Raw genomic sequence first — 72089 nt, 5'->3', positions numbered from 1 at the left:
GACTGAGGGACCTTACAATTATATGTATGTGTGGGGTACAGAGATGAGGTGGTCATCTAAAAAGAATGTTAAACATTATTAGTGCAGAAAGACTGAGTCCATGCAACATATTTTGTGACTTATTGACTCAAGATAGGTTGTAAACAAATAAACCTCAACAACAGGATGGGGTGTAAACTAAAACCCCTCACCAGGATGGGGAATAAACTAATACCCCTCAAAACCAGGATGGGGTGTAAACTAATACCCCTCAACACCAGGATGGGGTGTAAACTAATACCCCTCAACACCAGGATGGGGTGTAAACTAATACCCCTCAAAACTAGTCTGCAGGTTGTTATTATAAACTCCTTCCCCACAGTACAGTCCTACAGTATAGTCCTTCCCTACAGTATAGTCCTTCCCTACAATGTAGTCCTTCCCTACAGTACAGTCCTTCCCTACAGTATAGTCCTTCCCTACAGTATAGTCCTACCCTACAGTACAGTCCTTCCCTACAGTATAGTCCTTCCCTACAGTACAGTCCTTCCCTACGGTACAGTCCTACAGTATAGTCATTCCCTACAGTACAGTCCTTCCCTACAGTATAGTCATTCCCTACAGTATAGTCCTTCCCTACAGTACAGTCCTTCCCTACAGTATAGTCCTTCCCTACAGTACAGTCCTTCCCTACAGTATAGTCCTACCCTACAGTACAGTCCTTCCCTACAGTATAGTCCTTCCCTACAGTACAGTCCTTCCCTACAGTACAGTCCTAGAGTATAGTCATTCCCTACAGTACAGTCCTTCCCAACAGTATAGTCATTCCCTACAGTACAGTCCTTCCCTACAGTATAGTCCTTCCCTACAGTATAGTCCTGCCCTACAGTACAGTCCTTCCCTACAGTATAGTCCTTCCCTACAGTACAGTCCTTCCCTACAGTACAGTCCTAGAGTATAGTCATTCCCTACAGTACAGTCCTTCCCTACAGTATAGTCATTCCCTACAGTATAGTCCTTCCCTACAGTACAGTACTTCCCTACAGTATAGTCATTCCCTACAGTATAGTCATTCCCTACAGTACAGTCATTCCCTACAGTATAGTCCTTACCTACAGTACAGTCCTTCCCTACAGTACAGTCATTCCCTACAGTACAGTCCTACAGTATAGTCATTCCCTACAGTACAGTCCTTCCCTACAGTATAGTCCTTCCCTACAGTAAAGTCCTTCCCTACAGTATAGTCCTAAAGGATAGTTCTTCCCTACAGTACAGTCCTTCCCTACAGTACAGTCCTACAGTATAGTCCTTCCCTACAGTATAGTCCTTCCCTACAGTACAGTCCTTCCCTACAGTACAGTCCTACAGTATAGTCCTTCCCTACAGTACAGTCCTACAGTATAGTCCTTCCCTACAGTATAGTTCTTCCCTACAGTACAGTCCTTCCCTATAGTACAGTCCTACAGTATAGTTCTTCCCTACAGTATAGTCCTTCCCTACAGTACAGTCCTTCCCTACAGTACAGTCCTACAGTATAGTCCTTCCCTACAGTACAGTCCTACAGTATAGTCCTTCCCTACAGTATAGTCCTTCCCTATCGAACAGTCCTTCCCTACAGTACAGTCCTACAGTATAGTCCTTCCCTACAGTATAGTCCTTCCCTACAGTATTGTCCTTCCCTACAGTACAGTCCTACAGTATAGTCCTTCCCTACAGTATAGTCCTTCCCTGCAGTATAGTCCTTCCCTACAGTACAGACCTACAGTATAGTCCTTCCCTACAGTATAGTCCTTCCCTACAGTATAATCCTACAGTATAGTCCTTCCCTACAGTACAGTCCTACAGTACAGTCCTTCCCTACAGTACAGTCCTACAGTATAGTCATTCCCTACAGTACAGTCATTCCCTACAGTACAGTCCTTCCCTACAGTACAGTCCTTCTCTACTGTACAGTCCTTCCCTACAGTACAGTCATTCCCTACAGTACAGTCCTTCCCTACAGTACAGTCCTTCTCTACAGTATAGTCCTTCTCTACAGTACAGTCCTTCCCTACAGTACAGTCATTCCCTACAGAACAGTCCTTCCCTACAGTATAGTCATTCCCTACAGTATAGTCATTCCCTACAGTATAGTCCTTCCCTACAATACAGTCCTTCCCTACAGAACAGTCCTAGAGTATAGTCATTCCCTACAGTACAGTCCTTCCCTACAGTATAGTCATTCCCTACAGTACAGTCCTTCCCTACAGTATAGTCCTTCCCTACAGTATAGTCCTACCCTACAGTACAGTCCTTCCCTACAGTATAGTCCTTCCCTACAGTACAGTCCTTCCCTACAGTACAGTCCTAGAGTATAGTCATTCCCTACAGTACAGTCCTTCCCTACAGTATAGTCATTCCCTACAGTATAGTCCTTCCCTACAGTACAGTCCTTCCCTACAGTATAGTCATTCCCTACAGTATAGTCATTCCCTACAGTATAGTCATTCCCTACAGTACAGTCATTCCCTACAGTATAGTCCTTCCCTACAGTACAGTCCTTCCCTTCAGTACAGTCATTCCCTACAGTACAGTCCTACAGCATAGTCATTCCCTACAGTACAGTCCTTCCCTACAGTATAGTCCTTCCCTACAGTACAGTCCTTCCCTACAGTATAGTCCTACAGGATAGTTCTTCCCTACAGTACAGTCCTTCCCTACAGTACAGTCCTACAGTATAGTCCTTCCCTACAGTATAGTCCTTCCCTACAGTATAGTCCTTCCCTACAGTACAGTCCTTCCCTACAGTACAGTCCTACAGTATAGTCCTTCTCTACAGTACAGTCCTACAGTATAGTCCTTCCCTACAGTATAGTTCTTCCCTACAGTACAGTCCTTCCCTACAGTACAGTCCTACAGTATAGTCCTTCCCTACAGTATAGTCCTTCCCTACAGTATAGTCCTTCCCTACAGTACAGTCCTTCCCTACAGTACAGTCCTACAGTATAGTCCTTCCCTACAGTACAGTCCTACAGTATAGTCCTTCCCTACAGTATAGTCCTTCCCTACAGAACAGTCCTTCCCTACAGTACAGTCCTACAGTATAGGCCTTCCCTACAGTATAGTCCTTCCCTACAGTATAGTCCTTCCCTACAGTACAGTCCTACAGTATAGTCCTTCCCTACAGTACAGTCCTACAGTACAGTCCTTCCCTACAGTACAGTCCTACAGTATAGTCATTCCCTACAGTACAGTCATTCCCTACAGTACAGTCCTTCCCTACAGTACAGTCCTTCTCTACAGTATAGTCCTTCTCTACAGTACAGTCCTTCCCTACAGTACAGTCATTCCCTACAGTACAGTCCTTCCCTACAGTATAGCCATTCCCTACAGTATAGTCATTCCCTACAGTATAGTCAATCCCTACAGTACAGTCATTCCCTACAGTATAGTCCTTCCCTACAGTACAGTCCTTCCCTACAGTACAGTCCTTCCCTACAGTATAGTCCTTCCCTACAGTATAGTCCTTCCCTACAGTATAGTCCTACCCTACAGTACAGTCCTTCCCTACAGTATAGTCCTTCCCTACAGTACAGTCCTTCCCTACAGTACAGTCCTAGAGTATAGTCATTCAATACAGTACAGTCCTTCCCTACAGTATAGTCATTCCCTACAGTACAGTCCTTCCCTACAGTATAGTCCTTCCCTACAGTATAGTCCTACCCTACAGTACAGTCCTTCCCTACAGTATAGTCCTTCCCTACAGTACAGTCCTTCCCTACAGTACAGTCCTAGAGTATAGTCATTCCCTACAGTACAGTCCTTCCCTACAGTATAGTCATTCCCTACAGTATAGTCCTTCCCTACAGTACAGTCCTTCCCTACAGTATAGTCATTCCCTACAGTATAGTCATTCCCTACAGTATAGTCATTCCCTACAGTACAGTCATTCCCTACAGTATAGTTCTTCACTACAGTACAGTCCTTCCCTTCAGTACAGTCATTCCCTACAGTACAGTCCTACAGTATAGTCATTCCCTACAGTACAGTCCTTCCCTACAGTATAGTCATTCCCTACAGTACAGTCCTTCCCTACAGTATAGTCCTACAGGATAGTTCTTCCCTACAGTACAGTCCTCCCCTACAGTATAGTCCTTCCCTACAGTACAGTCCTTCCCTACAGTACAGTCCTACAGTATAGGCATTCCCTACAGTACAGTCCTTCCCTACAGTATAGTCCTTCCCTACAGTACAGTCCTTCCCTACAGTATAGTCCTACAGGATAGTTATTCCCTACAGTACAGTCCTTCCCTACAGTACAGTCCTACAGTATAGTCCTTCCCTACAGTATAGTCCTTCCCTACAGTATAGTCCTTCCCTACAGTACAGTCCTTCCCTACAGTACAGTCCTACAGTATAGTCCTTCCCTACAGTACAGTCCTACAGTATAGTCCTTCCCTACAGTATAGTTCTTCCCTACAGTACAGTCCTTCCCTACAGTATAGTCCTTCCCTACAGTATAGGCCTTCCCTACAGTACAGTCCTACAGTATAGTCCTTCCCTACAGTACAGTCCTACAGTATAGTCCTTCCCTACAGTATAGTCCTTCCCTACAGAACAGTCCTTCCCTACAGTACAGTCCTACAGTATAGTCCTTCCCTACAGTATAGTCCTTCCCTACAGTATAGTCCTTCCCTATAGTATTGTCCTTCCCTACAGTACAGTCCTACAGTAGAGGATAGTAATAGTCCTTCCCTACAGTACAGTCCTTCCCTACAGTACAGTCCTAGAGTATAGTCATTCCCTACAGTACAGTCCTTCCCTACAGTATAGTCATTCCCTACAGTATAGTCCTTCCCTACAGTACAGTCCTTCCCTACAGTATAGTCATTCCCTACAGTACAGTCATTCACTACAGTATAGTCCTTCCCTACAGTACAGTCCTTCCCTACAGTACAGTCATTCCCTACAGTACAGTCCTACAGTATAGTCATTCCCTACAGTATAGTCATTCCCTACAGTACAGTCCTTCCCTACAGTACAGTCCTTCACTAGAGTATAGTCGTAAAGGATAGTTCTTCCCTACAGTACAGTCCTTCCCTACAGTACAGTCCTACAGTATAGTCCTTCCCTACAGTATAGTCCTTCCCTACAGTATAGTCCTTCCCTACAGTACAGTCCTTCCCAACAGTACAGTCCTACAGTATAGTCCTTCCCTACAGTACAGTCCTTCCCTACAGTACAGTCCTACAGTATAGTCCTTCCCTACAGTATAGTCCTTCCCTACAGTATTGTCCTTCCCTACAGTACAGTCCTACAGTATAGTCCTTCCCTACAGTATAGTCCTTCCCTACAGTATAGTCCTTCCCTACAGTACAGACCTACAGTATAGTCCTTCCCTACAGCATAGTCCTTCCCTACAGTACAGTCCTACAGTATAGTCCTTCCCTACAGTACAGTCCTACAGTACAGTCCTTCCCTACAGTACAGTTCTACAGTATAGTCATTCCCTACAGTACAGTCATTCCCTACAGTACAGTCCTTCCCTACAGTACAGTCCTTCTCTACAGTATAGTCCTTCTCTACAGTACAGTCCTTCCCTACAGTACAGTCATTCCCTACAGTACAGTCATTCCCTACAGTACAGGCCTTCCCTACAGTATAGTCATTCCCTACAGTATAGTCATTCCCTACAGTATAGTCATTCCCTACAGTACAGTCATTCCCTACAGTATAGTCCTTCCCTACAGTACAGTCCTTCCCTACAGTACAGTCCTTCCCTACAGTATAGTCCTTCCCTACAGTATAGTCCTACCCTACAGTACAGTCCTTCCCTACAGTATAGTCCTTCCCTACAGTACAGTCCTTCCCTACAGTACAGTCCTAGAGTATAGTCATTCCCTACAGTACAGTCCTTCCCTACAGTATAGTCCTTCCCTACAGTATAGTCCTACCCTACAGTACAGTCCTTCCCTACAGTATAGTCCTTCCCTACAGTACAGTCCTTCCCTACAGTACAGTCCTAGAGTATAGTCATTCCCTACAGTACAGTCCTTCACTACAGTATAGTCCTTCCCTACAGTACAGTCCTTCCCTACAGTACAGTCCTTCCCTACAGTACAGTCCTTCCCTACAGTATAGTCATTCCCTACAGTATAGTCATTCCCTACAGTACAGTCATTCCCTACAGTATAGTCCTTCCCTACAGTACAGTCCTTCCCTTCAGTACAGTCATTCCCTACAGTACAGTCCTACAGTATAGTCATTCCCTACAGTACAGTCCTTCCCTACAGTATAGTCCTTCCCTACAGTACAGTCCTTCCCTACAGTATAGTCCTACAGGATAGTTCTTCCCTACAGTACAGTCCTTCCCTACAGTATAGTCCTTCCCTACAGTACAGTCCTTCCCTACAGTACAGTCCTACAGTATAGTCATTCCCTACAGTAAAGTCCTTCCCTACAGTATAGTCCTTCCCTACAGTACAGTCCTTCCCTACAGTATAGTCCTACAGGATAGTTCTTCCCTACAGTACAGTCCTTCCCTACAGTACAGTCCTACAGTATAGTCCTTCCCTACAGTATAGTCCTTCCCTACAGTATAGTCCTTCCCTACAGTACAGTCCTACAGTATAGTCCTTCCCTACAGTACAGTCCTACAGTATAGTCCTTCCCTACAGTATAGTTCTTCCCTACAGTACAGTCCTTCCCTACAGTACAGTCCTACAGTATAGTCCTTCCCTACAGTATAGTCCTTCCCTACAGTATAGTCCTTCCCAACAGTACAGTCCTTCCCTACAGTACAGTCCTACAGTATAGTCCTTCCCTACAGTACAGTCCTACAGTATAGTCCTTCCCTACAGTATAGTCCTTCCCTACAGTACAGTCCTTCCCTACAGTACAGTCCTACAGTATAGTCCTTCCCTACAGTATAGTCCTTCCCTACAGTATAGTCCTTCCCTACAGTACAGTCCTACAGTATAGTCCTTCCCTACAGTACAGTCCTACAGTACAGTCCTTCCCTACAGTACAGTCCTACAGTATAGTCATTCCCTACAGTACACTCATTCCCTACAGTACAGTCCTTCCCTACAGTACAGTCCTTCTCTACAGTACAGTCCTTCCCTACAGTACAGTCATTCCCTACAGTACAGTCCTTCCCTACAGTACAGTCCTTCTCTACAGTATAGTCCTTCTCTACAGTACAGTCCTTCCCTACAGTACAGTCATTCCCTACAGTACAGTCCTTCCCTACAGTATAGTCATTCCCTACAGTATAGTCATTCCCTACAGTATAGTCATTCCCTACAGTACAGTCATTCCCTACAGTATAGTCCTTCCCTACAGTACATTCCTTCCCTACAGTACAGTCCTTCCCTACAGTATAGTCCTTCCCTACAGTATAGTCCTACCCTACAGTACAGTCCTTCCCTACAGTATAGTCCTTCCCTACAGTACAGTCCTCCCCTACAGTACAGTCCTAGAGTATAGTCATTCCCTACAGTACAGTCCTTCCCTACAGTATAGTCATTCCCTACAGTACAGTCCTTCCCTACAGTATAGTCCTTCCCTACAGTATAGTCCTACCCTACAGTACAGTCCTTCCCTACAGTATAGTTCTTCCCTACAGTACAGTCCTTCCCTACAGTACAGTCCTAGAGTATAGTCATTCCCTACAGTACAGTCCTTCCCTACAGTATAGTCATTCCCTACAGTATAGTCCTTCCCTACAGTACAGTCCTTCCCTACAGTATAGTCATTCCCTACAGTATAGTCATTCCCTACAGTATAGTCATTCCCTACAGTACAGTCATTCCCTACAGTATAGTCATTCCCTACAGTACAGTCCTTCCCTTCAGTACAGTCCTACAGTATAGTCATTCCCTACAGTACAGTCCTTCCCTACAGTATAGTCCTTCCCTACAGTACAGTCCTTCCCTACAGTATAGTCCTACAGGATAGTTCTTCCCTACAGTACAGTCCTTCCCTACAGTATAGTCCTTCCCTACAGTACAGTCCTTCCCTACAGTACAGTCCTACAGTATAGTCATTCCATACAGTACAGTCCTTCCCTACAGTATAGTCCTTCCCTACAGTACAGTCCTTCCCTACAGTATAGTCCTACAGGATAGTTCTTCCCTACAGTACAGTCCTTCCCTACAGTACAGTCCTACAGTATAGTCCTTCCCTACAGTATAGTCCTTCCCTACAGTATAGTCCTTCCCTACAGTACAGTCCTTCCCTACAGTACAGTCCTACAGTATAGTCCTTCCCTACAGTACAGTCCTACAGTATTGTCCTTCCCTACAGTATAGTTCTTCCCTACAGTACAGTCCTTCCCTACAGTACAGTCCTACAGTATAGTCCTTCCCTACAGTACAGTCCTTCCCTACAGTACAGTCCTAAAGTATAGTCCTTCCCTACAGTACAGTCCTACAGTATAGTGCTTCCCTACAGTATAGTCCTTCCCTACAGAACAGTCCTTCCCTACAGTACAGTCCTACAGTATAGTCCTTCCCTACAGTATAGTCCTTCCCTACAGTATTGTCCTTCCCTACAGTACAGTCCTACAGTAGAGGATAGTAATAGTCCTTCCCTACAGTACAGTCCTTCCCTACAGTACAGTCCTAGAGTATAGTCATTCCCTACAGTACAGTCCTTCCCTACAGTATAGTCATTCCCTACAGTATAGTCCTTCCCTACAGTACAGTCCTTCCCTACAGTATAGTCATTCCCTACAGTACAGTCATTCCCTACAGTATAGTCCTTCCCTACAGTACAGTCCTTCCCTACAGTACAGTCATTCCCTACAGTACAGTCCTACAGTATAGTCATTCCCTACAGTATAATCATTCCCTACAGTACAGTCCTTCCCTACAGTACAGTCCTTCCCTACAGTACAGTCCTACAGTATAGTCCTTCCCTACAGTATAGTCCTTCCCTACAGTATAGTCCTTCCCTACAGTACAGTCCTACAGTATAGTCCTTCCCTACAGTACAGTCCTACAGTATAGTCCTTCCCTACAGTATAGTTCTTCCCTACAGTACAGTCCTTCCCTATAGTACAGTCCTACAGTATAGTTCTTCCCTTCAGTATAGTCCTTCCCTACAGTACAGTCCTTCCCTACAGTACAGTCCTACAGTATAGTCCTTCCCTACAGTACAGTCCTACAGTATAGTCCTTCCCTACAGTATAGTCCTTCCCTATCGAACAGTCCTTCCCTACAGTACAGTCCTACAGTATAGTCCTTCCCTACAGTATAGTCCTTCCCTACAGTATTGTCCTTCCCTACAGTACAGTCCTACAGTATAGTCCTTCCCTACAGTATAGTCCTTCCCTACAGTACAGTCCTACAGTATAGTCCTTCCCTACAGTACAGTCCTACAGTACAGTCCTTCCCTACAGTACAGTCCTACAGTATAGTCATTCCCTACAGTACAGTCATTCCCTACAGTACAGTCCTTCCCTACAGTACAGTCCTTCTCTACACTACAGTCCTTCCCTACAGTACAGTCCTTCCCTACAGTACAGTCATTCCCTACAGTACAGTCCTTCCCTACAGTATAGTCATTCCCTACAGTATAGTCATTCCCTACAGTATAGTCATTCCCTACAGTACAGTCCTTCCCTACAGTATAGTCCTTCCCTACAGAACAGTCCTTCCCTACAGTACAGTCCTACAGTATAGTCCTTCCCTACAGTATAGTCCTTCCCTACAGTATAGTCCTTCCCTACAGTATTGTCCTTCCCTACAGTACAGTCCTACAGTATAGTCCTTCCCTACAGTATAGTCCTTCCCTACAGTACAGTCCTACAGTATAGTCATTCCCTACAGTACAGTCCTACAGTACAGTCCTTCCCTACAGTACAGTCCTTCCCTACAGTACAGTCCTACAGTATAGTCCTTCCCTACAGTATAGTCCTTCCCTGCAGTACAGTCCTACAGTATAGTCATTCCCTACAGTACAGTCCTACAGTATAGTCCTTCCCTACAGTACAGTCCTACAGTATAGTCATTCCCTACAGTACAGTCCTACAGTACAGTCCTTCCCTACAGTACAGTCCTTCCCTACAGTACAGTCCTTCCCTACAATACAGTCCTACAGTATAGTCCTTCCCTACAGTATAGTCCTTCCCTACAGTACAGGGGTTATATCCTTCCTGTTTGGCCCTGTCCGGGGTGTCCTCGGATGGGGCCACAGTGTCTCCTGACCCATCCTGTCTCAGCCTCCAGTATTTATGCTGCAGTAGTTTATGTGTCGGGGGGCTAGGGTCAGTTTGTTATATCTGGAGTACTTCTCCTGTCCTATTCGGTGTCCTGTGTGAATCTAAGTGTGCGTTCTCTAATTCTCTCCTTCTCTCTTTCTTTCTCTCTCTCGGAGGACCTGAGCCCTAGGACCATGCCCCAGGACTACCTGACATGATGACTCCTTGCTGTCCCCAGTCCACCTGGCCATGCTGCTGCTCCAGTTTAAACTGTTCTGCCTTATTATTATTCGACCATGCTGGTCATTTATGAACATTTGAACATCTTGGCCATGTTCTGTTATAATCTCCACCCGGCACAGCCAGAAGAGAACTGGCCATCCCACATATGCTCTCTCTAATTCTCTCTTTCTTTCTCTCTCTCGGAGGACCTGAGCCCTAGGACCATGCCCCAGGAATACCTGACATGATGACTCCTTGCTGTCCCCAGTCCACCTGACTGTGCTGCTGCTCCAGTTTCAACTGTTCTTCCTTATTATTATTCGACCATGCTGGTCATTTATGAACATTTGAACATCTTTGCCATGTTCTGTTATAATCTCCACCCGGCACAGCCAGAAGAGGACTGGCCACCCCACATAGCCTGGTTCCTCTCTAGGTTTCTTCCTAGGTTTTGGCCTTTCTAGGGAGTTTTTCCTAGCCACCGTGCTTCTACACCTGCATTGCTTGCTATTTGGGGTTTTAGGCTGGGTTTCTGTACAGCACTTTGAGATATCAGCTGATGTACGAAGGGCTATATAAATACATTTGATTTGATTTACAGTCCTTCCCTACAGTACAGTCCTACAGTACAGTCCTTCCCTACAGTACAGTCCTACAGTATAGTCATTCCCTACAGTACAGTCATTCCCTACAGTACAGTCCTTCCCTACAGTACAGTCCTTCTCTACAGTACAGTCCTTCCCTACAGTACAGTCCTTCTCTACAGTATAGTCCTTCTCTACAGTACAGTCCTTCCCTACAGTACAGTCATTCCCTACAGTACAGTCCTTCCCTACAGTATAGTCATTCCCTACAGTATAGTCATTCCCTACAGTATAGTCAATCCCTACAGTACAGTCATTCCCTACAGTATAGTCCTTCCCTACAGTACAGTCCTTCCCTACAGTACAGTCCTTCCCTACAGTATAGTCCTTCCCTACAGTATAGTCCTACCCTACAGTACAGTCCTTCCCTACAGTATAGTCCTTCCCTACAGTACAGTCCTTCCCTACAGTACAGTCCTAGAGTATACTCATTCAATACAGTACAGTCCTTCCCTACAGTATAGTCATTCCCTACAGTACAGTCCTTCCCTACAGTATAGTCCTTCCCTACAGTATAGTCCTACCCTACAGTACAGTCCTTCCCTACAGTATAGTCCTTCCCTACAGTACAGTCCTTCCCTACAGTACAGTCCTAGAGTATAGTCATTCCCTACAGTACAGTCCTTCCCTACAGTATAGTCATTCCCTACAGTATAGTCCTTCCCTACAGTACAGTCCTTCCCTACAGTATAGTCATTCCCTACAGTATAGTCATTCCCTACAGTATAGTCATTCCCTACAGTACAGTCATTCCCTACAGTATAGTCCTTCACTACAGTACAGTCCTTCCCTTCAGTACAGTCATTCCCTACAGTACAGTCCTACAGTATAGTCATTCCCTACAGTACAGTCCTTCCCTACAGTATAGTCCTTCCCTACAGTACAGTCCTTCCCTACAGTATAGTCCTACAGGATAGTTCTTCCCTACAGTACAGTCCTCCCCTACAGTATAGTCCTTCCCTACAGTACAGTCCTTCCCTACAGTACAGTCCTACAGTATAGTCATTCCCTACAGTACAGTCCTTCCCTACAGTATAGTCCTTCCCTACAGTACAGTCCTTCCCTACAGTATAGTCCTACAGGATAGTTATTCCCTACAGTACAGTCCTTCCCTACAGTACAGTCCTACAGTATAGTCCTTCCCTACAGTATAGTCCTTCCCTACAGTATAGTCCTTCCCTACAGTACAGTCCTTCCCTACAGTACAGTCCTACAGTATAGTCCTTCCCTACAGTACAGTCCTACAGTATAGTCCTTCCCTACAGTATAGTCCTTCCCTACAGTATAGTCCTTCCCTACAGTACAGTCCTTCCCTACAGTACAGTCCTACAGTATAGTCCTTCCCTACAGTACAGTCCTACAGTATAGTCCTTCCCTACAGTATAGTCCTTCCCTACAGAACAGTCCTTCCCTACAGTACAGTCCTACAGTATAGTCCTTCCCTACAGTATAGTCCTTCCCTACAGTATAGTCCTTCCCTATAGTATTGTCCTTCCCTACAGTACAGTCCTAGAGTATAGTCATTCCCTACAGTACAGTCCTTCCCTACAGTATAGTCATTCCCTACAGTATAGTCCTTCCCTACAGTACAGTCCTTCCCTACAGTATAGTCATTCCCTACAGTACAGTCATTCCCTACAGTATAGTCCTTCCCTACAGTACAGTCCTTCCCTACAGTACAGTCATCCCCTACAGTACAGTCCTACAGTATAGTCATTCCCTACAGTATAGTCATTCCCTACAGTACAGTCCTTCCCTACAGTACAGTCCTTCACTACCGTATAGTCGTAAAGGATAGTTCTTCCCTACAGTACAGTCCTTCCCTACAGTACAGTCCTACAGTATAGTCCTTCCCTACAGTATAGTCCTTCCCTACAGTATAGTCCTTCCCTACAGTACAGTCCTTCCCAACAGTACAGTCCTACAGTATAGTCCTTCCCTACAGTACAGTCCTTCCCTACAGTACAGTCCTACAGTATAGTCCTTCCCTACAGTATAGTCCTTCCCTACAGTATTGTCCTTCCCTACAGTACAGTCCTACAGTATAGTCCTTCCCTACAGTCTAGTCCTTCCCTACAGTATAGTCCTTCCCTACAGTACAGACCTACAGTATAGTCCTTCCCTACAGTATAGTCCTTCCCTACAGTACAGTCCTACAGTACAGTCCTTCCCTACAGTACAGTTCTACAGTATAGTCATTCCCTACAGTACAGTCATTCCCTACAGTACAGTCCTTCCCTACAGTACAGTCCTTCTCTACTGTACAGTCCTTCCCTACAGTACAGTCATTCCCTACAGTACTTCCCTACAGTACAGTCCTTCTCTACAGTATAGTCCTTCTCTACAGTATAGTCCTTCCCTACAGTATAGTCCTTCCCTACAGTATTGTCCTTCCCTACAGTACAGTCCTACAGTATAGTCCTTCCCTACAGTATAGTCCTTCCCTACAGTACAGTCCTACAGTATAGTCATTCCCTACAGTACAGTCCTACAGTACAGTCCTTCCCTACAGTACAGTCCTTCCCTACAGTACAGTCCTACAGTATAGTCCTTCCCTACAGTATAGTCCTTCCCTGCAGTACAGTCCTACAGTATAGTCATTCCCTACAGTACAGTCCTACAGTATAGTCCTTCCCTACAGTACAGTCCTACAGTATAGTCATTCCCTACAGTACAGTCCTACAGTACAGTCCTTCCCTACAGTACAGTCCTTCCCTACAGTACAGTCCTTCCCTACAATACAGTCCTACAGTATAGTCCTTCCCTACAGTATAGTCCTTCCCTACAGTACAGGGGTTATATCCTTCCTGTTTGGCCCTGTCCGGGGTGTCCTCGGATGGGGCCACAGTGTCTCCTGACCCATCCTGTCTCAGCCTCCAGTATTTATGCTGCAGTAGTTTATGTGTCGGGGGGCTAGGGTCAGTTTGTTATATCTGGAGTACTTCTCCTGTCCTATTCGGTGTCCTGTGTGAATCTAAGTGTGCGTTCTCTAATTCTCTCCTTCTCTCTTTCTTTCTCTCTCTCGGAGGACCTGAGCCCTAGGACCATGCCCCAGGACTACCTGACATGATGACTCCTTGCTGTCCCCAGTCCACCTGGCCATGCTGCTGCTCCAGTTTAAACTGTTCTGCCTTATTATTATTCGACCATGCTGGTCATTTATGAACATTTGAACATCTTGGCCATGTTCTGTTATAAACTCCACCCGGCACAGCCAGAAGAGAACTGGCCATCCCACATATGCTCTCTCTAATTCTCTCTTTCTTTCTCTCTCTCGGAGGACCTGAGCCCTAGGACCATGCCCCAGGAATACCTGACATGATGACTCCTTGCTGTCCCCAGTCCACCTGACTGTGCTGCTGCTCCAGTTTCAACTGTTCTTCCTTATTATTATTCGACCATGCTGGTCATTTATGAACATTTGAACATCTTTGCCATGTTCTGTTATAATCTCCACCCGGCACAGCCAGAAGAGGACTGGCCACCCCACATAGCCTGGTTCCTCTCTAGGTTTCTTCCTAGGTTTTGGCCTTTCTAGGGAGTTTTTCCTAGCCACCGTGCTTCTACACCTGCATTGCTTGCTATTTGGGGTTTTAGGCTGGGTTTCTGTACAGCACTTTGAGATATCAGCTGATGTACGACGGGCTATATAAATACATTTGATTTGATTTACAGTCCTTCCCTACAGTACAGTCCTACAGTACAGTCCTTCCCTACAGTACAGTCCTACAGTATAGTCATTCCCTACAGTACAGTCATTCCCTACAGTACAGTCCTTCCCTACAGTACAGTCCTTCTCTACAGTACAGTCCTTCCCTACAGTACAGTCCTTCTCTACAGTATAGTCCTTCTCTACAGTACAGTCCTTCCCTACAGTACAGTCATTCCCTACAGTACAGTCCTTCCCTACAGTATAGTCATTCCCTACAGTATAGTCATTCCCTACAGTATAGTCAATCCCTACAGTACAGTCATTCCCTACAGTATAGTCCTTCCCTACAGTACAGTCCTTCCCTACAGTACAGTCCTTCCCTACAGTATAGTCCTTCCCTACAGTATAGTCCTACCCTACAGTACAGTCCTTCCCTACAGTATAGTCCTTCCCTACAGTACAGTCCTTCCCTACAGTACAGTCCTAGAGTATAGTCATTCAATACAGTACAGTCCTTCCCTACAGTATAGTCATTCCCTACAGTACAGTCCTTCCCTACAGTATAGTCCTTCCCTACAGTATAGTCCTACCCTACAGTACAGTCCTTCCCTACAGTATAGTCCTTCCCTACAGTACAGTCCTTCCCTACAGTACAGTCCTAGAGTATAGTCATTCCCTACAGTACAGTCCTTCCCTACAGTATAGTCATTCCCTACAGTATAGTCCTTCCCTACAGTACAGTCCTTCCCTACAGTATAGTCATTCCCTACAGTATAGTCATTCCCTACAGTATAGTCATTCCCTACAGTACAGTCATTCCCTACAGTATAGTACTTCACTACAGTACAGTCCTTCCCTTCAGTACAGTCATTCCCTACAGTACAGTCCTACAGTATAGTCATTCCCTACAGTACAGTCCTTCCCTACAGTATAGTCCTTCCCTACAGTACAGTCCTTCCCTACAGTATAGTCCTACAGGATAGTTCTTCCCTACAGTACAGTCCTCCCCTACAGTATAGTCCTTCCCTACAGTACAGTCCTTCCCTACAGTACAGTCCTACAGTATAGTCATTCCCTACAGTACAGTCCTTCCCTACAGTATAGTCCTTCCCTACAGTACAGTCCTTCCCTACAGTATAGTCCTACAGGATAGTTATTCCCTACAGTACAGTCCTTCCCTACAGTACAGTCCTACAGTATAGTCCTTCCCTACAGTATAGTCCTTCCCTACAGTATAGTCCTTCCCTACAGTACAGTCCTTCCCTACAGTACAGTCCTACAGTATAGTCCTTCCCTACAGTACAGTCCTACAGTATAGTCCTTCCCTACAGTATAGTCCTTCCCTACAGTATAGTCCTTCCCTACAGTACAGTCCTTCCCTACAGTACAGTCCTACAGTATAGTCCTTCCCTACAGTACAGTCCTACAGTATAGTCCTTCCCTACAGTATAGTCCTTCCCTACAGAACAGTCCTTCCCTACAGTACAGTCCTACAGTATAGTCCTTCCCTACAGTATAGTCCTTCCCTACAGTATAGTCCTTCCCTATAGTACTGTCCTTCCCTACAGTACAGTCCTAGAGTATAGTCATTCCCTACAGTACAGTCCTTCCCTACAGTATAGTCATTCCCTACAGTATAGTCCTTCCCTACAGTACAGTCCTTCCCTACAGTATAGTCATTCCCTACAGTACAGTCATTCCCTACAGTATAGTCCTTCCCTACAGTACAGTCCTTCCCTACAGTACAGTCATTCCCTACAGTACAGTCCTACAGTATAGTCATTCCCTACAGTATAGTCATTCCCTACAGTACAGTCCTTCCCTACAGTACAGTCCTTCACTACAGTATAGTCGTAAAGGATAGTTCTTCCCTACAGTACAGTCCTTCCCTACAGTACAGTCCTACAGTATAGTCCTTCCCTACAGTATAGTCCTTCCCTACAGTATAGTCCTTCCCTACAGTACAGTCCTTCCCAACAGTACAGTCCTACAGTATAGTCCTTCCCTACAGTACAGTCCTTCCCTACAGTACAGTCCTACAGTATAGTCCTTCCCTACAGTATAGTCCTTCCCTACAGTATTGTCCTTCCCTACAGTACAGTCCTACAGTATAGTCCTTCCCTACAGTCTAGTCCTTCCCTACAGTATAGTCCTTCCCTACAGTACAGACCTACAGTATAGTCCTTCCCTACAGTATAGTCCTTCCCTACAGTACAGTCCTACAGTATAGTCCTTCCCTACAGTACAGTCCTACAGTACAGTCCTTCCCTACAGTACAGTTCTACAGTATAGTCATTCCCTACAGTACAGTCATTCCCTACAGTACAGTCCTTCCCTACAGTACAGTCCTTCTCTACTGTACAGTCCTTCCCTACAGTACAGTCATTCCCTACAGTACAGTCCTTCCCTACAGTACAGTCCTTCTCTACAGTATAGTCCTTCTCTACAGTACAGTCCTTCCCTACAGTACAGTCATTCCCTACAGTACAGTCCTTCCCTACAGTATAGTCATTCCCTACAGTATAGTCATTCCCTACAGTATAGTCATTCCCTACAGTACAGTCATTCCCTACAGTATAGTCCTTCCCTACAGTACAGTCCTTCCCTACAGTATAGTCCTTCCCTACAGTACAGTCCTTCCCTACAGTATAGTCATTCCCTACTGTACAGTCCTACAGTACAGTCCTTCCCTACAGTACAGTCCTTCCCTACAGTATAGTCCTTCCCTACAGTACAGTCCTAGAGTATAGTCATTCCCTACAGTACAGTCCTTCCCTACAGTATAGTCCTTCCCTACAGTATAGTCCTACCCTACAGTACAGTCCTTCCCTACAGTATAGTCCTTCCCTACAGTACAGTCCTTCCCTACAGTACAGTCCTAGAGTATAGTCATTCCCTACAGTACAGTCCTTCACTACAGTATAGTCATTCCCTACAGTATAGTCCTTCCCTACAGTACAGTCCTTCCCTACAGTATAGTCATTCCCTACAGTATAGTCATTCCCTACAGTATAGTCATTCCCTACAGTACAGTCATTCCCTACAGTATAGTCCTTCCCTACAGTACAGTCCTTCCCTTCAGTACAGTCATTCCCTACAGTACAGTCCTACAGTATAGTCATTCCCTACAGTACAGTCCTTCCCTACAGTATAGTCCTTCCCTACAGTACAGTCCTTCCCTACAGTATAGTCCTACAGGATAGTTCTTCCCTACAGTACAGTCCTTCCCTACAGTATAGTCCTTCCCTACAGTACAGTCCTTCCCTACAGTACAGTCCTACAGTATAGTCATTCCCTACAGTAAAGTCCTTCCCTACAGTATAGTCCTTCAGTACAGTCCTTCCCTACAGTATAGTCCTACAGGATAGTTCTTCCCTACAGTACAGTCCTTCCCTACAGTACAGTCCTACAGTATAGTCCTTCCCTACAGTATAGTCCTTCCCTACAGTATAGTCCTTCCCTACAGTACAGTCCTACAGTATAGTCCTTCCCTACAGTACAGTCCTACAGTATAGTCCTTCCCTACAGTATAGTCCTTCCCTACAGTACAGTCCTTCCTAACAGTACAGTCCTACAGTATAGTCCTTCCCTACAGTATAGTCCTTCCCTACAGTATAGTCCTTCCCTACAGTACAGTCCTTCCCTACAGTACAGTCCTACAGTATAGTCCTTCCCTACAGTATAGTCCTTCCCTACAGTATAGTCCTTCCCTACAGTACAGTCCTTCCCTACAGTACAGTCCTACAGTATAGTCCTTCCCTACAGTACAGTCCTACAGTATAGTCCTTCCCTACAGTATAGTCCTTCCCTACAGTACAGTCCTTCCCTACAGTACAGTCCTACAGTATAGTCCTTCCCTACAGTATAGTCCTTCCCTACAGAATAGTCCTTCCCTACAGTACAGTCCTACAGTATAGTCCTTCCCTACAGTACAGTCCTACAGTACAGTCCTTCCCTACAGTACAGTCCTACAGTATAGTCATTCCCTACAGTACACTCATTCCCTACAGTACAGTCCTTCCCTACAGTACAGTCCTTCTCTACAGTACAGTCCTTCCCTACAGTACAGTCATTCCCTACAGTACAGTCCTTCCCTACAGTACAGTCCTTCTCTACAGTATAGTCCTTCTCTACAGTACAATCCTTCCCTACAGTACAGTCATTCCCTACAGTACAGTCCTTACCCTACAGTATAGTCATTCCCTACAGTATAGTCATTCCCTACAGTATAGTCATTCCCTACAGTACAGTCATTCCCTACAGTATAGTCCTTCCCTACAGTACAGTCCTTCCCTACAGTACAGTCCTTCCCTACAGTATAGTCCTTCCCTACAGTATAGTCCTACCCTACAGTACAGTCCTTCCCTACAGTATAGTCCTTCCCTACAGTACAGTCCTCCCCTACAGTACAGTCCTAGAGTATAGTCATTCCCTACAGTACAGTCCTTCCCTACAGTATAGTCATTCCCTACAGTACAGTCCTTCCCTACAGTATAGTTATTCCCTACAGTACAGTCCTTCCCTACAGTACAGTCCTAGAGTATAGTCATTCCCTACAGTACAGTCCTTCCCTACAGTATAGTCATTCCCTACAGTATAGTCCTTCCCTACAGTACAGTCCTTCCCTACAGTATAGTCATTCCCTACAGTATAGTCATTCCCTACAGTATAGTCATTCCCTACAGTACAGTCATTCCCTACAGTATAGTCATTCCCTACAGTACAGTCCTTCCCTTCAGTACAGTCATTCCCTACAGTACAGTCCTACAGTATAGTCATTCCCTACAGTACAGTCCTTCCCTACAGTATAGTCCTAGAGGATAGTTCTTCCCTACAGTACAGTCCTTCCCTACAGTATAGTCCTTCCCTACAGTACAGTCCTTCCCTACAGTATAGTCATTCCCTACAGTATAGTCATTCCCTACAGTACAGTCCTTCCCTACAGTATAGTCCTTCCCTACAGTACAGTCCTTCCCTACAGTATAGTCCTACAGGATAGTTCTTCCCTACAGTACAGTCCTTCCCTACAGTACAGTCCTACAGTATAGTCCTTCCCTACAGTATAGTCCTTCCCTACAGTACAGTCCTTCCCTACAGTACAGTCCTACAGTATAGTCCTTCCCTACAGTACAGTCCTACAGTATAGTCCTTCCCTACAGTATAGTTCATCCCTACAGTACAGTCCTTCCCTACAGTACAGTCCTACAGTATAGTCCTTCCCTACAGTACAGTCCTTCCCTACAGTACAGTCCTAAAGTATAGTCCTTCCCTACAGTACAGTCCTACAGTATAGTCCTTCCCTACAGTATAGTCCTTCCCTACAGAACAGTCCTTCCCTACAGTACAGTCCTACAGTATAGTCCTTCCCTACAGTATAGTCCTTCCCTACAGTATTGTCCTTCCCTACAGTACAGTCCTACAGTAGAGGATAGTAATAGTCCTTCCCTACAGTACAGTCCTTCCCTACAGTACAGTCCTAGAGTATAGTCATTCCCTACAGTACAGTCCTTCCCTACAGTATAGTCATTCCCTACAGTATAGTCCTTCCCTACAGTACAGTCCTTCCCTACAGTATAGTCATTCCCTACAGTACAGTCATTCCCTACAGTATAGTCCTTCCCTACAGTACAGTCCTTCCCTACAGTACAGTCATTCCCTACAGTACAGTCCTACAGTATAGTCATTCCCTACAGTATAATCATTCCCTACAGTACAGTCCTACAGTATAGTCCTTCCCTACAGTACAGTCCTACAGTACAGTCCTTCCCTACAGTACAGTCCTACAGTATAGTCATTCCCTACAGTACAGTCATTCCCTACAGTACAGTCATTCCCTACAGTACAGTCCTTCCCTACAGTATAGTCATGCCCTACAGTATAGTCCTTCCCTACAGTACAGTCCTTCCCTACAGTATAGTCCTTCCCTACAGTACAGTCCTTCCCTACAGTACAGTCCTACAGTATAGTCCTTCCCTACAGTACAGTCCTACAGTATAGTCCTTCCCTACAGTATAGTCCTTCCCTACAGAACAGTCCTTCCCTACAGTACAGTCCTACAGTATAGTCCTTCCCTACAGTATAGTCCTTCCCTACAGTATAGTCCTTCCCTATAGTATTGTCCTTCCCTACAGTACAGTCCTAGAGTATAGTCATTCCCTACAGTACAGTCCTTCCCTACAGTATAGTCATTCCCTACAGTATAGTCCTTCCCTACAGTACAGTCCTTCCCTACAGTATAGTCATTCCCTACAGTACAGTCATTCCCTACAGTATAGTCCTTCCCTACAGTACAGTCCTTCCCTACAGTACAGTCATTCCCTACAGTACAGTCCTACAGTATAGTCATTCCCTACAGTATAGTCATTCCCTACAGTACAGTCCTTCCCTACAGTACAGTCCTTCACTACAGTATAGTCGTAAAGGATAGTTCTTCCCTACAGTACAGTCCTTCCCTACAGTACAGTCCTACAGTATAGTCCTTCCCTACAGTATAGTCCTTCCCTACAGTATAGTCCTTCCCTACAGTACAGTCCTTCCCAACAGTACAGTCCTACAGTATAGTCCTTCCCTACAGTACAGTCCTTCCCTACAGTACAGTCCTACAGTATAGTCCTTCCCTACAGTATAGTCCTTCCCTACAGTATTGTCCTTCCCTACAGTACAGTCCTACAGTATAGTCCTTCCCTACAGTCTAGTCCTTCCCTACAGTATAGTCCTTCCCTACAGTACAGACCTACAGTATAGTCCTTCCCTACAGTATAGTCCTTCCCTACAGTACAGTCCTACAGTATAGTCCTTCCCTACAGTACAGTCCTACAGTACAGTCCTTCCCTACAGTACAGTTCTACAGTATAGTCATTCCCTACAGTACAGTCATTCCCTACAGTACAGTCCTTCCCTACAGTACAGTCCTTCTCTACTGTACAGTCCTTCCCTACAGTACAGTCATTCCCTACAGTACAGTCCTTCCCTACAGTACAGTCCTTCTCTACAGTATAGTCCTTCTTTACAGTACAGTCCTTCCCTACAGTACAGTCATTCCCTACAGTACAGTCCTTCCCTACAGTATAGTCATTCCCTACAGTATTGTCATTCCCTACAGTATAGTCATTCCCTACAGTACAGTCATTCCCTACAGTATAGTCCTTCCCTACAGTACAGTCCTTCCCTACAGTATAGTCCTTCCCTACAGTACAGTCCTTCCCTACAGTATAGTCATTCCCTACTGTACAGTCCTACAGTACAGTCCTTCCCTACAGTACAGTCCTTCCCTACAGTATAGTCCTTCCCTACAGTACAGTCCTAGAGTATAGTCATTCCCTACAGTACAGTCCTTCCCTACAGTATAGTCCTTCCCTACAGTATAGTCCTACCCTACAGTACAGTCCTTCCCTACAGTATAGTCCTTCCCTAGAGTACAGTCCTTCCCTACAGTACAGTCCTAGAGTATAGTCATTCCCTACAGTACAGTCCTTCACTACAGTATAGTCATTCCCTACAGTATAGTCCTTCCCTACAGTACAGTCCTTCCCTACAGTATAGTCATTCCCTACAGTATAGTCATTCCCTACAGTATAGTCATTCCCTACAGTACAGTCATTCCCTACAGTATAGTCCTTCCCTACAGTACAGTCCTTCCCTTCAGTACAGTCATTCCCTACAGTACAGTCCTACAGTATAGTCATTCCCTACAGTACAGTCCTTCCCTACAGTATAGTCCTTCCCTACAGTACAGTCCTTCCCTACAGTATAGTCCTACAGGATAGTTCTTCCCTACAGTACAGTCCTTCCCTACAGTATAGTCCTTCCCTACAGTACAGTCCTTCCCTACAGTACAGTCCTACAGTATAGTCATTCCCTACAGTAAAGTCCTTCCCTACAGTATAGTCCTTCAGTACAGTCCTTCCCTACAGTATAGTCCTACAGGATAGTTCTTCCCTACAGTACAGTCCTTCCCTACAGTACAGTCCTACAGTATAGTCCTTCCCTACAGTATAGTCCTTCCCTACAGTACAGTCCTACAGTATAGTCCTTCCCTACAGTACAGTCCTACAGTATAGTCCTTCCCTACAGTATAGTCCTTCCCTACAGTACAGTCCTTCCTAACAGTACAGTCCTACAGTATAGTCCTTCCCTACAGTATAGTCCTTCCCTACAGTATAGTCCTTCCCTACAGTACAGTCCTTCCCTACAGTACAGTCCTACAGTATAGTCCTTCCCTACAGTATAGTCCTTCCCTACAGTATAGTCCTTCCCTACAGTACAGTCCTTCCCTACAGTACAGTCCTACAGTATAGTCCTTCCCTACAGTACAGTCCTACAGTATAGTCCTTCCCTACAGTATAGTCCTTCCCTACAGTACAGTCCTTCCCTACAGTACAGTCCTACAGTATAGTCCTTCCCTACAGTATAGTCCTTCCCTACAGTATAGTCCTTCCCTACAGTACAGTCCTACAGTATAGTCCTTCCCTACAGTACAGTCCTACAGTACAGTCCTTCCCTACAGTACAGTCCTACAGTATAGTCATTCCCTACAGTACACTCATTCCCTACAGTACAGTCCTTCCCTACAGTACAGTCCTTCTCTACAGTACAGTCCTTCCCTACAGTACAGTCATTCCCTACAGTACAGTCCTTCCCTACAGTACAGTCCTTCTCTACAGTATAGTCCTTCTCTACAGTACAATCCTTCCCTACAGTACAGTCATTCCCTACAGTACAGTCCTTACCCTACAGTATAGTCATTCCCTACAGTATAGTCATTCCCTACAGTATAGTCATTCCCTACAGTACAGTCATTCCCTACAGTATAGTCCTTCCCTACAGTACAGTCCTTCCCTACAGTACAGTCCTTCCCTACAGTATAGTCCTTCCCTACAGTATAGTCCTACCCTACAGTACAGTCCTTCCCTACAGTATAGTCCTTCCCTACAGTACAGTCCTCCCCTACAGTACAGTCCTAGAGTATAGTCATTCCCTACAGTACAGTCCTTCCCTACAGTATAGTCATTCCCTACAGTACAGTCCTTCCCTACAGTATAGTTATTCCCTACAGTACAGTCCTTCCCTACAGTACAGTCCTAGAGTATAGTCATTCCCTACAGTACAGTCCTTCCCTACAGTATAGTCATTCCCTACAGTATAGTCCTTCCCTACAGTACAGTCCTTCCCTACAGTATAGTCATTCCCTACAGTATAGTCATTCCCTACAGTATAGTCATTCCCTACAGTACAGTCATTCCCTACAGTATAGTCATTCCCTACAGTACAGTCCTTCCCTTCAGTACAGTCATTCCCTACAGTACAGTCCTACAGTATAGTCATTCCCTACAGTACAGTCCTTCCCTACAGTATAGTCCTAGAGGATAGTTCTTCCCTACAGTACAGTCCTTCCCTACAGTATAGTCCTTCCCTACAGTACAGTCCTTCCCTACAGTATAGTCATTCCCTACAGTATAGTCATTCCCTACAGTACAGTCCTTCCCTACAGTATAGTCCTTCCCTACAGTACAGTCCTTCCCTACAGTATAGTCCTACAGGATAGTTCTTCCCTACAGTACAGTCCTTCCCTACAGTACAGTCCTACAGTATAGTCCTTCCCTACAGTATAGTCCTTCCCTACAGTACAGTCCTTCCCTACAGTACAGTCCTACAGTATAGTCCTTCCCTACAGTACAGTCCTACAGTATAGTCCTTCCCTACAGTATAGTTCTTCCCTACAGTACAGTCCTTCCCTACAGTACAGTCCTACAGTATAGTCCTTCCCTACAGTACAGTCCTTCCCTACAGTACAGTCCTAAAGTATAGTCCTTCCCTACAGTACAGTCCTACAGTATAGTCCTTCCCTACAGTATAGTCCTTCCCTACAGAACAGTCCTTCCCTACAGTACAGTCCTACAGTATAGTCCTTCCCTACAGTATAGTCCTTCCCTACAGTATTGTCCTTCCCTACAGTACAGTCCTACAGTAGAGGATAGTAATAGTCCTTCCCTACAGTACAGTCCTTCCCTACAGTACAGTCCTAGAGTATAGTCATTCCCTACAGTACAGTCCTTCCCTACAGTATAGTCATTCCCTACAGTATAGTCCTTCCCTACAGTACAGTCCTTCCCTACAGTATAGTCATTCCCTACAGTACAGTCATTCCCTACAGTATAGTCCTTCCCTACAGTACAGTCCTTCCCTACAGTACAGTCATTCCCTACAGTACAGTCCTACAGTATAGTCATTCCCTACAGTATAATCATTCCCTAGAGTACAGTCCTACAGTATAGTCCTTCCCTACAGTACAGTCCTACAGTACAGTCCTTCCCTACAGTACAGTCCTACAGTATAGTCATTCCCTACAGTACAGTCATTCCCTACAGTACAGTCATTCCCTACAGTACAGTCCTTCCCTACAGTATAGTCATTCCCTACAGTATAGTCCTTCCCTACAGTACAGTCCTTCCCTACAGTATAGTCATTCCCTACAGTACAGTCATTCCCTACAGTATAGTCCTTCCCTACAGTACAGTCCTTCCCTACAGTACAGTCATTCCCTACAGTACAGTCCTACAGTATAGTCATTCCCTACAGTATAATCATTCCCTACAGTACAGTCCTTCCCTACAGTACAGTCCTTCCCTACAGTATAGTCCTAAAGGATAGTTCTTCCCTACAGTACAGTCCTTCCCTACAGTACAGTCCTACAGTATAGTCCTTCCCTACAGTATAGTCCTTCCCTACAGTATAGTCCTTCCCTACAGTACAGTCCTACAGTATAGTCCTTCCCTACAGTACAGTCCTACAGTATAGTCCTTCCCTACAGTATAGTTCTTCCCTACAGTACAGTCCTTCCCTACAGTACAGTCCTTCTCTACAGTATAGTCCTTCTCTACAGTACAGTCCTTCCCTACAGTACAGTCATTCCCTACAGTACAGTCCTTCCCTACAGTATAGTCATTCCCTACAGTATAGTCATTCCCTACAGTATAGTCATTCCCTACAGTACAGTCATTCCCTACAGTATAGTCCTTCCCTACAGTACAGTCCTTCCCTACAGTATAGTCCTTCCCTACAGTACAGTCCTTCCCTACAGTATAGTCATTCCCTACTGTACAGTCCTACAGTACAGTCCTTCCCTACAGTACAGTCCTTCCCTACAGTATAGTCCTTCCCTACAGTACAGTCCTAGAGTATAGTCATTCCCTACAGTACAGTCCTTCCCTACAGTATAGTCCTTCCCTACAGTATAGTCCTACCCTACAGTACAGTCCTTCCCTACAGTATAGTCCTTCCCTAGAGTACAGTCCTTCCCTACAGTACAGTCCTAGAGTATAGTCATTCCCTACTGTACAGTCCTTCACTACAGTATAGTCATTCCCTACAGTATAGTCCTTCCCTACAGTACAGTCCTTCCCTACAGTATAGTCATTCCCTACAGTATAGTCATTCCCTACAGTATAGTCATTCCCTACAGTACAGTCATTCCCTACAGTATAGTCCTTCCCTACAGTACAGTCCTTCCCTTCAGTACAGTCATTCCCTACAGTACAGTCCTACAGTATAGTCATTCCCTACAGTACAGTCCTTCCCTACAGTATAGTCCTTCCCTACAGTACAGTCCTTCCCTACAGTATAGTCCTACAGGATAGTTCTTCCCCACAGTACAGTCCTTCCCTACAGTATAGTCCTTCCCTACAGTACAGTCCTTCCCTACAGTACAGTCCTACAGTATAGTCATTCCCTACAGTAAAGTCCTTCCCTACAGTATAGTCCTTCAGTACAGTCCTTCCCTACAGTATAGTCCTACAGGATAGTTCTTCCCTACAGTACAGTCCTTCCCTACAGTACAGTCCTACAGTATAGTCCTTCCCTACAGTATAGTCCTTCCCTAAAGTACAGTCCTACAGTATAGTCCTTCCCTACAGTACAGTCCTACAGTATAGTCCTTCCCTACAGTATAGTCCTTCCCTACAGTACAGTCCTTCCTAACAGTACAGTCCTACAGTATAGTCCTTCCCTACAGTATAGTCCTTCCCTACAGTATAGTCCTTCCCTACAGTACAGTCCTTCCCTACAGTACAGTCCTACAGTATAGTCCTTCCCTACAGTATAGTCCTTCCCTACAGTATAGTCCTTCCCTACAGTACAGTCCTTCCCTACAGTACAGTCCTACAGTATAGTCCTTCCCTACAGTACAGTCCTACAGTATAGTCCTTCCCTACAGTATAGTCCTTCCCTACAGTACAGTCCTTCCCTACAGTACAGTCCTACAGTATAGTCCTTCCCTACAGTATAGTCCTTCCCTACAGTATAGTCCTTCCCTACAGTACAGTCCTACAGTATAGTCCTTCCCTACAGTACAGTCCTACAGTACAGTCCTTCCCTACAGTACAGTCCCACAGTATAGTCATTCCCTACAGTACACTCATTCCCTACAGTACAGTCCTTCCCTACAGTACAGTCCTTCTCTACAGTACAGTCCTTCCCTACAGTACAGTCATTCCCTACAGTACAGTCCTTCCCTACAGTACAGTCCTTCTCTACAGTATAGTCCTTCTCTACAGTACAATCCTTCCCTACAGTACAGTCATTCCCTACAGTACAGTCCTTACCCTACAGTATAGTCATTCCCTACAGTATAGTCATTCCCTACAGTATAGTCATTCCCTACAGTACAGTCATTCCCTACAGTATAGTCCTTCCCTACAGTACAGTCCTTCCCTACAGTACAGTCCTTCCCTACAGTATAGTCCTTCCCTACAGTATAGTCCTACCCTACAGTACAGTCCTTCCCTACAGTATAGTCCTTCCCTACAGTACAGTCCTCCCCTACAGTACAGTCCTAGAGTATAGTCATTCCCTACAGTACAGTCCTTCCCTACAGTATAGTCATTCCCTACAGTACAGTCCTTCCCTACAGTATAGTTATTCCCTACAGTACAGTCCTTCCCTACAGTACAGTCCTAGAGTATAGTCATTCCCTACAGTACAGTCCTTCCCTACAGTATAGTCATTCCCTACAGTATAGTCCTTCCCTACAGTACAGTCCTTCCCTACAGTATAGTCATTCCCTACAGTATAGTCATTCCCTACAGTATAGTCATTCCCTACAGTACAGTCATTCCCTACAGTATAGTCATTCCCTACAGTACAGTCCTTCCCTTCAGTACAGTCATTCCCTACAGTACAGTCCTACAGTATAGTCATTCCCTACAGTACAGTCCTTCCCTACAGTATAGTCCTAGAGGATAGTTCTTCCCTACAGTACAGTCCTTCCCTACAGTATAGTCCTTCCCTACAGTACAGTCCTTCCCTACAGTATAGTCATTCCCTACAGTATAGTCATTCCCTACAGTACAGTCCTTCCCTACAGTATAGTCCTTCCCTACAGTACAGTCCTTCCCTACAGTATAGTCCTACAGGATAGTTCTTCCCTACAGTACAGTCCTTCCCTACAGTACAGTCCTACAGTATAGTCCTTCCCTACAGTATAGTCCTTCCCTACAGTACAGTCCTTCCCTACAGTACAGTCCTACAGTATAGTCCTTCCCTACAGTACAGTCCTACAGTATAGTCCTTCCCTACAGTATAGTTCTTCCCTACAGTACAGTCCTTCCCTACAGTACAGTCCTACAGTATAGTCCTTCCCTACAGTACAGTCCTTCCCTACAGTACAGTCCTAAAGTATAGTCCTTCCCTACAGTACAGTCCTACAGTATAGTCCTTCCCTACAGTATAGTCCTTCCCTACAGAACAGTCCTTCCCTACAGTACAGTCCTACAGTATAGTCCTTCCCTACAGTATAGTCCTTCCCTACAGTATTGTCCTTCCCTACAGTACAGTCCTACAGTAGAGGATAGTAATAGTCCTTCCCTACAGTACAGTCCTTCCCTACAGTACAGTCCTAGAGTATAGTCATTCCCTACAGTACAGTCCTTCCCTACAGTATAGTCATTCCCTACAGTATAGTCCTTCCCTACAGTACAGTCCTTCCCTACAGTATAGTCATTCCCTACAGTACAGTCATTCCCTACAGTATAGTCCTTCCCTACAGTACAGTCCTTCCCTACAGTACAGTCATTCCCTACAGTACAGTCCTACAGTATAGTCATTCCCTACAGTATAATCATTCCCTAGAGTACAGTCCTACAGTATAGTCCTTCCCTACAGTACAGTCCTACAGTACAGTCCTTCCCTACAGTACAGTCCTACAGTATAGTCATTCCCTACAGTACAGTCATTCCCTACAGTACAGTCATTCCCTACAGTACAGTCCTTCCCTACAGTATAGTCATTCCCTACAGTATAGTCCTTCCCTACAGTACAGTCCTTCCCTACAGTATAGTCATTCCCTACAGTACAGTCATTCCCTACAGTATAGTCCTTCCCTACAGTACAGTCCTTCCCTACAGTACAGTCATTCCCTACAGTACAGTCCTACAGTATAGTCATTCCCTACAGTATAATCATTCCCTACAGTACAGTCCTTCCCTACAGTACAGTCCTTCCCTACAGTATAGTCCTAAAGGATAGTTCTTCCCTACAGTACAGTCCTTCCCTACAGTACAGTCCTACAGTATAGTCCTTCCCTACAGTATAGTCCTTCCCTACAGTATAGTCCTTCCCTACAGTACAGTCCTACAGTATAGTCCTTCCCTACAGTACAGTCCTACAGTATAGTCCTTCCCTACAGTATAGTTCTTCCCTACAGTACAGTCCTTCCCTATAGTACAGTCCTACAGTATAGTTCATCCCTTCAGTATAGTCCTTCCCTACAGTACAGTCCTTCCCTACAGTACAGTCCTACAGTATAGTCCTTCCCTACAGTACAGTCCTACAGTATAGTCCTTCCCTACAGTATAGTCCTTCCCTACAGTATAGTCCTTCCCTACAGTACAGTCCTTCCCTACAGTACAGTCCTACAGTATAGTCCTTCCCTACAGTACAGTCCTACAGTATAGTCCTTCCCTACAGTATAGTCCTTCCCTACAGAACAGTCCTTCCCTACAGTACAGTCCTACAGTATAGTCCTTCCCTACAGTATAGTCCTTCCCTACAGTATAGTCCTTCCCTATAGTACTGTCCTTCCCTACAGTACAGTCCTAGAGTATAGTCATTCCCTACAGTACAGTCCTTCCCTACAGTATAGTCATTCCCTACAGTATAGTCCTTCCCTACAGTACAGTCCTTCCCTACAGTATAGTCATTCCCTACAGTACAGTCATTCCCTACAGTATAGTCCTTCCCTACAGTACAGTCCTTCCCGACAGTACAGTCATTCCCTACAGTACAGTCCTACAGTATAGTCATTCCCTACAGTATAGTCATTCCCTACAGTACAGTCCTTCCCTACAGTACAGTCCTTCACTACAGTATAGTCGTAAAGGATAGTTCTTCCCTACAGTACAGTCCTTCCCTACAGTATAGTCCTTCCCTACAGTATAGTCCTTCCCTACAGTATAGTCCTTCCCTACAGTACAGTCCTTCCCAACAGTACAGTCCTACAGTATAGTCCTTCCCTACAGTACAGTCCTTCCCTACAGTACAGTCCTACAGTATAGTCCTTCCCTACAGTATAGTCCTTCCCTACAGTATTGTCCTTCCCTACAGTACAGTCCTACAGTATAGTCCTTCCCTACAGTCTAGTCCTTCCCTACAGTATAGTCCTTCCCTACAGTACAGACCTACAGTATAGTCCTTCCCTACAGTATAGTCCTTCCCTACAGTACAGTCCTACAGTATAGTCCTTCCCTACAGTACAGTCCTACAGTACAGTCCTTCCCTACAGTACAGTTCTACAGTATAGTCATTCCCTACAGTACAGTCATTCCCTACAGTACAGTCCTTCCCTACAGTACAGTCCTTCTCTACTGTACAGTCCTTCCCTACAGTACAGTCATTCCCTACAGTACAGTCCTTCCCTACAGTACAGTCCTTCTCTACAGTATAGTCCTTCTCTACAGTACAGTCCTTCCCTACAGTACAGTCATTCCCTACAGTACAGTCCTTCCCTACAGTATAGTCATTCCCTACAGTATAGTCATTCCCTACAGTATAGTCATTCCCTACAGTACAGGCATTCCCTACAGTATAGTCCTTCCCTACAGTACAGTCCTTCCCTACAGTATAGTCCTTCCCTACAGTACAGTCCTTCCCTACAGTATAGTCATTCCCTACTGTACAGTCCTACAGTACAGTCCTTCCCTACAGTACAGTCCTTCCCTACAGTATAGTCCTTCCCTACAGTACAGTCCTAGAGTATAGTCATTCCCTACAGTACAGTCCTTCCCTACAGTATAGTCCTTCCCTACAGTATAGTCCTACCCTACAGTACAGTCCTTCCCTACAGTATAGTCCTTCCCTACAGTACAGTCCTTCCCTACAGTACAGTCCTAGAGTATAGTCATTCCCTACAGTACAGTCCTTCACTACAGTATAGTCATTCCCTACAGTATAGTCCTTCCCTACAGTACAGTCCTTCCCTACAGTATAGTCATTCCCTACAGTATAGTCATTCCCTACAGTATAGTCATTCCCTACAGTACAGTCATTCCCTACAGTATAGTCCTTCCCTACAGTACAGTCCTTCCCTTCAGTACAGTCATTCCCTACAGTACAGTCCTACAGTATAGTCATTCCCTACAGTACAGTCCTTCCCTACAGTATAGTCCTTCCCTACAGTACAGTCCTTCCCTACAGTATAGTCCTACAGGATAGTTCTTCCCTACAGTACAGTCCTTCCCTACAGTATAGTCCTTCCCTACAGTACAGTCCTTCCCTACAGTACAGTCCTACAGTATAGTCATTCCCTACAGTAAAGTCCTTCCCTACAGTATAGTCCTTCAGTACAGTCCTTCCCTACAGTATAGTCCTACAGGATAGTTCTTCCCTACAGTACAGTCCTTCCCTACAGTACAGTCCTACAGTATAGTCCTTCCCTACAGTATAGTCCTTCCCTACAGTATAGTCCTTCCCTACAGTACAGTCCTACAGTATAGTCCTTCCCTACAGTACAGTCCTACAGTATAGTCCTTCCCTACAGTATAGTCCTTCCCTACAGTACAGTCCTTCCTAACAGTACAGTCCTACAGTATAGTCCTTCCCTACAGTATAGTCCTTCCCTACAGTATAGTCCTTCCCTACAGTACAGTCCTTCCCTACAGTACAGTCCTACAGTATAGTCCTTCCCTACAGTATAGTCCATCCCTACAGTATAGTCCTTCCCTACAGTACAGTCCTTCCCTACAGTACAGTCCTACAGTATAGTCCTTCCCTACAGTACAGTCCTACAGTATAGTCCTTCCCTACAGTATAGTCCTTCCCTACAGTACAGTCCTTCCCTACAGTACAGTCCTACAGTATAGTCCTTCCCTACAGTATAGTCCTTCCCTACAGAATAGTCCTTCCCTACAGTACAGTCCTACAGTATAGTCCTTCCCTACAGTACAGTCCTACAGTACAGTCCTTCCCTACAGTACAGTCCTACAGTATAGTCATTCCCTACAGTACACTCATTCCCTACAGTACAGTCCTTCCCTACAGTACAGTCCTTCTCTACAGTACAGTCCTTCCCTACAGTACAGTCATTCCCTACAGTACAGTCCTTCCCTACAGTACAGTCCTTCTCTACAGTATAGTCCTTCTCTACAGTACAATCCTTCCCTACAGTACAGTCATTCCCTACAGTACAGTCCTTACCCTACAGTATAGTCATTCCCTACAGTATAGTCATTCCCTACAGTATAGTCATTCCCTACAGTACAGTCATTCCCTACAGTATAGTCCTTCCCTACAGTACAGTCCTTCCCTACAGTACAGTCCTTCCCTACAGTATAGTCCTTCCCTACAGTATAGTCCTACCCTACAGTACAGTCCTTCCCTACAGTATAGTCCTTCCCTACAGTACAGTCCTCCCCTACAGTACAGTCCTAGAGTATAGTCATTCCCTACAGTACAGTCCTTCCCTACAGTATAGTCATTCCCTACAGTACAGTCCTTCCCTACAGTATAGTTATTCCCTACAGTACAGTCCTTCCCTACAGTACAGTCCTAGAGTATAGTCATTCCCTACAGTACAGTCCTTCCCTACAGTATAGTCATTCCCTACAGTATAGTCCTTCCCTACAGTACAGTCCTTCCCTACAGTATAGTCATTCCCTACAGTATAGTCATTCCCTACAGTATAGTCATTCCCTACAGTACAGTCATTCCCTACAGTATAGTCATTCCCTACAGTACAGTCCTTCCCTTCAGTACAGTCATTCCCTACAGTACAGTCCTACAGTATAGTCATTCCCTACAGTACAGTCCTTCCCTACAGTATAGTCCTAGAGGATAGTTCTTCCCTACAGTACAGTCCTTCCCTACAGTATAGTCCTTCCCTACAGTACAGTCCTTCCCTACAGTATAGTCATTCCCTACAGTATAGTCATTCCCTACAGTACAGTCCTTCCCTACAGTATAGTCCTTCCCTACAGTACAGTCCTTCCCTACAGTATAGTCCTACAGGATAGTTCTTCCCTACAGTACAGTCCTTCCCTACAGTACAGTCCTACAGTATAGTCCTTCCCTACAGTATAGTCCTTCCCTACAGTACAGTCCTTCCCTACAGTACAGTCCTACAGTATAGTCCTTCCCTACAGTACAGTCCTACAGTATAGTCCTTCCCTACAGTATAGTTCATCCCTACAGTACAGTCCTTCCCTACAGTACAGTCCTACAGTATAGTCCTTCCCTACAGTACAGTCCTTCCCTACAGTACAGTCCTAAAGTATAGTCCTTCCCTACAGTACAGTCCTACAGTATAGTCCTTCCCTACAGTATAGTCCTTCCCTACAGAACAGTCCTTCCCTACAGTACAGTCCTACAGTATAGTCCTTCCCTACAGTATAGTCCTTCCCTACAGTATTGTCCTTCCCTACAGTACAGTCCTACAGTAGAGGATAGTAATAGTCCTTCCCTACAGTACAGTCCTTCCCTACAGTACAGTCCTAGAGTATAGTCATTCCCTACAGTACAGTCCTTCCCTACAGTATAGTCATTCCCTACAGTATAGTCCTTCCCTACAGTACAGTCCTTCCCTACAGTATAGTCATTCCCTACAGTACAGTCATTCCCTACAGTATAGTCCTTCCCTACAGTACAGTCCTTCCCTACAGTACAGTCATTCCCTACAGTACAGTCCTACAGTATAGTCATTCCCTACAGTATAATCATTCCCTACAGTACAGTCCTACAGTATAGTCCTTCCCTACAGTACAGTCCTACAGTACAGTCCTTCCCTACAGTACAGTCCTACAGTATAGTCATTCCCTACAGTACAGTCATTCCCTACAGTACAGTCATTCCCTACAGTACAGTCCTTCCCTACAGTATAGTCATTCCCTACAGTATAGTCCTTCCCTACAGTACAGTCCTTCCCTACAGTATAGTCCTTCCCTACAGTACAGTCCTTCCCTACAGTACAGTCCTACAGTATAGTCCTTCCCTACAGTACAGTCCTACAGTATAGTCCTTCCCTACAGTATAGTCCTTCCCTACAGAACAGTCCTTCCCTACAGTACAGTCCTACAGTATAGTCCTTCCCTACAGTATAGTCCTTCCCTACAGTATAGTCCTTCCCTATAGTATTGTCCTTCCCTACAGTACAGTCCTAGAGTATAGTCATTCCCTACAGTACAGTCCTTCCCTACAGTATAGTCATTCCCTACAGTATAGTCCTTCCCTACAGTACAGTCCTTCCCTACAGTATAGTCATTCCCTACAGTACAGTCATTCCCTACAGTATAGTCCTTCCCTACAGTACAGTCCTTCCCTACAGTACAGTCATTCCCTACAGTACAGTCCTACAGTATAGTCATTCCCTACAGTATAGTCATTCCCTACAGTACAGTCCTTCCCTACAGTACAGTCCTTCACTACAGTATAGTCGTAAAGGATAGTTCTTCCCTACAGTACAGTCCTTCCCTACAGTACAGTCCTACAGTATAGTCCTTCCCTACAGTATAGTCCTTCCCTACAGTATAGTCCTTCCCTACAGTACAGTCCTTCCCAACAGTACAGTCCTACAGTATAGTCCTTCCCTACAGTACAGTCCTTCCCTACAGTACAGTCCTACAGTATAGTCCTTCCCTACAGTATAGTCCTTCCCTACAGTATTGTCCTTCCCTACAGTACAGTCCTACAGTATAGTCCTTCCCTACAGTCTAGTCCTTCCCTACAGTATAGTCCTTCCCTACAGTACAGACCTACAGTATAGTCCTTCCCTACAGTATAGTCCTTCCCTACAGTACAGTCCTACAGTATAGTCCTTCCCTACAGTACAGTCCTACAGTACAGTCCTTCCCTACAGTACAGTTCTACAGTATAGTCATTCCCTACAGTACAGTCATTCCCTACAGTACAGTCCTTCCCTACAGTACAGTCCTTCTCTACTGTACAGTCCTTCCCTACAGTACAGTCATTCCCTACAGTACAGTCCTTCCCTACAGTACAGTCCTTCTCTACAGTATAGTCCTTCTCTACAGTACAGTCCTTCCCTACAGTACAGTCATTCCCTACAGTACAGTCCTTCCCTACAGTATAGTCATTCCCTACAGTATAGTCATTCCCTACAGTATAGTCATTCCCTACAGTACAGTCATTCCCTACAGTATAGTCCTTCCCTACAGTACAGTCCTTCCCTACAGTATAGTCCTTCCCTACAGTACAGTCCTTCCCTACAGTATAGTCATTCCCTACTGTACAGTCCTACAGTACAGTCCTTCCCTACAGTACAGTCCTTCCCTACAGTATAGTCCTTCCCTACAGTACAGTCCTAGAGTATAGTCATTCCCTACAGTACAGTCCTTCCCTACAGTATAGTCCTTCCCTACAGTATAGTCCTACCCTACAGTACAGTCCTTCCCTACAGTATAGTCCTTCCCTAGAGTACAGTCCTTCCCTACAGTACAGTCCTAGAGTATAGTCATTCCCTACAGTACAGTCCTTCACTACAGTATAGTCATTCCCTACAGTATAGTCCTTCCCTACAGTACAGTCCTTCCCTACAGTATAGTCATTCCCTACAGTATAGTCATTCCCTACAGTATAGTCATTCCCTACAGTACAGTCATTCCCTACAGTATAGTCCTTCCCTACAGTACAGTCCTTCCCTTCAGTACAGTCATTTACTACAGTACAGTCCTACAGTATAGTCATTCCCTACAGTACAGTCCTTCCCTACAGTATAGTCCTTCCCTACAGTACAGTCCTTCCCTACAGTATAGTCCTACAGGATAGTTCTTCCCTACAGTACAGTCCTTCCCTACAGTATAGTCCTTCCCTACAGTACAGTCCTTCCCTACAGTACAGTCCTACAGTATAGTCATTCCCTACAGTAAAGTCCTTCCCTACAGTATAGTCCTTCAGTACAGTCCTTCCCTACAGTATAGTCCTACAGGATAGTTCTTCCCTACAGTACAGTCCTTCCCTACAGTACAGTCCTACAGTATAGTCCTTCCCTACAGTATAGTCCTTCCCTACAGTACAGTCCTACAGTATAGTCCTTCCCTACAGTACAGTCCTACAGTATAGTCCTTCCCTACAGTATAGTCCTTCCCTACAGTACAGTCCTTCCTAACAGTACAGTCCTACAGTATAGTCCTTCCCTACAGTATAGTCCTTCCCTACAGTATAGTCCTTCCCTACAGTACAGTCCTTCCCTACAGTACAGTCCTACAGTATAGTCCTTCCCTACAGTATAGTCCTTCCCTACAGTATAGTCCTTCCCTACAGTACAGTCCTTCCCTACAGTACAGTCCTACAGTATAGTCCTTCCCTACAGTACAGTCCTACAGTATAGTCCTTCCCTACAGTATAGTCCTTCCCTACAGTACAGTCCTTCCCTACAGTACAGTCCTACAGTATAGTCCTTCCCTACAGTATAGTCCTTCCCTACAGTATAGTCCTTCCCTACAGTACAGTCCTACAGTATAGTCCTTCCCTACAGTACAGTCCTACAGTACAGTCCTTCCCTACAGTACAGTCCTACAGTATAGTCATTCCCTACAGTACACTCATTCCCTACAGTACAAGCCTTCCCTACAGTACAGTCCTTCTCTACAGTACAGTCCTTCCCTACAGTACAGTCATTCCCTACAGTACAGTCCTTCCCTACAGTACAGTCCTTCTCTACAGTATAGTCCTTCTCTACAGTACAATCCTTCCCTACAGTACAGTCATTCCCTACAGTACAGTCCTTACCCTACAGTATAGTCATTCCCTACAGTATAGTCATTCCCTACAGTATAGTCATTCCCTACAGTACAGTCATTCCCTACAGTATAGTCCTTCCCTACAGTACAGTCCTTCCCTACAGTACAGTCCTTCCCTACAGTATAGTCCTTCCCTACAGTATAGTCCTACCCTACAGTACAGTCCTTCCCTACAGTATAGTCCTTCCCTACAGTACAGTCCTCCCCTACAGTACAGTCCTAGAGTATAGTCATTCCCTACAGTACAGTCCTTCCCTACAGTATAGTCATTCCCTACAGTACAGTCCTTCCCTACAGTATAGTTATTCCCTACAGTACAGTCCTTCCCTACAGTACAGTCCTAGAGTATAGTCATTCCCTACAGTACAGTCCTTCCCTACAGTATAGTCATTCCCTACAGTATAGTCCTTCCCTACAGTACAGTCCTTCCCTACAGTATAGTCATTCCCTACAGTATAGTCATTCCCTACAGTATAGTCATTCCCTACAGTACAGTCATTCCCTACAGTATAGTCATTCCCTACAGTACAGTCCTTCCCTTCAGTACAGTCATTCCCTACAGTACAGTCCTACAGTATAGTCATTCCCTACAGTACAGTCCTTCCCTACAGTATAGTCCTAGAGGATAGTTCTTCCCTACAGTACAGTCCTTCCCTACAGTATAGTCCTTCCCTACAGTACAGTCCTTCCCTACAGTATAGTCATTCCCTACAGTATAGTCATTCCCTACAGTACAGTCCTTCCCTACAGTATAGTCCTTCCCTACAGTACAGTCCTTCCCTACAGTATAGTCCTACAGGATAGTTCTTCCCTACAGTACAGTCCTTCCCTACAGTACAGTCCTACAGTATAGTCCTTCCCTACAGTATAGTCCTTCCCTACAGTACAGTCCTTCCCTACAGTACAGTCCTACAGTATAGTCCTTCCCTACAGTACAGTCCTACAGTATAGTCCTTCCCTACAGTATAGTTCTTCCCTACAGTACAGTCCTTCCCTACAGTACAGTCCTACAGTATAGTCCTTCCCTACAGTACAGTCCTTCCCTACAGTACAGTCCTACAGTATAGTCCTTCCCTACAGTACAGTCCTACAGTATAGTCATTCCCTACAGTACAGTCCTACAGTATAGTCCTTCCCTACAGTACAGTCCTACAGTACAGTCCTTCCCTACAGTACAGTTCTACAGTATAGTCATTCCCTACAGTACAGTCATTCCCTACAGTACAGTCCTTCCCTACAGTACAGTCCTTCTCTACTGTACAGTCCTTCCCTACAGTACAGTCATTCCCTACAGTACAGTCCTTCCCTACAGTACAGTCCTTCTCTACAGTATAGTCCTTCTCTACAGTACAGTCCTTCCCTACAGTACAGTCATTCCCTACAGTACAGTCCTTCCCTACAGTATAGTCATTCCCTACAGTATAGTCATTCCCTACAGTATAGTCATTCCCTACAGTACAGTCATTCCCTACAGTATAGTCCTTCCCTACAGTACAGTCCTTCCCTACAGTATAGTCCTTCCCTACAGTACAGTCCTTCCCTACAGTATAGTCATTCCCTACTGTACAGTCCTACAGTACAGTCCTTCCCTACAGTACAGTCCTTCCCTACAGTATAGTCCTTCCCTACAGTACAGTCCTAGAGTATAGTCATTCCCTACAGTACAGTCCTTCCCTACAGTATAGTCCTTCCCTACAGTATAGTCCTACCCTACAGTACAGTCCTTCCCTACAGTATAGTCCTTCCCTAGAGTACAGTCCTTCCCTACAGTACAGTCCTAGAGTATAGTCATTCCCTACAGTACAGTCCTTCACTACAGTATAGTCATTCCCTACAGTATAGTCCTTCCCTACAGTACAGTCCTTCCCTACAGTATAGTCATTCCCTACAGTATAGTCATTCCCTACAGTATAGTCATTCCCTACAGTACAGTCATTCCCTACAGTATAGTCCTTCCCTACAGTACAGTCCTTCCCTTCAGTACAGTCATTCCCTACAGTACAGTCCTACAGTATAGTCATTCCCTACAGTACAGTCCTTCCCTACAGTATAGTCCTTCCCTACAGTACAGTCCTTCCCTACAGTATAGTCCTACAGGATAGTTCTTCCCTACAGTACAGTCCTTCCCTACAGTATAGTCCTTCCCTACAGTACAGTCCTTCCCTACAGTACAGTCCTACAGTATAGTCATTCCCTACAGTAAAGTCCTTCCCTACAGTATAGTCCTTCAGTACAGTCCTTCCCTACAGTATAGTCTTACAGGATAGTTCTTCCCTACAGTACAGTCCTTCCCTACAGTACAGTCCTACAGTATAGTCCTTCCCTACAGTATAGTCCTTCCCTACAGTACAGTCCTACAGTATAGTCCTTCCCTACAGTACAGTCCTACAGTATAGTCCTTCCCTACAGTATAGTCCTTCCCTACAGTACAGTCCTTCCTAACAGTACAGTCCTACAGTATAGTCCTTCCCTACAGTATAGTCCTTCCCTACAGTATAGTCCTTCCCTACAGTACAGTCCTTCCCTACAGTACAGTCCTACAGTATAGTCCTTCCCTACAGTATAGTCCTTCCCTACAGTATAGTCCTTCCCTACAGTACAGTCCTTCCCTACAGTACAGTCCTACAGTATAGTCCTTCCCTACAGTACAGTCCTACAGTATAGTCCTTCCCTACAGTATAGTCCTTCCCTACAGTACAGTCCTTCCCTACAGTACAGTCCTACAGTATAGTCCTTCCCTACAGTATAGTCCTTCCCTACAGTATAGTCCTTCCCTACAGTACAGTCCTACAGTATAGTCCTTCCCTACAGTACAGTCCTACAGTACAGTCCTTCCCTACAGTACAGTCCTACAGTATAGTCATTCCCTACAGTACACTCATTCCCTACAGTACAAGCCTTCCCTACAGTACAGTCCTTCTCTACAGTACAGTCCTTCCCTACAGTACAGTCATTCCCTACAGTACAGTCCTTCCCTACAGTACAGTCCTTCTCTACAGTATAGTCCTTCTCTACAGTACAATCCTTCCCTACAGTACAGTCATTCCCTACAGTACAGTCCTTACCCTACAGTATAGTCATTCCCTACAGTATAGTCATTCCCTACAGTATAGTCATTCCCTACAGTACAGTCATTCCCTACAGTATAGTCCTTCCCTACAGTACAGTCCTTCCCTACAGTACAGTCCTTCCCTACAGTATAGTCCTTCCCTACAGTATAGTCCTACCCTACAGTACAGTCCTTCCCTACAGTATAGTCCTTCCCTACAGTATAGTCCTACCCTACAGTACAGTCCTTCCCTACAGTATAGTCCTTCCCTAGAGTACAGTCCTTCCCTACAGTACAGTCCTAGAGTATAGTCATTCCCTACAGTACAGTCCTTCACTACAGTATAGTCATTCCCTACAGTATAGTCCTTCCCTACAGTACAGTCCTTCCCTACAGTATAGTCATTCCCTACAGTATAGTCATTCCCTACAGTATAGTCATTCCCTACAGTACAGTCATTCCCTACAGTATAGTCCTTCCCTACAGTACAGTCCTTCCCTTCAGTACAGTCATTCCCTACAGTACAGTCCTACAGTATAGTCATTCCCTACAGTACAGTCCTTCCCTACAGTATAGTCCTTCCCTACAGTACAGTCCTTCCCTACAGTATAGTCCTACAGGATAGTTCTTCCCTACAGTACAGTCCTTCCCTACAGTATAGTCCTTCCCTACAGTACAGTCCTTCCCTACAGTACAGTCCTACAGTATAGTCATTCCCTACAGTAAAGTCCTTCCCTACAGTATAGTCCTTCAGTACAGTCCTTCCCTACAGTATAGTCCTACAGGATAGTTCTTCCCTACAGTACAGTCCTTCCCTACAGTACAGTCCTACAGTATAGTCCTTCCCTACAGTATAGTCCTTCCCTACAGTACAGTCCTACAGTATAGTCCTTCCCTACAGTACAGTCCTACAGTATAGTCCTTCCCTACAGTATAGTCCTTCCCTACAGTACAGTCCTTCCTAACAGTACAGTCCTACAGTATAGTCCTTCCCTACAGTATAGTCCTTCCCTACAGTATAGTCCTTCCCTACAGTACAGTCCTTCCCTACAGTACAGTCCTACAGTATAGTCCTTCCCTACAGTATAGTCCTTCCCTACAGTATAGTCCTTCCCTACAGTACAGTCCTTCCCTACAGTACAGTCCTACAGTATAGTCCTTCCCTACAGTACAGTCCTACAGTATAGTCCTTCCCTACAGTATAGTCCTTCCCTACAGTACAGTCCTTCCCTACAGTACAGTCCTACAGTATAGTCCTTCCCTACAGTATAGTCCTTCCCTACAGTATAGTCCTTCCCTACAGTACAGTCCTACAGTATAGTCCTTCCCTACAGTACAGTCCTACAGTACAGTCCTTCCCTACAGTACAGTCCTACAGTATAGTCATTCCCTACAGTACACTCATTCCCTACAGTACAAGCCTTCCCTACAGTACAGTCCTTCTCTACAGTACAGTCCTTCCCTACAGTACAGTCATTCCCTACAGTACAGTCCTTCCCTACAGTACAGTCCTTCTCTACAGTATAGTCCTTCTCTACAGTACAATCCTTCCCTACAGTACAGTCATTCCCTACAGTACAGTCCTTACCCTACAGTATAGTCATTCCCTACAGTATAGTCATTCCCTACAGTATAGTCATTCCCTACAGTACAGTCATTCCCTACAGTATAGTCCTTCCCTACAGTACAGTCCTTCCCTACAGTACAGTCCTTCCCTACAGTATAGTCCTTCCCTACAGTATAGTCCTACCCTACAGTACAGTCCTTCCCTACAGTATAGTCCTTCCCTACAGTACAGTCCTCCCCTACAGTACAGTCCTAGAGTATAGTCATTCCCTACAGTACAGTCCTTCCCTACAGTATAGTCATTCCCTACAGTACAGTCCTTCCCTACAGTATAGTTATTCCCTACAGTACAGTCCTTCCCTACAGTACAGTCCTAGAGTATAGTCATTCCCTACAGTACAGTCCTTCCCTACAGTATAGTCATTCCCTACAGTATAGTCCTTCCCTACAGTACAGTCCTTCCCTACAGTATAGTCATTCCCTACAGTATAGTCATTCCCTACAGTATAGTCATTCCCTACAGTACAGTCATTCCCTACAGTATAGTCATTCCCTACAGTACAGTCCTTCCCTTCAGTACAGTCATTCCCTACAGTACAGTCCTACAGTATAGTCATTCCCTACAGTACAGTCCTTCCCTACAGTATAGTCCTAGAGGATAGTTCTTCCCTACAGTACAGTCCTTCCCTACAGTATAGTCCTTCCCTACAGTACAGTCCTTCCCTACAGTATAGTCATTCCCTACAGTATAGTCATTCCCTACAGTACAGTCCTTCCCTACAGTATAGTCCTTCCCTACAGTACAGTCCTTCCCTACAGTATAGTCCTACAGGATAGTTCTTCCCTACAGTACAGTCCTTCCCTACAGTACAGTCCTACAGTATAGTCCTTCCCTACAGTATAGTCCTTCCCTACAGTACAGTCCTTCCCTACAGTACAGTCCTACAGTATAGTCCTTCCCTACAGTACAGTCCTACAGTATAGTCCTTCCCTACAGTATAGTTCTTCCCTACAGTACAGTCCTTCCCTACAGTACAGTCCTACAGTATAGTCCTTCCCTACAGTACAGTCCTTCCCTACAGTACAGTCCTAAAGTATAGTCCTTCCCTACAGTACAGTCCTACAGTATAGTCCTTCCCTACAGTATAGTCCTTCCCTACAGAACAGTCCTTCCCTACAGTACAGTCCTACAGTATAGTCCTTCCCTACAGTATAGTCCTTCCCTACAGTATTGTCCTTCCCTACAGTACAGTCCTACAGTAGAGGATAGTAATAGTCCTTCCCTACAGTACAGTCCTTCCCTACAGTACAGTCCTAGAGTATAGTCATTCCCTACAGTACAGTCCTTCCCTACAGTATAGTCATTCCCTACAGTATAGTCCTTCCCTACAGTACAGTCCTTCCCTACAGTATAGTCATTCCCTACAGTACAGTCATTCCCTACAGTATAGTCCTTCCCTACAGTACAGTCCTTCCCTACAGTACAGTCATTCCCTACAGTACAGTCCTACAGTATAGTCATTCCCTACAGTATAATCATTCCCTAGAGTACAGTCCTACAGTATAGTCCTTCCCTACAGTACAGTCCTACAGTACAGTCCTTCCCTACAGTACAGTCCTACAGTATAGTCATTCCCTACAGTACAGTCATTCCCTACAGTACAGTCATTCCCTACAGTACAGTCCTTCCCTACAGTATAGTCATTCCCTACAGTATAGTCCTTCCCTACAGTACAGTCCTTCCCTACAGTATAGTCATTCCCTACAGTACAGTCATTCCCTACAGTATAGTCCTTCCCTACAGTACAGTCCTTCCCTACAGTACAGTCATTCCCTACAGTACAGTCCTACAGTATAGTCATTCCCTACAGTATAATCATTCCCTACAGTACAGTCCTTCCCTACAGTACAGTCCTTCCCTACAGTATAGTGTTTAAGGATAGTTCTTCCCTACAGTACAGTCCTTCCCTACAGTACAGTCCTACAGTATAGTCCTTCCCTACAGTATAGTCCTTCCCTACAGTATAGTCCTTCCCTACAGTACAGTCCTACAGTATAGTCCTTCCCTACAGTACAGTCCTACAGTATAGTCCTTCCCTACAGTATAGTTCTTCCCTACAGTACAGTCCTTCCCTATAGTACAGTCCTACAGTATAGTTCATCCCTTCAGTATAGTCCTTCCCTACAGTACAGTCCTTCCCTACAGTACAGTCCTACAGTATAGTCCTTCCCTACAGTACAGTCCTACAGTATAGTCCTTCCCTACAGTATAGTCCTTCCCTATCGAACAGTCCTTCCCTACAGTACAGTCCTACAGTATAGTCCTTCCCTACAGTATAGTCCTTCCCTACAGTATTGTCCTTCCCTACAGTACAGTCCTACAGTATAGTCCTTCCCTACAGTACAGTCCTACAGTATAGTCCTTCCCTACAGTACAGTCCTACAGTACAGTCCTTCCCTACAGTACAGTCCTACAGTATAGTCATTCCCTACAGTACAGTCATTCCCTACAGTACAGTCCTTCCCTACAGTACAGTCCTTCCCTACAGTACAGTCCTAGAGTATAGTCATTCCCTACAGTACAGTCCTTCCCTACAGTATAGTCCTTCCCTACAGTATAGTCCTACCCTACAGTACAGTCCTTCCCTACAGTATAGTCCTTCCCTACAGTACAGTCCTTCCCTACAGTACAGTCCTAGAGTATAGTCATTCCCTACAGTACAGTCCTTCACTACAGTATAGTCATTCCCTACAGTATAGTCCTTCCCTACAGTACAGTCCTTCCCTACAGTATAGTCATTCCCTACAGTATAGTCATTCCCTACAGTATAGTCATTCCCTACAGTACAGTCATTCCCTACAGTATAGTCCTTCCCTACAGTACAGTCCTTCCCTTCAGTACAGTAATTCCCTACAGTACAGTCCTACAGTATAGTCATTCCCTACAGTACAGTCCTTCCCTACAGTATAGTCCTTCCCTACAGTACAGTCCTTCCCTACAGTATAGTCCTACAGGATAGTTCTTCCCTACAGTACAGTCCTTCCCTACAGTATAGTCCTTCCCTACAGTACAGTCCTTCCCTACAGTACAGTCCTTCCCTACAGTATAGTCATTCCCTACAGTATAGTCATTCCCTACAGTATAGTCATTCCCTACAGTACAGTCCTTCCCTACAGTATAGTCCTTCCCTACAGAACAGTCCTTCCCTACAGTACAGTCCTACAGTATAGTCCTTCCCTACAGTATAGTCCTTCCCTACAGTATAGTCCTTCCCTACAGTATTGTCCTTCCCTACAGTACAGTCCTACAGTATAGTCCTTCCCTACAGTATAGTCCTTCCCTACAGTACAGTCCTACAGTATAGTCATTCCCTACAGTACAGTCCTACAGTACAGTCCTTCCCTACAGTACAGTCCTTCCCTACAGTACAGTCCTACAGTATAGTCCTTCCCTACAGTATAGTCCTTCCCTGCAGTACAGTCCTACAGTATAGTCATTCCCTACAGTACAGTCCTACAGTATAGTCCTTCCCTACAGTACAGTCCTACAGTATAGTCATTCCCTACAGTACAGTCCTACAGTACAGTCCTTCCCTACAGTACAGTCCTTCCCTACAGTACAGTCCTTCCCTACAATACAGTCCTACAGTATAGTCCTTCCCTACAGTATAGTCCTTCCCTACAGTACAGGGGTTATATCCTTCCTGTTTGGCCCTGTCCGGGGTGTCCTCGGATGGGGCCACAGTGTCTCCTGACCCATCCTGTCTCAGCCTCCAGTATTTATGCTGCAGTAGTTTATGTGTCGGGGGGCTAGGGTCAGTTTGTTATATCTGGAGTACTTCTCCTGTCCTATTCGGTGTCCTGTGTGAATCTAAGTGTGCGTTCTCTAATTCTCTCCTTCTCTCTTTCTTTCTCTCTCTCGGAGGACCTGAGCCCTAGGACCATGCCCCAGGACTACCTGACATGATGACTCCTTGCTGTCCCCAGTCCACCTGGCCATGCTGCTGCTCCAGTTTCAACTGTTCTGCCTTATTATTATTCGACCATGCTGGTCATTTATGAACATTTGAACATCTTGGCCATGTTCTGTTATAATCTCCACCCGGCACAGCCAGAAGAGAACTGGCCATCCCACATATGCTCTCTCTAATTCTCTCTTTCTTTCTCTCTCTCGGAGGACCTGAGCCCTAGGACCATGCCCCAGGAATACCTGACATGATGACTCCTTGCTGTCCCCAGTCCACCTGACTGTGCTGCTGCTCCAGTTTCAACTGTTCTTCCTTATTATTATTCGACCATGCTGGTCATTTATGAACATTTGAACATCTTTGCCATGTTCTGTTATAATCTCCACCCGGCACAGCCAGAAGAGGACTGGCCACCCCACATAGCCTGGTTCCTCTCTAGGTTTCTTCCTAGGTTTTGGCCTTTCTAGGGAGTTTTTCCTAGCCACCGTGCTTCTACACCTGCATTGCTTGCTATTTGGGGTTTTAGGCTGGGTTTCTGTACAGCACTTTGAGATATCAGCTGATGTACGAAGGGCTATATAAATACATTTGATTTGATTTACAGTCCTTCCCTACAGTACAGTCCTACAGTACAGTCCTTCCCTACAGTACAGTCCTACAGTATAGTCATTCCCTACAGTACAGTCATTCCCTACAGTACAGTCCTTCCCTACAGTACAGTCCTTCTCTACAGTACAGTCCTTCCCTACAGTACAGTCCTTCTCTACAGTATAGTCCTTCTCTACAGTACAGTCCTTCCCTACAGTACAGTCATTCCCTACAGTACAGTCCTTCCCTACAGTATAGTCATTCCCTACAGTATAGTCATTCCCTACAGTATAGTCAATCCCTACAGTACAGTCATTCCCTACAGTATAGTCCTTCCCTACAGTACAGTCCTTCCCTACAGTACAGTCCTTCCCTACAGTATAGTCCTTCCCTACAGTATAGTCCTACCCTACAGTACAGTCCTTCCCTACAGTATAGTCCTTCCCTACAGTACAGTCCTTCCCTACAGTACAGTCCTAGAGTATAGTCATTCAATACAGTACAGTCCTTCCCTACAGTATAGTCATTCCCTACAGTACAGTCCTTCCCTATAGTATAGTCCTTCCCTACAGTATAGAACTACCCTACAGTACAGTCCTTCCCTACAGTATAGTCCTTCCCTACAGTACAGTCCTTCCCTACAGTACAGTCCTAGAGTATAGTCATTCCCTACAGTACAGTCCTTCCCTACAGTATAGTCATTCCCTACAGTATAGTCCTTCCCTACAGTACAGTCCTTCCCTACAGTATAGTCATTCCCTACAGTATAGTCATTCCCTACAGTATAGTCATTCCCTACAGTACAGTCATTCCCTACAGTATAGTCCTTCACTACAGAACAGTCCTTCCCTTCAGTACAGTCATTCCCTACAGTACAGTCCTACAGTATAGTCATTCCCTACAGTACAGTCCTTCCCTACAGTATAGTCCTTCCCTACAGTACAGTCCTTCCCTACAGTATAGTCCTACAGGATAGTTCTTCCCTACAGTACAGTCCTCCCCTACAGTATAGTCCTTCCCTACAGTACAGTCCTTCCCTACAGTACAGTCCTACAGTATAGTCATTCCCTACAGTACAGTCCTTCCCTACAGTATAGTCCTTCCCTACAGTACAGTCCTTCCCTACAGTATAGTCCTACAGGATAGTTATTCCCTACAGTACAGTCCTTCCCTACAGTACAGTCCTACAGTATAGTCCTTCCCTACAGTATAGTCCTTCCCTACAGTATAGTCCTTCCCTACAGTACAGTCCTTCCCTAGAGTACAGTCCTACAGTATAGTCCTTCCCTACAGTACAGTCCTACAGTATAGTCCTTCCCTACAGTATAGTTCTTCCCTACAGTACAGTCCTTCCCTACAGTACAGTCCTACAGTATAGTCCTTCCCTACAGTTTAGTCCTTCCCTACAGTATAGTCCTTCCCTACAGTACAGTCCTTCCCTACAGTACAGTCCTACAGTATAGTCCTTCCCTACAGTACAGTCCTACAGTATAGTCCTTCCCTACAGTATAGTCCTTCCCTACAGAACAGTCCTTCCCTACAGTACAGTCCTACAGTATAGTCCTTCCCTACAGTATAGTCCTTCCCTATAGTATTGTCCTTCCCTACAATACAGTCCTACAGTAGAGGATAGTAATAGTCCTTCCCTACAGTACAGTCCTTCCCTACAGTACAGTCCTAGAGTATAGTCATTCCCTACAGTACAGTCCTTCCCTACAGTATAGTCATTCCCTACAGTATAGTCCTTCCCTACAGTACAGTCCTTCCCTACAGTATAGTCATTCCCTACAGTACAGTCATTCCCTACAGTATAGTCCTTCCCTACAGTACAGTCCTTCCCTACAGTACAGTCATTCCCTACAGTACAGTCCTACAGTATAGTCATTCCCTACAGTATAGTCATTCCCTTCAGTACAGTCCTTCCCTACAGTACAGTCCTTCACTACAATATAGTCGTAAAGGATAGTTCTTCCCTACAGTACAGTCCTTCCCTACAGTACAGTCCTACAGTATAGTCCTTCCCTACAGTATAGTCCTTCCCTACAGTATAGTCCTTCCCTACAGTACAGTCCTTCCCAACAGTACAGTCCTACAGTATAGTCCTTCCCTACAGTACAGTCCTTCCCTACAGTACAGTCCTACAGTATAGTCCTTCCCTACAGTATAGTCCTTCCCTACAGTACAGTCCTACAGTATAGTCCTTCCCTACAGTATAGTCCTTCCCTACAGTATAGTCCTTCCCTACAGTACAGACCTACAGTATAGTCCTTCCCTACAGTATAGTCCTTCCCTACAGTACAGTCCTACAGTATAGTCCTTCCCTACAGTACAGTCCTACAGTACAGTCCTTCCCTACAGTACAGTTCTACAGTATAGTCATTCCCTACAGTACAGTCATTCCCTACAGTACAGTCCTTCCCTACAGTACAGTCCTTCTCTACTGTACAGTCCTTCCCTACAGTACAGTCATTCCCTACAGTACAGTCCTTCCCTACAGTACAGTCCTTCTCTACAGTATAGTCCTTCTCTACAGTACAGTCCTTCCCTACAGTACAGTCATTCCCTAAAGTACAGTCCTTCCCTACAGTATAGTCATTCCCTACAGTATAGTCATTCCCTACAGTATAGTCATTCCCTACAGTACAGTCATTCCCTACAGTATAGTCCTTCCCTACAGTACAGTCCTTCCCTACAGTACAGTCCTTCCCTACAGTATAGTCCTTCCCTACAGTATAGTCCTACCCTACAGTACAGTCCTTCCCTACAGTATAGTCCTTCCCTACAGTACAGTCCTTCCCTACAGTACAGTCCTAGAGTATAGTCATTCCCTACAGTACAGTCCTTCACTACAGTATAGTCATTCCCTACAGTATAGTCCTTCCCTACAGTACAGTCCTTCCCTACAGTATAGTCATTCCCTACAGTATAGTCATTCCCTACAGTATAGTCATTCCCTACAGTACAGTCATTCCCTACAGTATAGTCCTTCCCTACAGTACAGTCCTTCCCTTCAGTACAGTCATTCCCTACAGTACAGTCCTACAGTATAGTCATTCCCTACAGTACAGTCCTTCCCTACAGTATAGTCCTACAGGATAGTTCTTCCCTACAGTACAGTCCTTCCCTACAGTATAGTCCTTCCCTACAGTACAGTCCTTCCCTACAGTACAGTCCTACAGTATAGTCATTCCCTACAGTAAAGTCCTTCCCTACAGTATAGTCCTTCCCTACAGTACAGTCCTTCCCTACAGTATAGTCCTACAGGATAGTTCTTCCCTACAGTACAGTCCTTCCCTACAGTACAGTCCTACAGTGTAGTCCTTCCCTACAGTATAATCCTTCCCTACAGTATAGTCCATCCCTACAGTACAGTCCTACAGTATAGTCCTTCCCTACAGTACAGTCCTACAGTATAGTCCTTCCCTACAGTATAGTTCTTCCCTACAGTAAAGTCCTTCCCTACAGTACAGTCCTACAGTATAGTCCTTCCCTACAGTATAGTCCTTCCCTACAGTATAGTCCTTCCCTACAGTACAGTCCTTCCCTACAGTACAGTCCTACAGTATAGTCCTTCCCTACAGTACAGTCCTACAGTATAGTCCTTCCCTACAGTATAGTCCTTCCCTACAGTACAGTCCTTCCCTACAGTACAGTCCTACAGTATAGTCCTTCCCTACAGTATAGTCCTTCCCTACAGTATAGTCATTCCCTACAGTACAGTCCTACAGTATAGTCCTTCCCTACAGTACAGTCCTACAGTACAGTCCTTCCCTACAGTACAGTCCTACAGTATAGTCATTCCCTACAGTACACTCATTCCCTACAGTACAGTCCTTCCCTACAGTACAGTCCTTCTCTACAGTACAGTCCTTCCCTACAGTACAGTCCTTCCCTACAGTACAGTCCTTCTCTACAGTACAGTCCTTCTCTACAGTATAGTCCTTCTCTACAGTACAGTTTCCCTACAGTACAGTCATTCCCTACAGTACAGTCCTTCCCTACAGTATAGTCATTCCCTACAGTATAGTCATTCCCTACAGTATAGTCATTCCCTACAGTACAGTCATTCCCTACAGTATAGTCCTTCCCTACAGTACAGTCCTTCCCTACAGTACAGTCCTTCCCTACAGTACAGTCCTTCCCTACAGTACAGTCCTTCCCTACAGTATAGTCCTTCCCTACAGTATAGTCCTACCCTACAGTATAGTCCTTCCCTACAGTACAGTCCTCCCCTACAGTACAGTCCTAGAGTATAGTCATTCCCTACAGTACAGTCCTTCCCTACAGTATAGTCATTCCCTACAGTACAGTCCTTCCCTACAGTATAGTCCTTCCCTACAGTACAGTCCTTCCCTACAGTATAGTTATTCCCTACAGTACAGTCCTTCCCTACAGTACAGTCCTAGAGTATAGTCATTCCCTACAGTACAGTCCTTCCCTACAGTATAGTCATTCCCTACAGTATAGTCCTTCCCTACAGTACAGTCCTTCCCTACAGTATAGTCATTCCCTACAGTATAGTCATTCCCTACAGTATAGTCATTCCCTACAGTACAGTCATTCCCTACAGTATAGTCATTCCCTACAGTACAGTCCTTCCCTTCAGTACAGTCATTCCCTACAGTACAGTCCTACAGTATAGTCATTCCCTACAGTACAGTCCTTCCCTACAGTATAGTCCTTCCCTACAGAACAGTCCTTCCCTACAGTATAGTCCTACAGGATAGTTCTTCCCTACAGTACAGTCCTTCCCTACAGTATAGTCCTTCCCTACAGTACAGTCCTTCCCTACAGTATAGTCATTCCCTACAGTATAGTCATTCCCTACAGTACAGTCCTTCCCTACAGTATAGTCCTTCCCTACAGTACAGTCCTCCCCTACAGTATAGTCCTACAGGATAGTTCTTCCCTACAGTACAGTCCTTCCCTACAGTACAGTCCTACAGTATAGTCCTTCCCTACAGTATAGTCCTTCCCTACAGTATAGTCCTTCCCTACAGTACAGTCCTTCCCTACAGTATAGATCTTCCCTACAGTACAGTCCTTCCCTACAGTACAGTCCTAGAGTATAGTCATTCCCTACAGTACAGTCCTTCCCTACAGTATAGTCATTCCCTACAGTATAGTCCTTCCCTAGAGTACAGTCCTACAGTATAGTCCTTCCCTACAGTACAGTCCTACAGTATAGTCCTTCCCTACAGTATAGTTCTTCCCTACAGTACAGTCCTTCCCTACAGTACAGTCCTACAGTATAGTCCTTCCCTACAGTTTAGTCCTTCCCTACAGTATAGTCCTTCCCTACAGTACAGTCCTTCCCTACAGTACAGTCCTACAGTATAGTCCTTCCCTACAGTACAGTCCTACAGTATAGTCCTTCCCTACAGTATAGTCCTTCCCTACAGAACAGTCCTTCCCTACAGTACAGTCCTACAGTATAGTCCTTCCCTACAGTATAGTCCTTCCCTATAGTATTGTCCTTCCCTACAATACAGTCCTACAGTAGAGGATAGTAATAGTCCTTCCCTACAGTACAGTCCTTCCCTACAGTACAGTCCTAGAGTATAGTCATTCCCTACAGTACAGTCCTTCCCTACAGTATAGTCATTCCCTACAGTATAGTCCTTCCCTACAGTACAGTCCTTCCCTACAGTATAGTCATTCCCTACAGTACAGTCATTCCCTACAGTATAGTCCTTCCCTACAGTACAGTCCTTCCCTACAGTACAGTCATTCCCTACAGTACAGTCCTACAGTATAGTCATTCCCTACAGTATAGTCATTCCCTTCAGTACAGTCCTTCCCTACAGTACAGTCCTTCACTACAATATAGTCGTAAAGGATAGTTCTTCCCTACAGTACAGTCCTTCCCTACAGTACAGTCCTACAGTATAGTCCTTCCCTACAGTATAGTCCTTCCCTACAGTATAGTCCTTCCCTACAGTACAGTCCTTCCCAACAGTACAGTCCTACAGTATAGTCCTTCCCTACAGTACAGTCCTTCCCTACAGTACAGTCCTACAGTATAGTCCTTCCCTACAGTATAGTCCTTCCCTACAGTACAGTCCTACAGTATAGTCCTTCCCTACAGTATAGTCCTTCCCTACAGTATAGTCCTTCCCTACAGTACAGACCTACAGTATAGTCCTTCCCTACAGTATAGTCCTTCCCTACAGTACAGTCCTACAGTATAGTCCTTCCCTACAGTACAGTCCTACAGTACAGTCCTTCCCTACAGTACAGTTCTACAGTATAGTCATTCCCTACAGTACAGTCATTCCCTACAGTACAGTCCTTCCCTACAGTACAGTCCTTCTCTACTGTACAGTCCTTCCCTACAGTACAGTCATTCCCTACAGTACAGTCCTTCCCTACAGTACAGTCCTTCTCTACAGTATAGTCCTTCTCTACAGTACAGTCCTTCCCTACAGTACAGTCATTCCCTAAAGTACAGTCCTTCCCTACAGTATAGTCATTCCCTACAGTATAGTCATTCCCTACAGTATAGTCATTCCCTACAGTACAGTCATTCCCTACAGTATAGTCCTTCCCTACAGTACAGTCCTTCCCTACAGTACAGTCCTTCCCTACAGTATAGTCCTTCCCTACAGTATAGTCCTACCCTACAGTACAGTCCTTCCCTACAGTATAGTCCTTCCCTACAGTACAGTCCTTCCCTACAGTACAGTCCTAGAGTATAGTCATTCCCTACAGTACAGTCCTTCCCTACAGTATAGTCCTTCCCTACAGTATAGTCCTACCCTACAGTACAGTCCTTCCCTACAGTATAGTCCTTCCCTACAGTACAGTCCTTCCCTACAGTACAGTCCTAGAGTATAGTCATTCCCTACAGTACAGTCCTTCACTACAGTATAGTCATTCCCTACAGTATAGTCCTTCCCTACAGTACAGTCCTTCCCTACAGTATAGTCATTCCCTACAGTATAGTCATTCCCTACAGTATAGTCATTCCCTACAGTACAGTCATTCCCTACAGTATAGTCCTTCCCTACAGTACAGTCCTTCCCTTCAGTACAGTCATTCCCTACAGTACAGTCCTACAGTATAGTCATTCCCTACAGTACAGTCCTTCCCTACAGTATAGTCCTACAGGATAGTTCTTCCCTACAGTACAGTCCTTCCCTACAGTATAGTCCTTCCCTACAGTACAGTCCTTCCCTACAGTACAGTCCTACAGTATAGTCATTCCCTACAGTAAAGTCCTTCCCTACAGTATAGTCCTTCCCTACAGTACAGTCCTTCCCTACAGTATAGTCCTACAGGATAGTTCTTCCCTACAGTACAGTCCTTCCCTACAGTACAGTCCTACAGTGTAGTCCTTCCCTACAGTATAATCCTTCCCTACAGTATAGTCCATCCCTACAGTACAGTCCTACAGTATAGTCCTTCCCTACAGTACAGTCCTACAGTATAGTCCTTCCCTACAGTATAGTTCTTCCCTACAGTAAAGTCCTTCCCTACAGTACAGTCCTACAGTATAGTCCTTCCCTACAGTATAGTCCTTCCCTACAGTATAGTCCTTCCCTACAGTACAGTCCTTCCCTACAGTACAGTCCTACAGTATAGTCCTTCCCTACAGTACAGTCCTACAGTATAGTCCTTCCCTACAGTATAGTCCTTCCCTACAGTACAGTCCTTCCCTACAGTACAGTCCTACAGTATAGTCCTTCCCTACAGTATAGTCCTTCCCTACAGTATAGTCATTCCCTACAGTACAGTCCTACAGTATAGTCCTTCCCTACAGTACAGTCCTACAGTACAGTCCTTCCCTACAGTACAGTCCTACAGTATAGTCATTCCCTACAGTACACTCATTCCCTACAGTACAGTCCTTCCCTACAGTACAGTCCTTCTCTACAGTACAGTCCTTCCCTACAGTACAGTCCTTCCCTACAGTACAGTCCTTCTCTACAGTACAGTCCTTCTCTACAGTATAGTCCTTCTCTACAGTACAGTTTCCCTACAGTACAGTCATTCCCTACAGTACAGTCCTTCCCTACAGTATAGTCATTCCCTACAGTATAGTCATTCCCTACAGTATAGTCATTCCCTACAGTACAGTCATTCCCTACAGTATAGTCCTTCCCTACAGTACAGTCCTTCCCTACAGTACAGTCCTTCCCTACAGTACAGTCCTTCCCTACAGTACAGTCCTTCCCTACAGTATAGTCCTTCCCTACAGTATAGTCCTACCCTACAGTATAGTCCTTCCCTACAGTACAGTCCTCCCCTACAGTACAGTCCTAGAGTATAGTCATTCCCTACAGTACAGTCCTTCCCTACAGTATAGTCATTCCCTACAGTACAGTCCTTCCCTACAGTATAGTCCTTCCCTACAGTACAGTCCTTCCCTACAGTATAGTTATTCCCTACAGTACAGTCCTTCCCTACAGTACAGTCCTAGAGTATAGTCATTCCCTACAGTACAGTCCTTCCCTACAGTATAGTCATTCCCTACAGTATAGTCCTTCCCTACAGTACAGTCCTTCCCTACAGTATAGTCATTCCCTACAGTATAGTCATTCCCTACAGTATAGTCATTCCCTACAGTACAGTCATTCCCTACAGTATAGTCATTCCCTACAGTACAGTCCTTCCCTTCAGTACAGTCATTCCCTACAGTACAGTCCTACAGTATAGTCATTCCCTACAGTACAGTCCTTCCCTACAGTATAGTCCTTCCCTACAGAACAGTCCTTCCCTACAGTATAGTCCTACAGGATAGTTCTTCCCTACAGTACAGTCCTTCCCTACAGTATAGTCCTTCCCTACAGTACAGTCCTTCCCTACAGTATAGTCATTCCCTACAGTATAGTCATTCCCTACAGTACAGTCCTTCCCTACAGTATAGTCCTTCCCTACAGTACAGTCCTCCCCTACAGTATAGTCCTACAGGATAGTTCTTCCCTACAGTACAGTCCTTCCCTACAGTACAGTCCTACAGTATAGTCCTTCCCTACAGTATAGTCCTTCCCTACAGTATAGTCCTTCCCTACAGTACAGTCCTTCCCTACAGTATAGATCTTCCCTACAGTACAGTCCTTCCCTACAGTACAGTCCTAGAGTATAGTCATTCCCTACAGTACAGTCCTTCCCTACAGTATAGTCATTCCCTACAGTATAGTCCTTCCCTACAGTACAGTCCTTCCCTACAGTATAGTCATTCCCTACAGTATAGTCATTCCCTACAGTATAGTCATTCCCTACAGTACAGTCATTCCCTACAGTATAGTCATTCCCTACAGTACAGTCCTTCCCTTCAGTACAGTCATTCCCTACAGTACAGTCCTACAGTATAGTCATTCCCTACAGTACAGTCCTTCCCTACAGTATAGTCCTTCCCTACAGTACAGTCCTTCCCTACAGTATAGTCCTACAGGATAGTTCTTCCCTACAGTACAGTCCTTCCCTACAGTATAGTCCTTCCCTACAGTACAGTCCTTCCCTACAGTACAGTCCTACAGTATAGTCATTCCCTACAGTACAGTCCTTCCCTACAGTATAGTCCTTCCCTACAGTACAGTCCTTCCCTACAGTATAGTCCTTCCCTACAGTACAGTCCTTCCCTACAGTATAGTCCTTCCCTACAGAACAGTCCTTCCCTACAGTACAGTCCTACAGTATAGTCCTTCCCTACAGTATAGTCCTTCCCTACAGTATAGTCCTTCCCTACAGTATTGTCCTTCCCTACAGTACAGTCCTACAGTATAGTCCTTCCCTACAGTATAGTCATTCCCTGCAGTACAGTCCTACAGTATAGTCATTCCCTACAGTACAGTCCTACAGTATAGTCCTTCCCTACAGTACAGTCCTACAGTATAGTCATTCCCTACAGTACAGTCCTACAGTACAGTCCTTCCCTACAGTACAGTCCTTCCCTACAGTACAGTCCTTCCCTACAATACAGTCCTACAGTATAGTCCTTCCCTACAGTATAGTCCTTCCCTACAGTACAGGGGTTATATCCTTCCTGTTTGGCCCTGTCCGGGGTGTCCTCGGATGGGGCCACAGTGTCTCCTGACCCATCCTGTCTCAGCCTCCAGTATTTATGCTGCAGTAGTTTATGTTTCGGGGGGCTAGGGTCAGTTTGTTATATCTGGAGTACTTCTCCTGTCCTATTCGGTGTCCTGTGTGAATCTAAGTGTGCGTTCTCTAATTCTCTCCTTCTCTCTTTCTTTCTCTCTCTCGGAGGACCTGAGCCCTAGGACCATGCCCCAGGACTACCTGACATGATGACTCCTTGCTGTCCCCAGTCCACCTGGCCATGCTGCTGGTCCAGTTTCAACTGTTCTGCCTTATTATTATTCGACCATGCTGGTCATTTATGAACATTTGAACATCTTGGCCATGTTCTGTTATAATCTCCACCCGGCACAGCCAGAAGAGAACTGGCCATCCCACATATGCTCTCTCTAATTCTCTCTTTCTTTCTCTCTCTCGGAGGACCTGAGCCCTAGGACCATGCCCCAGGAATACCTGACATGATGACTCCTTGCTGTCCCCAGTCCACCTGACTGTGCTGCTGCTCCAGTTTCAACTGTTCTTCCTTATTATTATTCGACCATGCTGGTCATTTATGAACATTTGAACATCTTTGCCATGTTCTGTTATAATCTCCACCCGGCACAGCCAGAAGAGGACTGGCCACCCCACATAGCCTGGTTCCTCTCTAGGTTTCTTCCTAGGTTTTGGCCTTTCTAGGGAGTTTTTCCTAGCCACCGTGCTTCTACACCTGCATTGCTTGCTGTTTGGGGTTTTAGGCTGGGTTTCTGTACAGCACTTTGAGATATCAGCTGATGTACGAAGGGCTATATAAATACATTTGATTTGATTTACAGTCCTTCCCTACAGTACAGTCCTACAGTATAGTCCTTCCCTACAGTACAGTCCTACAGTATAGTCCTTCCCTACAGTATAGTCCTTCCCTACAGTATAGTCCTTCCCTACAGTATAGTCCTTCCCTACAGTACAGTCCTTCCCTACAGTATAGTCCTTCCCTACAGTACAGTCCTACAGTATAGTCCTTCCCTACAGTACAGTCCTACAGTATAGTCATTCCCTACAGTACAGTCCTTCCCTACAGTACAGTCCTTCCCTACAGTACAGTCCTTCCCTACAGTATAGTCCTTCCCTACAGTACAGTCCTACAGTATAGTCCTTCCCTACAGTATAGTCCTTCCCTACAGTACAGTCCTACAGTATAGTCATTCCCTACAGTACAGTCCTACAGTATAGTCATTCCCTACAGCACAGTCCTACAGTACAGTCCTTCCCTACAGTACAGTCCTACAGTACAGTCCTTCCCTACAGTACAGTCCTACAGTATAGTCCTTCCCTACATTACAGTCCTTCCCTACAGTACAGTCCTACAGTATAGTCCTTCCCTACAGTACAGTCCTTCCCTACAATAGGGACCGTCCGTCCGTCCGTCCCTCCCTCCCTGTTCTTGAGCACTCAGTGGATTTATCTGATGACCATATGGTGCTGCTGAGGGGTGGAAGGATTAGCTGCCATGATGTGTTGCTGGACTTGATGCTGCAGACTTCCAGCAGGAGGCCAGATCATAACATGTTAACAACTGTAGAGGGAAAGTGATTCACATATATAGATAACACCACACAACAAGAAAATGGAGGAAGGGAGAGAGATGGGGAGATGAAGACATAGAGAGATAGAGATGGGGGAGAGAGAGAGGGAGATTCTTTCAAACTTTTTTTTCAACTTTTAACTTGTGAGTGTATTGTTTACTGTTCAGTTCTGAATGTTTATTTCCCTAGTTTATTGTCTATTCCATTTGCTTTGGCAATGCCAACATATTTTTCCCAAGCCAATAAAGTCCTTTCAATTGAATTGAAAATAGAGAGATGGAGAGGTTTAAGCTGCTGCTACCGACAAGATAGTAATCTCCATACCAATGGAACATTTGATGTTAAACCTCCCTTTGATTGGTCTGGGACATCTGCCTAGTGATCTCTCAGCAGCAAGTAGAGCCCCTGATTGGTCTGGGACATCTGCCTGGTGATCTCTCAGCAGCAAGTAGAGCCCCTGATTGGTCTGGGACATCTGCTTGGTGCTCTCTCAACAAGCAGAGCCCCAGATTGGTCTGGGACATCTGCTTGGTGCTCTCTCAACAAGTAGAGCTTCTGATTGGTCTGGGACATCTGCCTGGTGCTCTCTCAACAAGTAGAGCCTCTGATTGGTCTGGGACATCTGCTTGGTGCTCTCTCAACAAGTAGAGCCCCAGATTGGTCTGGGACATCTGCGTGGTGCTCTCTCAGCAAGTAGAGCCCCTGATTGGTCTGGGACATCTGCCTGGTGCTCACTCAGCAAGTAGAGCCCCTGATTGGTCTGGGACATCTGCTTGGTGCTCTCTCAGCAAGTAGAGCCCCTGATTGGTCTGGGACATCTGCCTGGTGCTCTCTCAGCAAGTAGAGCCCCTGATTGGTCTGGGACATCTGCATGGTGCTCACTCAGCAAGTAGAGCCCCTGATTGGTCTGGGACATCTGCTTGATGCTCTCTCAGCAAGTAGAGCCCCTGATTGGTCTGGGACATGTAATTACTGTGTGTAGTTGACTACAGTTAACACCAATAGTATTTAGCTACTACAGTAAGTCACAACAGAGAAACACCATTCACATCTTGGTGGATGCTTTCTAATACAGTAGGCTGGGCTGCTGAAGAACGAGCAGTGACAGCCTTGGGGTAATATATTGGTCATCAGTCAACTTTGTGAGGTGAAAAGATGAATATGGAACTGAAAAATATATACTCATATGAGTACACTAAAATCTCAAGTTACGAGAGAGATGTATGGTGTTTGCCACTGTGCTATTTCCCCTCATAGAGTTGTAATCCCAACCTTAGAAGATAGCCCTGGATAACTCACATTTGCTCGTAAATAGTTTGCCGTTTTTAAGAATTACAAGGGGGGAAACAGATTACCGACCAACAAACCCGCTCTGCCGCTAGGGGGCATCAGATTACTGCGATATCTCATTATGTGCTCTTATTGGTGCTTAAAAGCATTTCCATTCATCAATGTTACAACCTAATAGAGGAAACGACATGTACTACAACCAGTATGCTGTCTAAATGTAATATCATAACAATAAACAACGAATAAATCACATACATCCAATGTATCCATTCGTAAAGAGCCATTTAATCCCCAGTGGTAGGCTATATATACAGACACACAGGGAGATGTAGAGCTGCGTTATCAGAAATACACCAATGAATGTGCGGCATGCTAGTTCATCTCTCTGAACCCCGATCTCTCCAAAACCAATCAGAACTCTACCAAAGCATCATTCCGGTAAACCAATAGGCCTAGTTTCCACCTTGTACTAGGTCTACTCCATTCGCGCACGGAGCAAAGGACTTCCTCGCTCCTTATATGGCTGACCCGCTCAATGGAGACGTCAGAGGCACACCCGTTTTGTCCAAGCACATTATCCCATTCTACAGGACACGTCCAGCCATCATCAAAATCCGCTTTCTCTCGCCGTTGTCTTTCTTTTTACGATAATTTGTAATTTATTGGAATAGCACGAGCCACGGTGCAGCTGTTTTCATTAACCCAGTTCTAGTTGCTGCGTCACCGCCATGCAACACGGGATATCTGATTAGTGAGCACAGTTTTACTGGGTTGGATAGAGGGAATAGAGAATGACTCACATTTTGAAAAAGGGAATGCTTTGACTACAGTGTGGATTTTGACTGGATGCAAGTGTGTTTTAATGTGTGTTTTAATGTGTGTTTGAATGTGTTTTTCCGATGGTGCATCACAGAGTGTTTTATGCTATTTAGAAATGTTACTTTAATTTGCTAAGTGGTTAACTATATTCAGTCAGATTTCTCACGCGTTCATCAACCGCCGGCACTTTACATACTGTTATGCTTTAAGCATCTTAATTACTGAATACAATGGTGCAATAATTTAGTATTTATATATTTGTGCCTTTACTTGTCGACACCCGCGGGCAGCACACTGGGGTAAAAACGAAACGGAAAGTTTTGGAAACATTGACGGATAGATATGGCAATGGTAACGTGGAGAAACGGCGAGGAAGATGTCGCCCGCGACTCTCAAGGCGGAATCTCTTCCCCGGTCTCTCAAGGCGAACCGTTATCCCTCTCTACCGACCTAACGGGACACCTCAATCCCACATACTCTCTGGATATCCCATCAACACGTCAGACACCCCAAGGCGCTCATTCAAGCAATACATCTCAATCAATCACTAGCCAAACGTCGACTAACTCCATGGACAAACAACAGCCTCAGCAGATCGAGTGTGTGGTGTGCGGGGATAAATCCAGCGGGAAGCACTATGGTCAGTTCACATGTGAGGGGTGTAAGAGCTTCTTCAAACGGAGCGTCAGACGGAACCTCGGCTACACCTGCCGCGCTAGCAGGAACTGTCCCATTGATCAACACCACAGGAATCAATGCCAGTACTGCCGCCTCAAGAAATGTGTCAAAGTGGGAATGCGGAGAGAAGGTAAACAAGCTTGTTTCTCATCTTTTTTTAGGTCACTATAGTCTGTAGCTGTAGTCACTAGAAGCCAATGATTTAAAACCAAAACAGATTCTCTAAAGATAAGGTTCATATACTCACTACATTATAACAACATATTCATACGTGTAGTTCAGATAGGCTATACGATAATATAACACTGTTATATCTCCATTATTGACCTCCTAATAATAGTGTCCATGAGCTTATTGTCTCAGAGGAATAAAGGAAATGGGTGTTGTGTTTTTACACGCTTAGAAAAAAAAGAGTTATATAGAATATAGAACCTTGTATGAAGCAAGCGATAGAACCCTTTTTGTTCCATCAGGATTGGTAGGCATTTATTCAGACTGACACACCGTTATGCAATATACTTACCAATAGTATCTGTCACCTTGTAGGCCAACGTACCGTTACCTACCAGACATTAATATTGATATGTCACCTTGTAGGCCAATGCACCGTTATCTACCAGATATTAATATTGATATGTCACCTTGTAGGCCAACGCACCGTTATCTACCAAACATTAATACTGATATGTCACCTTGTAGGCCAACGCACCGTTATCTACCAGACATTAATACTGATATGTCACCTTGTAGGCCAACGCACCGTTACCTACCAGACATTAATACTGATATGTCACCTTGTAGGCCAACGCACCGTTATCTACCAAACATTAATACTGTCTCTGTCTCGTTGTATCACAGCGGTTCAGAGAGGGAGGATGCTGCCTACTCAACCGTACCACGGTCAGTTCTCCATAACCAACGGAGACCCTCTCCAATGCCACTCCTACCTTTCTGGATACATCTCCCTGCTCATGCGAGCCGAGCCCTACCCCACATCCAGATACAGCACGCAGTGTATGCAGTCCAACAACCTCGTGGGGATCGAGAACATCTGTGAGCTGGCCGCCCGGATGCTGTTCTCGGCGGTGGAGTGGGCCCGAAACATCCCCTTCTTCCCCGACCTCCAGATCACCGACCAGGTCGCCCTGCTCCGGCTCACTTGGAGCGAGTTGTTCGTGCTGAACGCGGCCCAGTGCTCAATGCCGGTGCATGTGGCTCCTCTCCTGGCCGCGGCAGGGCTGCATGCCGCCCCCATGTCGGCGGAGAGAGTCGTGTCTTTCATGGACCATATCCGGATCTTCCAGGAGCAGGTGGAGAAGCTGAAGGTTCTGCATGTTGACTCAGCCGAGTACAGCTGCATTAAGGCTATAGTTCTCTTTACGTCAGGTAAACACACAACGCTATGCTTCACTGCTGTTTACTATGACTGGTATCAATACAAACCTAAACATAGACAAGCATCACCCTCATCGGCAACAGGAACAGCTATAGTTGTGTTCCCCAAATCACCACAAATGAAATATGTAAATTACCCCTCAAATTCAGTTTTCAACCAATCCTATGAGTTGAATGCCGAATGTGAAAACGTAATAGGTCTACTATAAATACCTGCAATAACATTGAGGCAATTGGACTCAACAACGTTCGTGAATTATATAAATATATGATGATTTTATACATTTGTTTTTACAATAATTAATTCAGCATGGTTATGATATAGGCCCCTGTGAATGATATGATTAATAATATTATTGGCGTTTGATTTAATTCATTCGATTTATTTTCAAACTAATAATAATGATTATTATCAAAATATTTGACAGGCTATTTTTGTTAGGTGTATGACCTACAGTGTCACGTTCTGACCTTTATTTCCTTTGTTTTGTATTTATTTAGTATGGTCAGGGCGTGGGTTGGGTGGGCAGTCTGTTTGTTTTTCTATGTTTTGGGGCATTTCTATGTTTTCGGCCTAGTATGGTTCTCAATCAGAGGCAGGTGTCATTAGTTGTCTCTGATTGAGAATCATACTTAGGTAGCCTGGGTTGCACTGTTTGTTTGTGGGTGATTGTCTATGTTGATGGCCTGTTTCAGCACAGGTCTCATTTTGTAGCTTCACGGTCGAATTTGGTTTATTGTTTTGGTTACTCGTTTGTATAGTGTTCAGTCTTTCTTGATTAAAGATTTGCCATGGACACTTACCACGCCGCGTATTGGTCCTCAGATCCATCTCGTCTCTCCTCTTCAGATGAAGAGGAGGACGGCCGTGACATACAGACATGTAAATGATTCACCTATCATCAGCCACACAACTTAACCATTACCGACAGGAAATTAAATATGTCATAATGAAGAAAAGTCTACCTATATTTAATTTCGTTTTGCAGAATTTCTTAAATACCATAATGTATTTAAACAACTAGGCCTGAGTCTAAAAAGCCTTATGGTGGCGAGATGAACAATTATTTTTTTATGTCCTATAAAAAAATAAACCAAATCATGTATTTTGTCAACGCAAGTCGATGGATGCCTTGACTGTAAAACAAATAGTATTAGACTAGTCACCGCAGAGCCAGGCCGTGAGCAGTGTTCTGTGCACGTGTTGTAGAACTAGGACATAACCCTTTACTCACTCCTGTATTGTAGCGCTGCTACACTTAGAACAAAGGGTGCTATCTAGAACCTAAACGGGTTCTTCGGCTGTCCCCATAGGAGAACCCTTTGAATAACAGTATTTTGTTCCAGGTAGAACCTCTTTGGTTCCAGGTAGAACCCTTTCCACAGAGGGTTCTCTACCTGGTACGTTATATAGGACTGTCATGTTATTATAGACCCGTTTAATTTAGCAGACAGGGCTGAACGTTATATAGGCCTGTTTGTGATGTTATTATTGACCCGTTTAATTTAGCAGACAGGGCTGAACGTTATATAGGCCTGTTTGTCATGTTATTATTGACCCGTTTAATTTAGCAGACAGGGCTGAACGTTATATAGGCCTGTTTGTCATGTTACTTCGGACCCGTTTCAATTCAAAGAGAGGGCCATGTTCTATTGATACACCCCTGTAGCGCCATTTTGAGTTAAGCAAATACGGCATAATTAGCTTTGTCTTGTTTTTAAAGCAGTTAAATTGATTTCATAAATTGGAGTGGGCCTACATAGGCATACAACATACTGTATAAACAATAGCCTATATTAATATTGATTTCGAAAAATTGCCGTAGGCGTTAAATGTCTATGCCATATTGGCTGGATTTACACAAACAGCCCAATTCTGATATTTTGCTCAATTATTGGTCAAAGAGCTGATTTGATTAATCAAAAGAGCAAAAACGAGAACGGAATTGGGCTGCCTGTGTAAACTCTGCCATTGTGTTATTTGTAATTAATTGATGATCTAATATTAGCCAATATTGCATTGTACACGAAGAAGATAAGCCTATATTATTGATAATGATTTCTGATTTTAATTCTCTGTTTTTATAGATGCGTGCGGTCTGTCAGACGTGACTCACGTGGACGATCTTCAGGAGAAGTCCCAGTGCGCCCTGGAAGAGTACATCAGGAGCCAGTACCCTAACCAACCGAACCGGTTTGGGAAGCTACTACTCCGTCTGCCCTCTCTACGCACCGTCTCCTCGTCCGTTATAGAACAGTTATTCTTCATCCGGTTGGTCGGAAAAACACCAATAGAAACTCTCATTAGGGATATGTTGCTTTCCGGAAGCAGTTTTAATTGGCCTTACATGTCGATGCAGTAGAATAAGAACATTCCAGAACACACCAGGAATGGAATCATAGAACTAGAATGTTCTATGGGTGGAACTGTCAGAGGAACAGGCAACATTCTAAAGCAGTGGTTCACAACCTTTATCTGTAACTGTACCAGCAACTAGATGTTACTCTGCCCGGAGTCCCCTGGAGTCCCCTGGAGTACCCCTGGAGTCCCCCCGGAGTCCCCTGGAGTACCCCTGGAGTTCCCTGGAGTCCCCCCGGAGTCCCCTGGAGTCCCCCCGGAGTCCCCTGGAGTAACCCTGGAGTCCCCCCGGAGTAGCCCCAGAGTCCCCTGGAGTCCCCTGGAGTCCCCCCGGAGTCCCCTGGAGTACCCACTCAGGTGCATTTTACTAGCAGGCCTATGGTCTCATGAGTCTTCTCCAGTAACCCCTGAGGTTAGGCCAAGTACCCCCAGGGGTCCTAGTTGGGAACCACTGTTCTAAAGCATGAAAAGAGACTAATTAAATGACAGGGATCCTCCTCACAAATCATGATTTGGGAAACAAAATAGAGTATTTATTTGACCCTGTATGTATATTTATTGTGCATGTTAATGATTTTTATTTTTTACAAATGTTTTCCATTTGACCCTGGATAAGAATTTGACAAGGGAATTGTTGTAGTTTTTTTCCGACTTTGTCTTTTGTCCATACATGTCTTTTTGTATAATGTGCTCCAAACATGGAACTAAAACATGAATAGTTTCTTTGAATATTTCAATAAACACAGTAGTCCAGGGGTACTCTAATACTATTAGAGATGATCTGAGCACACAGATGTCCTAGATGGCAAAGGTCTGGATGGATATTGTCATTCATCAGTGTAACAGACCCTCACAACCCAAACCGTCCAACTGTTCACAGCCCTTAGCAGTTGAAAAGCTAATTTCCTGCAATTATGTGTTCATATGATACCAGGACTCAAATCCCAACCCAATTAAATGTGAAAATGTAAAAAAACATGTTCTGGGTCACGATCCCATGGTCCTTATTGACTCCGTTCTGGATGGTATAGTGTACCATATCGCCAGTTCATGTTACCACCACCCCCCTGACAGAACTATATTCATGTTACCACCATCCCCCTGACAGAACTATATTCATGTTACCACCATCCCCCTGACAGAACTATATTCATGTTACCACCATCCCCCTGACAGAACTATATTCATGTTACCACCATCCCCCTGACAGAACTATATTCATGTTACCACCATCCCCCTGACAGAACTATATTCATGTTACCACCACCCCCCTGACAGAACTATATTCATGTTACCACCATCCCACTGACAGATAGGTTACAGTTCAAATGAGTTAAGTCATCTTTGTAAGTATCAGGATATATCTGGTAACTTTCATGTGGTGATTGCCTGCGTTGCTACATCCTTAACAAATAAAGTCAATATGAAAAAGCAATTTTCACTCCTTAAGAAGATACACCTCTTAGGGTTTCCACATGGACAACTAAATACTGGGTCATTCATCAGATGTAATGAGCAGTGTGGTTGGGAATGACTTCCTCAGCCATATACTGCATCACTGCAGGGTATTGGTAACCTTCAATACTTTCAGTGGCTGTGCAAATGACTGCAGCTGATGTGCTTGTGTGAATGTTTTATTGATACAAATTATGTTTGTTGATTTTGAAACAACACTCTGATGTACTGTGGCAAAGTATTGCCATACCATATTAAATTATAAATCATGATTTATTAATAAAAGCTATTTCTCATTCAAATGTCTCTAGTTACTGTGTGTGTGTGTGTGTGTATGAGTGTGTGTGTGTGTGTGTGTGTGTGTGTGTGTGTGTGTGTGTGTGTGTGTGTGTGTGTGTGTGTGTGTGTGTGTGTGTGTTGTCGTGGAATGTGATGTTGGTGTGATCAGTAGTTGTTCCTTCCAACTTGTCGTTCTAAATCACAGTAATCTCTCTCTTAGACTGGCGCCATACTGGTGTCAACATCCACTGGAGTTTCTGCCATTTCACGTTACGATATTTCAGAAGCCAACCAACCATAAAGAGCTACTGTATTCAACACGGAATCATGCAGTCAATGGGTCTTACAACATATATCGCTTTGGATAAAAATAGCCCAGATGTATTTTCATGACTGAAAAATACTAAATAATAATAGCTTCCTTTCAAATGTACAGACAGCTTACTAGTACTAGGTCTAACTTTGTTCACAAAACATTACTTAACCAGATGGAGGCTGACGAGTGGTGGAATTTTCTTGTTTTTGGCCTATTTGAAGGCTTATTGACAAATATTTATCATGTACACCCTGTTCATTTCAACATCTACACTGAACTAGGTCTACATTTGGCCCAGGTTTATAGGCCTAACACGGTCTATTAAATATCTCCATTATAAATCGTTGCGTTGCCAGGTAAACTCTAGTCAACAGGGCGTGAGAGCAGGCGGCCGATTACGATTGGCTCCCGCAGGGTCGTCTATTAGCGCACGGACAGCAACCTAATGAGCGCCCCCTCAGAGCGGTATCACACGACGTTAAACCGGCAGGACCGCAATATAATAATACCTCAATATTTAGCCTACCACCATTCACAGGCCTATACGTAGTATATGTTATAGGTAGGCGAAAGCTTTCTGTTTGGGCATACCATTGACAGTCTTCCACCACTATTTGAACAAACGTTCAGCTTCTGAAGGTCTACATAATGTAATATTGATTTATAAATGACAATATACTTTTAATTGTTCGTTTAAAAGTCTACTATTTGACCTGGCCTACATCTATGTTATAATCGCCTATGCACTAATCAGATATTGTAAGCCTAAAAACATTAAATTAGTCCCAACATTGAATTATTATTTTATTTTTATTTAACCTTTATTTAACTAGGCAAGTCAGTTAAGAACAAATTCTTATTTACAATGATGGCCTACCACCTCCTGCGGGGACGGGGGCTGGGATTAAAAATAAGAATAAATAACATAAATACAGGACAAAACACACATCAACACAAGAGAGACAACGCAATACTACATACGAGACCTAAGACAACAACATAACAAGGCAGCAACACAGGACAACACAGCATGGCAGCAGCACAACATGGTAGCAGCACAAAACATGGTACAATCATTATTAAGCACAGACAACAGCACAAAGGACAATAAGGTAGAGACAACAATACAACACACAAAGCAGCCACAACTGTCAGTAAGAGTTTCCATGATTGAGTCTTTGAATGAAGAGATTGAGATAAAACTGTCCAGTTTGAGTGTTTGTTGCAGCTCGTTCTAGTCACTAGCTGCAGCGAACTGAATAGACGAGTGACCCAGGGGTGTTTGTGCTTTGGGGACCTTTAACAGAATGTGACTGGCAGAACGGGGGTTGTATGTGGAGGATGAGGGCTGCAGTAGATATCTCAGATAGGGTGGAGTGAGGTCTAAGGGGGTTTTATAAATAAGCATCAACCAGTGGGTCTTCCGACGGGTATTCAGAGATGCCCCGTTTACAGAGGAGTATAGAGTGCAGTGATGTGTCCTATAATGAGCATTCGTGTCAAATCTGATGGCCGGATGGTAAAGAACATCTAGCCGCTCGAGAGCACCCTTATTTGCCAATCTGTAAGTGACGTCTCCGTAATCTAGCATGGGTAGGATGGTCATCTGAATCACGGTTAGTTTGGCAGCTGGGGTGAAAGAGGAGCGATTACGGTAGAGGAAACCAAGTCTAAATTTAAGGAAAATATTACCTCAAAGATAATTCATTTATTGATTTATTTATTTTAATGAACAGGCCTATTCACCCTTGTAGGCCTATCTAATGTTTGTGTTTAGAGTTTTAAATAGAAAGAATAATAATTATACTCATTAGTCCGAGGCTACTGTCATGCTGCCATTTTAGTAATGCACTAAACGTTAGACAGACCACACATGAGATGCCTTAAAAAGCAGCAAGAGCAAAGACCTTGTAAAATAAATAGCCTTATTAACTTGAGACACTTTATTTGCCCAAAAACATAGGGAATTTTACGCTTTTATATATGAGGCTAACTATAGGTTACCGTCACGGCACTAACATCGCCACTGAGGCCAAAATCATTTCGATTCGATGTAATGTAAACTTTCATTTTGCGGGATTTGATTATAGTTGATCGTTTATAAAATAAAAAATAAACATACGCCATTTGTATTTAATAAAAATATTTAAGAGATCTGCAATGCTGTTCTCAGAATGAAGTTTTTCTTTTTGTGTTATAAATTGCTTTCATTTTCAGGTGTTGACCCAAACTGTTGATGTCATAGGCTTACTTTCTTCTAAAGAAAATGTAAAGAAAACAGTTAAAACAGTTTAGATAAATGTGTCAAATAGATGATAAGATGTTAGCTAATACCCACATCACCCCATACCTCATCTCGAAATCCTCTTTTGAAGTCTATTTTCTTCATGACCTTTGAACTTTAGTTATCAAACGGCCAATTCCAGGAATGCGGCGTAGCAAGTTCAAAACTTCAGGCCTATAATATTTATAGGAGTATAATTCAGAAATTCCAATTGTAGTTATATTGACTGTCGTTTATCTGATTGGAGTTGGAGGACTATGAATATAATAGACGGAGTGAATACGCGTTTAAAGAGATGGAACACTTTAGCAGTTTACCCGCTGAATTTCTATAGCCTCATCCTCAAAATGTATTGAGTTAGGATTTATTAAAATTTCAATTGTTACATCCCAAGGAAATTGTTTATTGTTCTCCCTTTTGAGGAATAGACCTATCACAAAGCTAGTGACCTAGGTGTATACTAGAAGAATAGATAATCAATAAAGATAGTGACCTAGGTGTATACTAGAAGAATAGATAATCAATAAAGATAGTGACCTAGGTGTATACTAGAAGAATAGATAATCAATAAAGATAGTGACCTAGGTGTATACTAGAAGAATAGATAATCAATAAAGATAGTGACCTAGGTGTATACTAGAAGAATAGATAATCAATAAAGATAGTGACCTAGGTGTATAGTAGGATTGTCTGTCTTGAGACAATTATTGAATTATAAAGGAAGGAAATTGTCATTATTAAATTGAGTCACTAGTATTGTTTAACTATATGTAATTACAGTAATAGTTGTCAGGCTGTAACTGCGTCATTTAATGTCATCTGTTCACCTTCTAAACTCCACAACTTGTTTATGGGTTAAAGTTTTTATTTGAATTTTACGGTAACATTACATAGATGGTGCGATTATTTCAATTCTGTTTAATTGACATTTTTCAATCCAAACTCAACATCTTTTATTCTATACAAACATGATCGATTTTTCTCAAATACAAATTCACGCAAATTCAACCCAGTATTTGTTTTATATATTGCAGACGAACAATTAAATCAGACCTATTTTGATATCTTCTGACCCAGAAAATGTTGCGGTAGCTCTCTAGTTGAAACCGTTCTGTGAGGACTGTCGTTGGCGAATCAAATGTCTAGCGTGCAACGTGTCCTCCAGGTCCTGACAATAGAACGCCGGAAGACGTTCAGCAAAGTCACGGATAATAATGACTTGTTTTAAAATCCGACAAACCATTTCTGTTTATGAAGGTAACCTAGCCAACACCAGGCCACTTGCCCAAAGCCCTAAAATGACAATATTGCATTATTTCGATATCGAAAAGATATCAAAATACAATGTGAATAGAGTCAAATGCTTGAAGAATATTCAAAGTAAATAACATTGAAAAGCGCTACATATAGATGGCAGTCAATGAAGAGAATGAGAAGTAGCCACGTAGATGGATATGTACAGGAACCATAAGGATGTGACCATACATCACACCACTAAGATGGATATATACAGGAACCATAAGGATATGACCATACATCACTAAGATGGATATATACAGGAACCATAAGGATATGACCATTCATCACTAAGATGGATATATACAGGAACCATAAGGATATGACCATACATCACTAAGATGGATATATACAGGAACCATAAGGATATGACCATTCATCACTAAGATGGATATATACAGGAACCATAAGGATATGACCATTCATCACTAAGATGGATATATACAGGAACCGTAAGGATATGACCATTCATCACTAAGATGGATATATACAGGAACCATAAGGATATGACCATACATCACTAAGATGGATATATACAGGAACCATAAGGATATGACCATACATCGCACCACCTATGGAGATTCAGAGGGACTGTAGGGCATTGTTTTAGGATAGATCTATATAATAACTAACCATACCATAGAAATATCATGTAATTCTCAGTGGTGAAAAGTAGCCTACTTAAGTAAAAATACTTGCACGTACTTAAGTCATGTCTTAAGGTATCTGTACTCGACTTTATTCATATTTGTGACAACTTTCACATTATTCCTAAAGAAAATCTGTCCTTTTAACTCCATTTTCCCTGCCATGTACTGTTACATTTAGAGGGCTCAGGCAGGAAAGAAATATGGTCCAATTCACCATCCATCCCTACTGCCTCTGATCTGGCGGACTCACTAAACACAAATACTGCCTCTGATCTGGGGGACTCACTAAACACAGATACTGCCTCTGATCTGGAGGACTCACTAAACACAGATACTGCCTCTGATCTGGGGGACTCACTAAACACAGATACTGCCTCTGATCTGGGGGACTCACTAAACACAGATACTGCCTCTGATCTGGGGGACTCACTAAACACAGATACTGCCTCTGATCTGGGGGACTCACTAAACACAGATACTGCCTCTGATCTGGGGGACTCACTAAACACAGATACTGCCTCTGATCTGGGGGACTCACTAAACACAGATACTGCCTCTGATCTGGGGGACTCACTAAACACAGATACTGCCTCTGATCTGGGGGACTCACTAAACACAGATACTGCCTCTGATCTGGAGGACTCATTAAACACAAATACTGCCTCTGATCTGGCGGACTCACTAAACACAAATACTGCCTCTGTTCTGTCGGACTCACTAAACACAAATACTGCCTCTGTTCTGTCGGACTCACTAAACACAAATACTGCCTCTGATCTGGCGGACTCACTAAACACAAATACTGCCTCTGATCTGGTGGACTCACTCAACACAAATACTGTGTTTGTAAATTATGTCTGAGTGTTGGAGTGTGCCCATCTGTCCATAAATTAAAATAACTACAAAATGGTGTCTAGTTTGCTTAATAGAAGGGATCTGATGTATAACATTCACTAAAGTATGACAGCTGACTAGTTTCTCCACCAGCGGTCATCAAATGAAATTGTATTTGTCACATATGCTGAATACAACAGGTGTAGACCTCACGGTGACATGCTGAATACAACAGGTGTAGACCTCACAGTGAAATGCTGAATACAACAGGTGTAGACCACACTGTGACATGCTGAATACAACAGGTGTAGACCACACTGTGACATGCTAAATACAACAGGTGTAGACCTCACAGTGAAATGCGGAATACAACCTTACAAGACCTAGCTTGAAGTTAAGGGCCCCTTTTTCTCCATTTCCGCCTGACTGACGCACCCAAAGTAAACTGCCTGTTGCTCAGGCCCTGAAGCCAGGATATGCATATAATTGGTACCATTGGAAAGACAACACTCTGAAGTTCGTAGAAATGTTATAATAATGTAGGAGAATATAACACAGATATGGTAGGAGTAAATCCAAAGAAAAACCAACCAGAATTTGTTTTTGAGAGCCTATGCTCTTACAATGGAAAGTATAGGGAAATAATTAAACTCCCAGTATGAAATTCCTATGGCTTCCACTGGGTGTCAGTAGTCTTTGGTCAAGGTTTCAGGCTTGTTTCTTACAAAACGAGTAA

General features: G+C 44.4%; 1 protein-coding gene across 2 annotated transcripts; it reads left to right on the top strand.

Moving 5' to 3' along the window:
• Positions 1–59531: 59531 nt before the first annotated feature.
• LOC110508816 (COUP transcription factor 2-like) lies at positions 59532–65996 on the top strand. Of its 2 annotated transcripts, none has more exons than XM_036981712.2 (3): positions 59532–60615; positions 61344–61871; positions 63969–65996. In XM_036981712.2, the coding sequence occupies exons 1-3, from the start codon at positions 60150–60152 to the stop codon at positions 64241–64243; spliced, it is 1269 nt and encodes a 422-aa protein (XP_036837607.2). In that variant the 5' UTR covers positions 59532–60149; the 3' UTR covers positions 64244–65996. The 2 variants fall into 2 exon arrangements, with proteins under 2 accessions (XP_036837607.2, XP_090078106.1); XM_090221980.1 differs by having other exon boundaries at positions 59656–60615; positions 61287–61871; positions 63969–65192.
• Positions 65997–72089: the final 6093 nt, after the last annotated feature.

The sequence above is a fragment of the Oncorhynchus mykiss genome, chromosome 26, assembly GCF_057628025.1.
Source record: "Oncorhynchus mykiss isolate SJ-2025 chromosome 26, ASM5762802v1, whole genome shotgun sequence".
NCBI lineage: Eukaryota > Metazoa > Chordata > Actinopteri > Salmoniformes > Salmonidae > Oncorhynchus > Oncorhynchus mykiss.
The sequence above is the reverse complement of the archived record's forward strand: the minus strand, read 5'-3'. Positions and strand labels throughout refer to the sequence as shown.

Coding starts and splice junctions, on each gene's coding strand:
- LOC110508816 (XM_090221980.1), top strand. CDS start 60,150: ATGGCAATGGTAACGTGGAGAAACGGCGAGGAAGATGTCGCCCGCGAC. Junction 60,616..61,286: donor AGTGGGAATGCGGAGAGAAG/GTAAACAAGCTT, acceptor GTCACCTTGTAG/GCCAACGCACCGTTATCTAC. Junction 61,872..63,968: donor TATAGTTCTCTTTACGTCAG/GTAAACACACAA, acceptor CTGTTTTTATAG/ATGCGTGCGGTCTGTCAGAC.